This window comes from Amblyomma americanum, chromosome 8 (assembly GCF_052857255.1).
Source record: "Amblyomma americanum isolate KBUSLIRL-KWMA chromosome 8, ASM5285725v1, whole genome shotgun sequence".
Lineage (NCBI taxonomy): Eukaryota > Metazoa > Arthropoda > Arachnida > Ixodida > Ixodidae > Amblyomma > Amblyomma americanum.
The window spans coordinates 28,730,107-28,791,054 of NC_135504.1; the positions used below are offsets into that span (position 1 = coordinate 28,730,107).

Consider the following 60,948-nt stretch of genomic DNA (forward strand, 5'->3'; position numbering starts at 1 on the left):
AAGCAGCAAATTGACATAATCGCTGTAGATTTTGCCAAAGCTTTTGATAAGGTGCCACACAATAAATTTGTTTTTAAACTGGAAAGAGCTGGAATTAATATGAATATTGTAAAATGGATTAAAGCGTACTTAGGAAATCGTAACCAGGTGGTCAAAATGGATGGTCATGTGTCCGCCTCACTAGCAGTTCTTTCAGGAGTTCCACAGGGTTCTGTTCTGGAACCGTTGTTATTTCTGGTGTATATTAATGATATCTCTGCTGTCATGGAACCAAATGTACGACTGAAGCTATTCGCAGATGACTGTTTAATTTATTCCACAGTTAGAAACACGGAAGACCAGCTTAGAATTAACAACTCTTTACAGGCATTAAGCGAATGGTGCAAAAAATGGAACATGGAAATAAATTATTCGAAATCAACGTACATGCACATTACTACGAAGAAATCTTTTCTTTCGTTCCCATATTTCATTGGTGACAAGTGTTTGGTAAACGTAACTCAGTTTAAGTATCTAGGAATGACAATAACACAAAATTTAAATCTCCAAGGACAGGTAAACATTCAAAAGGAAACATACATACAAGCGCCAGGCAAACGGAGTTCTAGAACAAATCATAGTTGGATAATTCAGCCGTACTACGCCCATAGTGAAGCTTTCAGAAATTCCTTCTTCCCCCATGTAATTGAAATGTGGAATGACTTGCCAATGAGTGTTGTAGAACAGAATGATCTGCATGAATTTGAGCGATCTCTGGATGACCATCTGCTTGAAAGTGCTATTTGATGCTTGAAAGAATGTACTGTCTTCTGCTGATGTATTTAGTGATTGTGAATAATTCTATTTTCTACGAAGTGTTCATACCCTCCCTGTAAGGACCCTCGCTTGAGGGTTAACAGTATTGTTAAATAAATAAATATAATAAACCCCTTTTCAATTTGTTTTTCTTTTATCTCCTTTTGTTTTTATTTGTATTTTTGTATTTTATTTTTAACTATTTTATTTCTTTTAATCTTTTGTTCATTTTGTTGTTTTGGTTTTCTTTTTAACTTTTATTTCTTTGCCTTTGTTTCTTTGTTTTCAATTATCTATGCATTTCTTGTTTTTTTACTTTTTTAATTTTGTGTTTGTTTTTTATTTTTCCTTTTGCACTCTGTTTTTTTTTCCTATTTCGTTTACTATTAATTATTAATGCCTAATTACTACTCACCCATTACTTAGTAATTGCTAAGAGTTTATGCGTTTTCCAATAATACGGCAGCTTGGGCTTGTTGGTAGTGCATGACGTATAACATAGCGCAACAGCAGACAAGGACATGAAAGAACACACACGAGCGCTCGTGTGTGTTCTTTCATGTACTTGTCTGCTGTTGCGCTATTTTATAAGTCATATGGGTTATAGCAAACTATGTCATTGATGACGTCACAGTGTGACAGATTTCGTGGCCGGACGGACGGACGGACAACGATGAGCCATTTAAGGCTTTCGCCTTAAAGCTGGCCAATGGCCACATCTTATTTTCACTGGCGTGCCCAGGTCATTGTGAAAATTGTTGGCCTCATGAAGGATGGCACAGGATCGGAAGGCTTCAATGGACCAACAACCTATTCGCAAGGCTCCGCTTAAAATATGAAATCCATGTATGCAATATATATGTCAATATGCCATATACGACATGCATGCATGCCATTATACAGCGTAAAACATCAGCACAGCTGCAGGGTTAAAAATTGAAAAGCAAATTTGCATTCCTGGAAGGTCACCTGTTTTCGCAAGCATGGCCGGTGCGTGGCGCTTGATGGTATCAATCGCTCCCCGAAGCACATCCTTGTCGCGGTAACTGGGAACTGACACCAGGACGTTCATTGCCTGTGTTGGAGGCACTGCAGTTGGAAATTCATAAGTGTAAGAGCGGATTGATTCGCTGAATAAATACTAATAAATTGGTGCGGCGAGCAAGACCATTGCGAGCATAGCCAGTTATGCCGCTGAGTCGCAGCAATTGATGACCATGAGAGATAGGTGAAATGGTCATCTGCTCATTTACGAAAGTCGTATGGTCGTGTTTAGAGGCTGAACATAATGCGGGGAACTGGATTCGGAGCCGCTTCTTCTTTTCTTTGATGCTGAATTCCTGAAAGCTTTAGGAAGTAAGCATGGTTCCCGACCGGCTTAACCCCTTTGTCTTCAAACCTTCTACCCTTTTCCTGAGAGAGATCACTGTGAAGGCTACATACAAACGACCATTGTCGATGACCTCTCTTTGCAGGTTACAAATGGCAGCAAAATTTTACGACATGTGCTGGGGATGGATGGACCGATGCACGGACGTTAGGAGTGCCCTTTGAAACGATGTGGTGTTGAGGTTTAGTTTGGTGTACGGGGGGTTTAACGTCCCAAAGCAACTCAGGCTATGAGGGACGCCGTAGTGAAGGGCTCCGGAAATTTCAACCACCTAATGATGTTCTTTAACGTGCACTGACATCGCACAGCACACGGGCCTCTAGAATTTCACCTCCATCGAAACTGGACCACCGAGGGCGGGATCGAACCCGTGTCTTTCGGGTCAGCAGCCGAGTGCTATAACCTCTGAGCCACCGCGGTGGACCTAAGTGGTGGTAAGGGTAAGCGCGCGAGGCATTTTGAGTATTTGCAGCGCAGAGCCATTTATCTGAGCCCAGCCAAAATCGTGACTAAGGACCTGTGCATTTGTCGGTGGCTTCGCCTGCCTTGGTGCTTGGTGTTCGAACGGATCGGCGCCCAGTAGGGCATGCCTAAGCAACATCCAATGCAAGCCAAGAAATTTCAGCAAGAATATAAGGCGAATAGACCCAAAACAAAATAAGATGAAGAGAACACAGAACGAGAAGAAGAGAAAGTCTAAGAAATGGAGTTCTATGCACTGAAGGGTGTTTTTGAAGTGCTAGGCCTGTTAAGCTTTCTTTCTGTCTTTAGCTCATTGTCACGCTTTTAAACCACCAATAACCGACTAATAAATGTCGCATCTCCGGGCTCTGGCGGTACTGATTGCGGCTGCGTCGACGCTTGGATTGATACTGCTACTTTAAAGCAAAATATGCTCAACTATTCCTCCAATTTTGCCACAAACTGCCCATTTCTCTTCGTCTCGATCATATTTCTTTCTGTATCTACGCTTTCTTTCATTTGTGCTGACCTTCATGAGCTCCAATACTAGAGCGCTGCCTCTTGGATTATCATAAGAAGATACCTTGTTGCTATCGCTTTTTAGTTCTTGTAGAGGCCTAGAGTTTCCTTTTTTTCTGCATTAAAATTATCTAGTTCACATCATCTTTCATTCGACCCTGCGTATCTTACGTTTGAATTCTAGTTTCCTATAAACTTACGTATTATTTTCCATTCCTTTTAGCCAAATGTGATTTTGTGCCCTTTCTGTACAAGTGCTTAAAAGTCCTGGCTGTCGAACTGCTAATCGAAACAGCTTGAAAAAAGTGAAGAACGAAACCCAAAGCATGTGCTGTACTCTCCATTCAGCTTTATACCAGCGAACAAAGCTTATTTCCGCGAAGATTTGTAAGGTTTATTTGTTCGTGCTTAACGCGCCGGCACGTGTATTTATCGCTTTATTCGTGATGCAAGACGCTACCAGAATTATCTCGAAGGATCGCACCTTGCCTGAAATGATTCTGAGTTGTTCCACAGTGTTGTGGTTTGTACGCCGCATCTCGAAATTTCGTTGTCAACTTTAAATTGTGCACGGCCGAGAGCGGAGGGCATTGTGTTCCGCGTCTGCCGAGCACGCTTGCTGCTGAGCCGTCGCCGAGTCATTAAGCCCAAATAACTTGAACTCACCTGACTGCCGTCACCACTACGTCACAACTGGTGGCGATGCTGACCTGCAATCCTGCTATGCCCCAAGATGGACCCTGGTGCACAATGCTTCGCCAGACTTATGAGCCACCGACTTTCCATGTACAACAGCACGAAGATGTAGAATACTGACTGGACTTTGCGACCTGAAGCGGCGCTGAACGCCTGGGACGACAGCGCCAAGCCTCGTAACCTTTACTCTGCATTGGACGGCCCTGCCACAACGTGGTTCGTTCACTAGCGTCGTATGGAAAGAAGGAGCGGATGTTCTGCTGCAGTCCCCAATTCAACACGCAAAATGAAACTGCGCATGTGAGAGAAATGAAAAAACGCCTGTTCAAGCGCGCCAACCCGTACATGACTGAAGAATATAAGCTCACCTTTCTGATGCGTGGCGTACAGGAGAAACTGTCCGCCAGCATGATCCAAAATCCTCCAAAAACCGTCGCCGAATTCGTCAAAGAAGTTTCTACCGCCGAGAAGACCCTTAGTGCCCGGACGTGTCAGTACAACCAATCACTTCAAGTGCTGTCGGCAAGTTCCTCAGAAATGACGGCCCGACTCTATAGACACTTCTGAGACGTACGCATGTAGTACGGCGTGCGCGCCTGCGCGCTGAGCGCCGCGCAACGACGCGCAACGAACCCAACTCCAAGAGCATGGCGCGAGTACGCGCCCGGTCACGGGCTGCAGGTTGCTTGGAATACCAGCTCCAGAAGACACAGAAGCAAAACGCCCTCTGACTGGTCGATGCTGGCGCACCGGAAATATCACGTCTGCTGCGCGCCGAATATCTGGCACTGTCGAATCATAGCGTCATGAACGCGCTCGGCGGTGGCCGACGCGTCGCGCATGCGCAGACTTCCTCTGGACGGCGCGTGGGCGCCAAAGTGCGCAGGACGCGCGCCGAAAAGGGCCCATGAAGTTAGGTCTTTACACCTTCAAGCTTGGAAAACCTGCGGGATCAAATACGCAAAATTGTTCGGGAAGAACTGCGTCGACTGCTGCCATCTTCAAAGCAGCAGCCTCAGGTGACGTCGCTCGCGGCCATCATGCTTGAAGAAGTACAACATGCGCTTGGCTTCCCGTTACTGCCGACACCAACGGAAGCTGAAGCCATCACCTACACCACCGCACGACGCAGTCCCGCGCCCAGACGAGACACTTCAAGCCCTCTTCGACGGGAGCCAGCTCTTCAAATACAACGCCCCCTATCTCCCGCACGCCACCTTACGAGCGACGCAACGGCTATAAGAAATGGAGGACTCCCGACTGGAGGATTGGAGGACGACTGGAGGACTCCCGACTAGAGGACTCCCGACAACCGCCCAACGCTTCCATTGTGGTTATGCCGGCCACATACTTCGTTACTTCCCGTTAAGACACATCGGCCTGCGCGGTTTAGCCATCGACGTCTCACGATTGCTCCCTGGCCAGCGACCATGAGAAATCGACGACTACCTGCGCAGATTGAAGTACGTGTCGTCAAGAAGTCTGTCCCGCTACCTGTCACCGTCTACGACGCGTTTTGCACAATCTGGCCGCAGCTACGCAGCGGCTGTCCGAGAAAGGTCCCCTATTTCCATAGGCAGAAATAAACAAAGCAACTTGAGGAGGTTCTGTTGCTTGCTGAGAAACAACGAAGATCCTTCAGCGACCACGCCGCTTGAAGACGCCGCATCCAAACACGAGCTCAGCCACGACACTATCCGACTTCGCAGTTGCACCGCCACTCAGAAAAGCACCGATGGCACGCCCTCCCATGATTCACATACCCGCCCAAGCCTCGACCGGACTTCGAGGTCGACCTAAAACGCTAGAGGCTGGCCATCCGACTTGGAAGTGGATATCGATGGAAGTGCTTGTAGCGCTCTCGTCGACACAGAAGCTGATTATTCAGTGATGAGTGGAAAATTCACCGCACAGCTGAGGAAAGTCACCACCACTTGGGTCGGCCCAGAATTCTACGACGCAGGGGGCCACCATATTATGCCAGCCGGACGATGCACTACGCGAGTGACCGTCAATGACCATACCTATCCTATGACCTTCGTACTTCTACAGCACTGTTCCCACGAAGTGATCTTGATCATGGATTTCCTTAACGACCATGAGGTAAAATGAGGTGATGAGGCACCGGTAAAATACACGTGCTTCTTTCTGCGTGCTTTTCTTTTAAGGGATATTGGTAAACTGTCATTCATGATCTGAGAGAACATGCCAAATGCGCTCCACTCTATTCTTATTCTTCTAATTATTTCACTCTCGTGATCAGCATCCGTGGTCGCCACTTTTCCTAAGTAGACGCGTTTCCTTACCATTTACAGCACCTCGCTAACAATTGTAAACAGCTGTTCTCTACCGAGGCCCTTGAGCATTACTTTAATTTCCTGCATATTAATTTTTGCACCAAGAGTACTGCGCTCCCTGTCTAACTCATTGGCCATGCTTTGCAGTTCATCTCCTGAGTGTCTTAGCAAGGCAATGTCAACAGCAAACCGCAGATTACTAAGGTGTTCTTTATTAACTCTTATCCCCAACTGCTTGAAACCCAAGCCTCAGAATACCTCCTGTAAACAGGCGGAAAATAGCATTAGCGTCTTCATCGATTGCCAATGTTGCAGGCTTGCTTGAATTTATTTTTACATGAAACAATAGTCAGTTGTCGACTATGCTTATTTCGGAACTGCCACTTGGTTTGGCAAAAGCATTTACGGTCTATATTTAAAATAACTCGGTTGTTCACAGAGTTCTACCAATAACTTACTACTATGCTTGTGTGTGCCCCTTCATTCTCTATTGCAAGCAATGTACTGCATCGCAACTTGATGATCAATTCACCTGTTGCTGATCTAGGAACACGAAAATGACAGCAAAGCTCTATCGTTGAGCAGCCTAATCATGGAGCCAAGAAAAGAAGTGGGGCCTTGCACCTCACTGTGCGACCTTCTGAATGCACAACCTAATAATTTGCTGGACGTCTTTTTTCGTAAAAAAACGAAGTTTTCAGTTACTTCGCTATTCCGAAAAACTATTTTAGACAACTAGCCTTCGTGTTTGCACCAAACTATAATTTTTTTTCTGTACTCACAGTTCTAACGGCGCTGGCGATAATAGCGCACTAGTCTGTGCGAAGCCTCTGACAGTGAAGCCTCCGCCCTCCAATAGCCCACATCAACACGCCACCCATCATCACCCTTCACAAGACGGCCATTCGCTAGGCACCCATGGAGCGGCGGAGTGAAAAAGTGACGGGAAAATCAATTTTTTTAATGCGACTGTGTGCCTGCTGACATACTCTAAGACACTGTGGCAAAGACAGCTTCCCTTTAAAAGCAGCGCCAACCAGTCACCTTCCCACCCCATCCGCCTAGCTAATGGGCTGACACTCACTCAGGTCAACCTTCGACACACCTGTCCAGCCAACTCAACCTTCCAAAAGCGCCATTTACCTCCGTTAACCTTCAAACTCCGGAAATATACGGTAGCGAGCTTGAAGCATCGGCTTAGAGTAGAAACTGTCGGGAAGGTAAATATATACAAATAGTGATCAACGGTTAAAGCTACTGCTGTCACTGCTCTCTCTCTCCTTTGACATCATGATCGCGATGTCGGTTTTTTTTTTCTTGCATATAACCACTTATCGTAAACTGTTGACACAAACGGTACATACTCATAACGAACCAGTTCCCAGAACTTATTGTAACATTACGACTGATAAACAGTTGAATGTGTATGTGATCTGCAATGCCCCATGATGACACTGATGGCTACCTTGTTCATCCTCGATAAGGTTCCCTATGATGCAGTGAATCTTGAATTTGAAAAAAAAAATAATGCAAAACGTAACAGGACTACATCATACTCCGTGATCACTTCAATGCATAGATATTCCACTAGTGTTACCTCCTTGCCAAAGGTGCTGCAAAAGCTTCGTGGCAACGTCGGTGCCTGCCCAGTATTTTTTCTTGTTGTCGAGTTTCTGAACCTTGAGATCCAGGAATAACATCAAAAGCTTCTCCCTGTGTTTGCCTCTATCTGCAACACACGAACTGCAGTTTAGAACGAGGCTTAAGGAGTTAGAATTGTGTTCCAATTTTCTATTTTTTTCTTCATCAAAGATGAACACGATTCTACATACGTTGCTTTCGAGAATCAAGCCAGCTTGGCAGCGGCAGTGACAAGATGGGCGCCACTTTTTTGAATGACTCTTCATAACGATATCAAAAAATGTTCAATAAAAAATATAGGTTCTTGTAGCTTGTGGCCTACTTGGTCAACTGCTGCAATTCCGTTTTATTCTGTACTGATTTACTCGTGTGGATTGCACAGTTATTATTATTCTCTGTTATTGACTGTCCTAGGTGTATCGTATCCTTTCAAGAGGGCCTTTTCCTAGTAACCAGGACCGACAGCTACGCCGGCGTTCAAAAATTGGTCTATCTACTTGACATAATAATAAGACCTTTAGACACAAATACCTCACTTATAGGTATTTCCCGGTGAGCGCCTCATAAATAATTTCTTGAATGTCGGCTTCAGACCCACGGGAATATCAAGCAAGAGAAATCGGTTATTCGTTTTTGCCCTGGCTGTGCAGTTTTATACTTCTGCAGTGTCTGCATTACTCATGAACTCTTTAACTAATCGCTGCACATAAAACATTTTGTAGAAGCACAGGGGGCTGAAATAAATAAACAAATCTATCTTGTGAATAAGATTACGAACGCTGTCCTGGAGGATATGTAACATTATCGCCTGAATTTTCAGCTGGCGGGAGCAATGAGCTGACCATTTTCTAGAACTGCTTCGATGAATCAACCTCCAGCACCGAAAAAAAAACTGAGAAAACCTCTGAAAGAAACGCTAAGCAATCTGTCTCAAGAATTGGGCCGCTTACGCCACATAACAGTAAATTTTATCAAAAGTGTTTTCTGGAGGTCGGTCACCCTAAAGATACCAGCAGTTTTCGTGCGTACGTCCTACAATGCACAAAATCGGAAGAATCGGCTTATTCCGATACACATGCAAGATTTCTGCATTATTCTGCCGCCGGCATCTCACATTTGACCAATGTTTGCCCCTTTAGCAAACCTAGGGCGTTGGACCATGCTTGCACATGTTTTTTTCTCATAACCTTATATGTGCTGAATTCTCTTACTGGGGTGCGTTGACTGACGGATGTACTGTAGAAAAGTCGGCACATTTTCCCAACTCGTGCAAGTCCGGAAGCAGTCGCAGGGTGTTCCGTGGTAGAACCAGGTCGCGTTGCCATTTTTGTCAAAGGCGACGTCGGACTCGATGGAGTTTGCTCCTTGCTTCATCGCCGCATCTATCTCGCTTATGGAATTCACCATGTGCCCGATGATGTAGACGGGCCTCAGTCTGGACGTGCTCACCTTGGGCAATAAGCAGCGGGTCACGAAGAAGGCATAAATCAACATGCTAAAATCACAGATCAGGCAAAGACAGACTCCAAACCTAACAGCTTAAGTGGTAAACAACTTATTACTGTCTTCAATCAAAACCTTTCGAAAAGCTGACGATCACCACCTACACATTCCTTGGTTTCTATGACTGTTCATTTCAATCTGAACAACATGAGAGTCAAAGCGACTACCACTTCGAGATTACATGCTCTGTCCGATGCTAGGAAGAGATTACATCACTCTTGAAACTCTTTCCAACAATGCTATGCACCACACAGCATCATTGAATGGACGGCAAGAAAAAAATGGCTGCACGCTTATCTCTGCTACGGAAAAAGAGACGTACAGCTCAACACGGAAATTTACTTACGAAAGACGGAAGCCGCAGGAGTACACTAAGCGCAGCCACTACTAGCGCTGTCTTATAGTTCGGCAGCATCACTCAAGAATTCCACTGCCGCTGTGCGTCGCGGCAACGAATCTGCGGACTTCAGCGTCAAAGGGGCAACGGTTGTGACAGATGCCTCTGCTTATAAAAGGAAGCGAAGCGTGAAGCGCATGCGCATTTGAGGCAGCCTACTAAGCATATTAGTGAGATTTCGAGGTTTCGCTTGTGTTTGAGAGGAATCCGAAAAAGGACAGAGATAAAAAACAATGGGTTTTCTCAGACCCATAGTTACCTATTGTTCTTTTAAAATCACTCAAGAGTAACAGTCCACGTGTTCAAAAGGCGCTGATAAGGCGTTTCATCCACATCGTGTTATCGGCGTTGCTTGCAACGTCTGTTCGAATGTCCACTTCCGCATTTGCAGACGACGTTGCATTCGCCGCAGGAAAGTTCGTATAGAGAACCAATCGAGCAACCTTTGGGCTTTATAGAATTACTTCCACGTACAAGGCACCCTTTCAGCTTCGGGAAAGAAATGGGAACAGTTGAGTGGCATAGTAAGGAACTGTTCTCGTAAATGCTTTGCCGAGGCTGCACTTTTACGGCAAAGTCGTACTCCGTTTCGTTCTGTGCAGCCCGGCAGGCTGCCACCACATAATTGGCCCGAATGGGATGCTTCATGGAAACTGCTTAAATCGCTCGTGAAGGAAATTTTATTTCTATGAATAAGTAAAAGCGGGAAAGGGAAAGAAGTAGCACATAATAGATATTTAGCGTTAAAACTGTTTAGTACCGAAACAGCATCGTTTCCTTTGGTGGTCCACTTAGAGAGCGCGCGCAATGCAATGCAATGCCGGTGGCAGTCCTGACGGGGTGTACTATTGCTTGAAACATTTACTTTGAAAACCACAGAAAACTTACCGCTTTGGTAAGTAGTGCAAGTCAAAAAGGCTATTCGTTCACATATAAGACAAATTACCCTGTTTCACTGTCTACTGAAGCAATGATTGTTTCATGTCAGAAGTGATCTTCCTAAGTATGCTATCTTGAAATTAAAAAAGACATGGCCGGATGCGTATGCCCCACGTCGGCATTTAGAACTTATTGAGAACAGTCACAAAGGAACTAAGCTCACAATGAAACGTACTTGCAAAAGCGAGTTTATCGAGCGCAGACTAGAAATGTAAAATCTCAGGAAACCTAGAATGTCGCAAAACAAACAAGGCGAAAACACGCTTTTTTTTGTATGTGAACTATTGCAAACGGCAAGCAATTACCAGAGAGAAGAATATTACATGATTTTTTTTTTGCCGCATACGCCCACAGTTAGATAATGAAAGCAAAATTTGTACAGCTTTGTTTCGATGGAGGCGAAACGCCAAGGCGCCCGTGTACTGTGCGATATCAGTGCACGTTACAGATCCCCAGGTGGTCGAAACTATTCCGGAGCCCTCCACTACGGCTCCTCTTTCTTCCTTTCTTCTTTCACTGCCTCCTTTATCCCTTCACTTACGGCGCGGTTCAGGTGTCCAACGATATATGAGACAGATACTGCACCATTTCCCTTCCCCAAAAACCAATTATATATTTTCATTTGTTACAGCTTTGCTAGAATTAGTTCTAGCTTTGGTCTAGCCACAGAGCCCCCCTTTCTGCCACGGTGGCACCTTCAGGTTGCGCATTCCTCCGCCCTTGTCATAACCTCCTCTCCCGATAACCTTCTTCCATTACCTTCGAAGCCACTAGGTCACACTTAGCCTCCATCCCTTTTCTCTTCCTTCCCTGTAGCACTTTCTATATCCTCCTGTCTGTAAAAGTGCAAAGGGTGGTCCTCTGAACTTTTTTACCCTTTAAGCATAGCAGGCGCATGGTTGGCAGGTGGAGGCTATTTCATTTACTTAATAGGTTCAGTTAGATTCCGCGCCTAAAAAAATTAAAGGTCGTAGTGCTGACGCTGCTGATTTCAAGTAGTATGCATGGCTATACGACTAAAGCAGTGATATAATAGCTTTCGTTTTACTAGTTTTATGAATCTTGGCTCGGCATATATTATTTATTGGATCGTGCCCCGGCTTCCCAAAGACTGCTGTTTTTTTCTGGCGTGCGGTATCGGAGGGAGATACGTTTGTCTGCACTCTAATCTATAATCTACCATGAGGCACGGAATGCGTACGCGGAGAAGCACGGCAAGATTTTACAGGTATCCATCGAACAATAGCTCATTCGCTGAATACCGGCAGTTTTGTCTTTTCCTTCAGATGGATTCCTGAAAGGTTGGTACGCAGGCAGGAATACTGCTTGTCTCTGGCGCGAAACCAAACTTCACAAAGCCGTCTTCAATGGCATCACGAGGCTACCAAGGAAGAAATAAAGCGAAAGCAGACCATTATCACTAATACTGCTTCGCAGTATGCTTTCGCTACACCTCGCGTTGTGCAGCTCCTGCATTGTAAAGGCGAGAAAAGTTAACAATATTAAATGTAATCACACTGAACTCAGGAGGGCTCAAGCTAAGCACACAAGATGTCGCCAAGGAGGGGAAGCGCTTCAAGACTCATTTTAAGAGCTTTAGCTCTTATTCATCACGTTTCTCGATTTCTTGGGGTCTGCTACTACATCCCTTCGGCGTGAAATTTTCTAAGCCCGAGGAATTAAAGATGGTGCCCCTATTGTAAATCTACATAGCAACCCAATTGGTGATTGATTGGTGACGCCATTAGTATATCGAATTGGTGATTGATTGGTGAGGTCACTGATTTTGTGACGTCGTAATTAACTAGTGATCTGACTATATTTAATTGCTTATAACTCAGTAATTAGTTCTGTAACCATAAAACAATTAGATTTTATAATCCCCAGGTAAACTACGACACGTTAGAAAGTAATATTAACTAGTGAAGTTATTATCTCTCCCTGCCCGCGTGTCCGCTGCAAGCATACACAACAGTGCTGTTTTGAACCCGGTGTGGAGATCTGGTAGCATCTGACACCTTTCTACCCCTGGCTACGTTTTTCAGTTTACTGCTTGACTTGCTCTCCTATATGGAGCCTACATTAGCGTGATATGTCTGTAGAATTTTATTATACTTTTTTCTACTTCTGCCTTCATAAGTCAAACATATTGTACTTCGTCGCCAGCTTTTAAAACTTTACCTACTTGATACATAACTGTCCCGATGCATTTTAAACAAACTCGGTTGCTTCTTGGACTTACCTCACATTTAGCATAATGGAGTTTTCTTCGGTTCCTTCTATTACTGAGTTGGGAAAGTTTGCGTTTCCCCAGTGAGCATTTTTCCCAATGAATTTTTTTAAGTTGTTATTTGGTTCTTCTTCATTCACGTCGGCTGCCTGAATCTCGTCCTTAGATGACTCCGCTAGAGCTGGTCTAAGATAACTAAAACAATCGTCGCCCACTAATTCTCCTTAGCATTCTGAATATGTTCTTCCTTTGTTTGGTTTATTTCCCTAGGAAGGTTTTATGGTTGCAGAATTTTCTTGGCCCACTTTTAAATATTTTGCGAGACACAAACATACAGCGATTATTGGAGTGTTTAATCAGACATTGGGCGATGATCGGCACCTCCGGTTTTTTTTCTTGCGCGATATTATTCTAATTTTGTTTTCTATTTCGTGTTGAGACAACTGTGCTTTCTTTAAATTTCTGAGTTATCTGGAAGCCGGAATATGTTATTCAAGCGCCTCTTGTTTCCCCTCCTTCGCAAGCGTCATACCGTTCTGTGTTTTTTCTGGCGGTTCAGGTTTTAGCTTGTTGTATTTTCGCTTGCATAAGGCATTGTAATTTGTTAAAATGGTCTTTTATAGAGGGCGCATCACTATTTCTTTCTCAATGCTTGCTGTTATATGAGGTAAGTCTCATAAATTTAAACTTTTCTCCTCTCTCTTCTCGAGCCTCCCACTTCGTTTCTCTTTTCATTCTCTCTCTCATCTGTATATGAATATTTTCATGATCACTTCCCAAACAATGCTACCCGTCTTTATCGATATCCACCCTTTGAAGCTCGCTGTAATTTCTCACGGGATTAACCAGTAGTCAATTGTTAACTGTATATTTCGTAATTTGCATTTTTTAGCATTCGCTTTCAGGTTAGCATTACAGTAACTCGGTTGCAATGCTCAAAGAGTTCTACCAATACCTTGCGGTTATGCCTGCGTTTGCGTCTCAATCCTCTATTGAAATAAATTTTCTGCATGGCCGATTCAAAACCAAACCATCCGGTGGTGATGCCAGCGAGAGTATATTTTCACGTAGTGGTGACGGCAGTCAAAGCAGCGATGAAGACGGACGAAAAGGTCTTCTAAAAGAAAACTGTTTATTGGGCTGACTTGCACCCAAAATGGACTGAATCACTCGGCGGCGGCGAAGCGACAAGCGTGCTCGGCGGTCGTCGAACAGAATGCCCGCCGCTGTCGGCAGAGCTCAATTTGAAGCTGATAGCGAACTTTCGAGATAAAGCGTGCAAAGTTACTAGAACATTCCGGAACAACGTAGAATCAGCTCTGCCTGGCTGCGATCAATCGAGATAAATCTATAGTCGCGTCTTGCGTCGCAAAGAAAGCGATAAGGTGGTGTGGCGGCAGATTTGAAAAACGAACAGACACTGCAAATATTCGCGGCATTACTCCCCTCTGAAAGAAGCATCGATCCGAGGCATTAAAACAAATAATGCAACTAGTAAGAGAAAAAAAAACGGATCTTGCGAAAATAGAGCATGTGAATGCAGTGGCCTTTAGCGCGCATAATACGTCTTCAGCCGGACTACATGGACAACTTCTGGTCGTACGCGGCGTCGCTGGGATGCCGTCATTGCGTCAGGGATGACTTCATAATCCAGTTCACCTAGCCGACGAAGAACTTTGTACGGGCCGAAATAGCGGCGCAAAAGCTTTTCACTCAATCCACGGCGGCGAATGGGCGTCCACACCCAGACTTGGTCTCCTGGCTTGTATTCCGCGTTGCGTCTCCGTAGGTTGTAGCGTCTGGCGTCGGACCGCTGCTGATCTTTGATCCGTAATCGGGCAAGCCTTCGAGCTTCTTCTGCACGTTGAATGTACGCGGCAACGTCGACGTTCCCTTCTTCTGTAACGTTGGGCAGCATGACGTCTAGCGTGGTCGTGGCCTCCCTGCTGCCATGGACGAGCCTAAAAGGCGTCATCTGAGTGGTCTCCTGCACTGCGGTGTTGTAGGCGAAGACGACGTAAGGCTGGATGACATCCCAGGTTTTGTGTTCGGCATCGACATACATAGCTGTACATAGCTGTAGCGCAGGCTGGCTTGCGTTAGTTCTGCCGTGAATGCTGTTCTTCTGTCCGTGATGAGCACATCGGGGGCGCCGTGTCGAAGAAGGATGCACTCCACAAAAAAATTTGGCGACTTCTGCTGCTGTTCCGTTCGGTAGGGCTTTCGCCTCGGCGTAGCGGGTCAGGTAGTCGGTCGCTATGATGATCCACTTATTTCCAGATGTTGACGTTGGAAAAGGGCCAAGCAAGTCCATGCCAATCTGCTGAAAGGGTCTTGAGGGAGGTTCAATGGGGTTCAGAAATCCTGCTGGTCGTGTGGGAGGAGTCTTTCGTCGCTGACAATCTCGGCAGCGGGGGGGTTAAGAATCCTTGCCTTCCAGGTACTCGATGAGGCCTTTTAGGTCGGGGTCCGAGCGTTGCTGCTGAGGCAAAAGAGCTGAAGCTGATGGGTCAAAGGAAGCTGTCCTCATCGTCGTCCGGCGGCAGTGCATCTACAGGGGCTCGTGAGAGGCAACCGGCGTCAGAGTGCTTGCGTCCGGACTTGTAAACGACGGTGACGTCAAACTCCTGAAGGCACAGACTCGATTGAGCGAGTCGGCCAGAGCGGTCCTTCCAATTGGCAAGCCAGCAGAGCGCGTGGTGGTCGCCGACCACCTTGAACGGTCGTCCGTAGAGGTAGGGGCGGAATTTCGACGTAGCCCAGATGATGGCAAGGCACTCCTCAGTTGTCGAATAGTTAGCCTCGGCCTTGGAAAGAGAACGGCTAGCGTATGAGATAACTTTCTCCAGCCTGTCACTTTTTTGAACGAGGACGGCGCCTAGTCCCAAGCTGCTTGCGTCGGTATGAACTTCAGTATCAAGTTTTCATCAAAATGCGCAAGGATCGGTAGGGACTGTAAACGACGCTGAAGCTCCTTGAAGGCTTCTGCTTGCGGCGCTTCCCATTTAAACGGCACGTCTGCCTTCGTCAGTTGGGTCAGGGGCTCGGCGATGCGCGAAAAGATTTTCACAAATCGTCGGTAATATGCGCACAGTCCGAGAAATCTGCGCACTGCTTTCTTATCGGCCGGCGGTGGAAACTGTTCAATAGCAGCTGTTTTCTGCGGGTCTGGGCGTACTCCTTCCTTGCTAACGATGTGGCCTAGAAACAACAGCTCTTCTTAGGCAAAGTGGCATTTCTCTGCTTTCAAGGTTAGGCCAGACGACTTTATTGCGTGTAGTACTGTTCGAAGTCTTTTGAGGTGCTCTTCAAAGTTCGAGGCGAAGACAACGACGTCATCTAAATATACCAGACAAATTTTCCACTTCAGGCCTGCCGGCACTGTATCCATTACTCGCTGAAACGTCGCTGGTGCGGAACAGAGACCAAATGGCATCACCTTGAACTCAAACAGCCCATCCGGAGTGATGAATACTGTCTTCTCGCGATCTCTTTCGTCGACCTCAATTTGCCAGTAGCCGCTCTTGAGGTCCATCGATGAGAAATATTTGGCGTTGCAGAGGCGGTCCAGTGTGTCGTCGATGCGGGGGAGGGGGGTAGACGTCCTTCTTTGTTATGTTGTTCAAGCGGCGGTAGTCCAAGCAGAATCGAAGTGCGCCGTCTTTCTCACTAGAACAACCGGTGCCGCCCATGGGCTCTTTGAAGGCTGGATGACGTCGTCGCGAAGCATTTCTTCCACTTGGTCCCGGATGCCTTGTCGTTCTCGCGGTGACACACGGTAGGGGCTTTTGACGGAGAGGTCGGACGTGTTGGTCCGTTATAATGCGATGCTTGGCAATTGGCGTCTGTCGCACCTTCGGTGATGTCGAAAAACACTCACTGTAGCTTTGAAGCAGATTGCGGACCTGGTCTTGTCTGTTCCGGTGCAGGGCTGGGTTGATGTCGAAAGTGGGCGAGTTCTCTTCGTCAGGCGGATCTTCTGCGGAGGGGTCGGAGACGGCGAAGGAGTCTCGTACGTCAGATATTTCGTCGACGAAAGCAATCGTCGTACCTCTGTTAATGTGCCGGTATTCTTCGCTGAAATTAGTCAGCAGTACTTCGGCCTGGCCATTGCGGAAATGTGCGATGCCTCTTGCGATGCTGATTCCTCGGCCTAGAGGCAACTGCATGTTCCCCTCGATGATGGCTTCAGCGTTAATGGCTTTCGTGGCGCTTACGGTCACGATAACACTTGATCGGGGTGAGACGCTCACTTCTTCATCCAGGACACTCAGGGCAACTTGATTAATAATAATAATATTAATTGGTTTTTGGGGAAAGGAAATGGCGCAGTATCTGTCTCATATATCTTTGGACACCTGAACCGCGCCGTAAGGGAAGGGATAAAGGAGGGAGTGAAAGAAAGGAAGAATAGGTGCCGTAGTGGAGGGCTCCGGAATAATTTCGACCACCTGGGGATCTTTAACGTGCACTGACATCGCACAGCACACGGGCGCCTTAGCGTTTTTCCTCCAACTTGATTTTCCCGTTTTGATCGAAGCGATGGCTTTGTTCGTCGAAAGCGCGATCTGCTTGGATCGGAGGTCGATGACCGCCTGATGCTCGTTAAGGAAATCCCTACCCAAAATCACTTCGCGGGAGCATTGCAGTAGCACAACAAAGGTCGCAGGATAGGTACGTCCTTTGACAGTCACTCGCGCTGTGCATCGTCCTGATGGCATAATCAGGTGGCCCCCTGCGGTGCGAATTTGTGGGCCGTCCCAAGCCGTTGTGACTTTTCTCAGATGCGCAGCGAATGTTCCATTCATCACCGAGTAATCGGCTCCTGTGTCGACTATAGCGGTAACTTTCCGGCCGTCGATAGTCATTTCCAAGTCGGAGGTCATGCCTCTTGCATTGCATGTCGCTCTCGGCGTCGGGTCACGGCTTCGTCGCGTATGCGAGTCGCGGGTGGTGCGTGTGGTCGAAGCTCTTCTGGGTGGCGGCATCGTTTTCAAGGCAGCCTGCGTCGTGGTCGGGGTTCTCATTGTGTGCGGCGTCGGTGCAGCGAGTGCCGGTTTTTCATGCGGCGTCGCGGGTGCAGCGTCTTCACGGGGCGTGGTCGGTGGAGGATCTTCGGCGTTTCGCTCTTGAGCAACCTCACCTCCAGAGGTTGCTGCCTTTAGTTTCCCCTACGGGGGCTGGGAGACCTTCCTCGTACCGCGGCTGCGTAGCTGCGGCGTGGCGACGCAAAGCGCGAGGTTGACGGCGATGGTGAGCGCGAAAAACGGTTCGGCGTGTATGTACTCTTCTCGACGCAGGTACTCGTCGATTTCCTGCGGACGTTGTCCGAAGCGTGGTCGTGGGGCGTTAACGGCAAATCCTCGAAGACCCATACGTCGGTACGGGCAGTGACGAAGAATATGGCCGGCCTCACCGCAATGGAAGCACAACGGCCGGTTGTCGGAAGTCCTCCAGGTGTCGCATTTCCTGGGGCTTGAGCGTCGGTCATAGGTTGGGCGGCTGAGGGCTGAAAGGCCGCGTTGTGGAACAAGTGGCTCATCTCGGGGAGGACGTAGGTGTTGCCGTTGGGGCTGAGAAGTCCTTTATGCAGCGGCGTAGGTAATGACCTGGGGTTCTGTGGCCATCGGGGTGCCAAGTGCCTGTTGCACTTCTTCCCGTATCACGTCCATCAGTCGCTGCTTGTGGCTCTGGGGAGGATGGCAGTAATCGGCGTAGCTCCTCTCGGACGATTTCGCGGATAACTTCCCGCAAGCTGTCGCTGGTGGTGGCCGTCGTGTGCGATCGGATTGCACAGGCAGAGGAAGGTCGGTTGTACTGCCGAGCTCGGACGTCGAGGGTCTTCTCAATCGTGCAGGCTTCTTGCATGAATTCCTCGACTGTTTTTGGCGGCTGGCGCACAAGGCTGCCAAAGCGTTATTATTTTACGCCGCGTATTAAAAACTGAACTTTCTTTTCCTCGGTCATCCCGGGGTCGGCGCGGCGAAATAGGCGCTTCATCTCCTCGACGCAACCGCGGACGGGCTCATTCGGAAGCTGGATCCTGGACTCGAGGAGTCGTTCGGCTCTTTCTTTCCTCACGACACTGCTGAATACCTTCAATAGTTCTCTCTTGAATAGCTCCCACGTCGTAAGGGACGACTCGTAGTTTTCGTACCACGTGCGTGTGGAGCCGTCCAATGAAAAGAACACGTGTCCAATTTTTGCCGCATGATCCCACTTGTTGAATGACGCCACGCGCTCAAATTGATCCAACCATTCTTCAGGGTCTTCGCCTAGGGATCCATTGAAAGTTGGCGGCAACCGCGGCTCCTGTAGTATGATCGGTGTCGACATATTCGGCGAGGTTGCAGTGCTCGTAGCAGTCTTTTCGCTGTCTGGTGCGGTCCGGCAGTTTCCCGAACTCAGGCTCCTCTCCCTGGAGACTTCGGCTGGCTCGCTGAGCTGCTGGCTCGTCCTCAGGTGCGAAGCGCTGAGGGATGGCTTCACGACTTGAAGGGGAAATCCGGAACATGGAAGGCCACCCCGCACCTCCACCAGATGTCACGTAGCGGTGACGGCAGTCGAAGCAGCGATCAAGACGGACGAAAGGGTCTTCTAAAATAACTGTTTATTGGGCTGACTTGCACCCAAAATGGACTGAATCACTCGGCGGCGGCGAAGCGACAAGCGTGCTCGGCGGTCGTCGAACAGAGTGCCCGCCGCTGTCTGCAGTGCTCAATTTAAAGCTGATAGCGAACTTTCGAGATAAATTGTGCAAAGTTACTAGAACATTCCGGAACAACGCAGAATCAACTCTGCCTGGCTGCGATCAATCGAGATAAATCTAGTCGCGTCTTGCGTCGCAAGAAAGCGATAAGGTGGTGTGGCGGAAGATTTGAAAAACGAACAAACAGTGCAAATATTCGCGGCAATATAAGTTGCGGAACACGAAAATAAAAAATACAGCCTATTTAGCTTATTTGGTCAAATGAGAAGTATGTACGCTAGTATGTTTCATTACGCTTTCGTCTCGAGCCAGGTGCCCGAGGTCAGGCTTCAGGCAAAAATGGGCGAAATGGCTGATTGGGGACCTTAGTGGCAACGCACTATAAAATTTGGAACCACCTAACACACCTTAAGAGGCTGCAGAGATAAATTTTGTTATGGATCCATTGCACACAGCTGGAAGTTGATGAAGGTAATGACAGACAACGCAAAGTTTGAGAGTCGGAGTTAAATACGAGGGGTGATCTGTTGCGGTGATAGCATAGTGCTCTCATGCAGTGGCCAACAAAGCTGATCTGTTTCCACCACCGCGGATTCCAACCCAAGGCGCGGTGCAGTCATGGCCATATTTATTTTATTTCTGCACATCTAGCTGACTTCGGACACCATGGCAACGGGTTTTTTTCGAGTTTGGAGGCCTTAGTGGTAGCGCACCAAAACAAAGCTTTATTCTTAAGCAGTTTAATCATGGAGCCAGGAAATGAAGTGTGTGCTGATTTTGTTGTTCTGAAAACATTTCTGAGCGTGTGTATGCTTATCTATACCTACAGGCATTTTATGCAGATAGTTTGCATTTTTTACATTTTATATGTGATGGCAGCGGGCGGAAATGGCAGCGTCTCCTGTGCGAGGCATCGGCGAGTTAAGCCTCCGGCCTCCAGGAGCCTCTCACCTCCAAGTCCGCCACGCACACCCTCTAAGATTCTGCCATGTGCCCTTTAGACAGATGAGAAGTTTAACACTGGCAATGGAAATGTTTATGCAGGTGTTTTTAACGCTAGACCACTCGCAGATTTGAATATTGCACTCCGCGGTGCGTTGTTCTAGAGCTCTAGGCAAGTTTGTAGAAACCTGCACCTGAGTTCACGTGCTGCTTCATGCTACCAGCGGCACACCATTCTCGCGTGCTCATTTCAATGCATGGATGTCGTGGTTTTCTTACCCCCTTTACACAGGTGCTCCAAAAGCTTCATGGCAACGTCAGCGCCCGCCCTGTACTTGTCGAGTTTCTGAAATTTGAGATCCAGGAACAATGGCAAAAGCTTCTCCCTGTCCCTGTGTTTGCCTCCATCTGCAACACACGAACTGCACTTTAGAACAAGAGTTCAGGGCTCTGAAAGATGTTCCAATTTTGCATATTGGTTTAGTATAGACGAATTCAGTTTCTATTCACGTCGCCTCCGAGAATCAAGATATTTCGGTTGTAGCTAGGGCGGATAGCCCGCCTGCGCGTTTTATCTGCGTATCAAAAACAGTTCAATCTCTTAGGTTCGGCTCTACTTTGCCCTTTGCTGGACTTGCGTTTCTTTATCCACTAATTTAGTCGTTTTGAGTTCACTGTTATAATCATCCACCCTTGTCCTCTTCTACTGACTTTTCCGTTTTATGTCATTTCTGAAGCGTTTCTCCAGTATTTAGGACCAATCGCGTCACCACCATTCAATAATTGCTCTATATTCTGGACATAATAACCAGTCAAGACGGACGAAAGGGTCTTCTAAAATAACTGTTTATTGGGCTGACTTGCACCCAAAATGGACTGAATCACTCGGCGGCGGCGAAGCGACAAGCGTCCTCGGCGGTCGTCGAACAGAATGCCCGCCGCTGTCTGCAGTGCTCAATTTAAAGCTGATAGCGAACTTTCGAGATAAATTGTGCAAAGTTACTAGAACATTCCGGAACAACGCAATAATAACCAGTCCTTTGGAAATAAGTACCTCGCTTATAGGTATTTCACCATGGGAGCCTTATAAAGGGATTCTTTAAAATGGGCTTCAAACACGTGCGTCAAGCACAAGGCATTGGTCAATAAGCTGTGCCCCGGCTGTTAAACTTGGTACTTTTTCTGGGCCCGCATTATCTGGACTGCTTACCTAATCGCCACACACAAAAAATCATACAACAGCACGTGGTGACTGAAGTACTTACAAGCCTATCCAAAGAATTGAATTAGGACACAATCCTTGACGAAGTCACAATCCTTGACGGAGTACCATATAAACGCGTGCATTTTCAGCGGACGGTTACAAGTAGCTGACCATATCAGTTCCGAACTACCATTCAGAGAATTCATTAAAATAACCATGAAGAATGAACAATCGCGGTGGAAACAACTAAGCAGTACTGAGACCCCGTAAAGAAGAACTGAGTAATGCTATTGAAGAACTTCGCCGCTTGCAGTACCACCGTGAAATTTAACGCGAAAGGTTTAAGGTTGCGTTTCTGCTGAAAATAGAGCGTCGACGTCGTGGTCGGAATGGCAGTTGAAAACTTCTTGGCCAAGCAAAGTAGATGGACCATTTATTTCGCAAGACCTTGTGTGGTCTTCATAGCCTGCGCACCGGATTCTGCACAAACTGACCACTGGCGCGTAGAAGTCAAATTATTGATTCGTCGTGCGAGATTCATTGGGAAGATCAATCTGGGTAGCACAAGCACCACGACTGGCAGCACCTGCCATCGCAGGGAAGTAGGGCGTCGCTTAACCGCTGCAATACTGAACCAGGAGTGCTATGAGGACTTCCAGGGATCTGTGATTGTAAAGTCGAAAACGACCAATTCCCCATATATTGCAATAAACCCATTAGCGCTATTGCGTCGAATGTCAAGTTGCCCCATAAGTTGAAGTACCAAATACTTTCTGGTGGTAGGTGACACTAGGCATCGCAGCAGTTTTCATGTGCTCCGGCAGATATTCGCCAAGTCGGCAGGATACGCTTACCAAGATACGCATGCGAGTTTTCTACAACAATCTTCTTCCGGCATGCCCACATTTCATCATATTTTACCCTTTTTCAAGCCTAGCATGATCAGCGATACTTGCATGGGATTTTTTTCTGCTCACATTATGTGCTAACTTTTCTTACTTGGGTGCGTTGACTTCTGGATGTACTGCACATTTTTCTAACTCGCACACGTCCTGAAGAAGTCGCAGGGTATTCCGTGACAGAACCACGTTGTATTCCCGTTTTTGTCAACTTGGAGGACTCGACGGAGTTTGCTCCTTTTCTCAACGCAGCATCTATCTAGCTTATGAATTTCACCATGTGGCCGATGATGTAGAAAGGTCGCAGTCTGGATGCGCTCACCTTGGGCAATAAGCAGCCGGTCAGGAAGAATGCATAAGTCAAGATCTTAAAACAACTGATCACGCAAATGCAGACTCTGCAGCGAGCGAATTATGTGGCACGCAACCCATTTCTCGCTCTAAACAAGCCCATTTCATGATGATTATTATGATGATTATTGATTTTTATGGCGCAAGGGCATCTCTGGCCAAAGAGCGCCATGCCGCAAGGTATTTTCGACTACTCAAGGTGGGGTCGAAGACCCATTTTCTAAGCATTTCACCCCAGATAACCCAAGCACCAGAACAAGGGAAAGCTTGTACCCATTGTATCACCAATGGATACCCGACGGCACTGGGGATCGAACCCCGCACCTCCCGCATGCGCAAGCCCATTTCAAGCAACTAACGATCACCCAAGCATTCCTTCGCTTCCATGCCTTTTGATTTCAGTCTGAACAACATGATGTAGTAGAACTTTCTGATGGGCTAGTTGGTACATCTCTATTAAATGGCGTGCGCTAACAGGACGTACACAGGAAACTTGGAGACAGAGGAAAGAAGCGCTTCTTTCCTCTGTCTCCAAGTTTCCTGTGTACGTCCTGTTAGCGCACGCCATTTAATAGAACAACATGACAGCCAAATCGAGAACTTCTAAATTGTACGCTCTACCCGACTCTATAGGAAGAGGTGGCAACGCTCTTTAAACTACTTTTAACTGCTTTGCACCACAAAATCTTCATTGGCGGGACAGCAAAAAAAAAAGGCTGTCTGCTTATTAATGCTACGGTACCGAAGGAACACAAGTGAACTCCACGAATAAATTTAGTTATTCAAGAAGGAACCCGCGAAAGTGCGGCAAGCGCAGCCAACGCTAGCGCTGTCTTATATTTCGGCAGCATCACTCAAGGATCCCACTCCCGCTGCTCGCCGCAGCTGTGAATAAACAGGATTCTAGGACAAAACGGTTATGATTATACAAAACGCTCTTGCTTATATAATGAGAAGTGATGCATGGAGGACATGCCTATCTGGGGGATTCTGGGACAAAACGGTTATGATTATACAAAACGCTCTTGCTTATATAAATAGAAGTGATGCATGGAGGACATGCCTTTCTGTGGGATTCTGGGGCAAAACGGTTATGATTATACAAAACGCTCTTGCATATATAAAGAAGTGATGCATGGAGGACATGCCTATCTGGGGGATTCTGGGACAAAACGGTTATGATTATACAAAACGCTCTTGCTTATATAAATAGAACTGATGCATGGAGGACATGCCTATCTGGGGGATTCTGGGACAAAACGGTTATGATTATACAAAACGCTCTTGCATATATAAAGAGAAGTGATGCATGGAGGACATGCCAATCTGGGACAGTTTACTCAGCATACGGGTAATTGCTTGAGGTTTCGCTTCTACGAATGCGAACTTCCTTTTAGAGCACAGATAAAAAAACAATATGTATTGTCACGTTCACAACAACCGATTATTCTTCTGGAGTCACGAGAATGAACCGACTGTTTGGCCTGTGTGTTCAGCGGGCGCTGATAGCACGTTAGTAGAGCATCGCATTGCTGATGTGTCTTGCAACGTCTGTTCGACTGTCCTGTTCCGCATTTGTAGACAACACACCATTCGCTGCACAAAGTTTTGTAGAGAACTAAATGAGGGGAACCTCACGGGTCTAAGGAATTATTCGCACGCTCATGGCAGCCTTTCATCTTGGGAGAAAAGACGCGTTCAGTTCAGTGAAACAGTAAAGATATGTCCTTGGGAATGCTTGGCGATGGCAGATTTATATGGGATTGTCGTTCTCTGTTTCTTTTTTTTCTACAAGCGATGTTTACTGCCTCAGGGCATAAACACTGTGAAATAAGAGATGAGTAAGATGTTTAAATAAATTAAAAAAGAAGGGCTGATCTGATGAAATCAAGAAGTGAATGATGATATGGACCCTGTGTCCAGGCAATATAGAAATCCCGATTGTCCGGTGAGAGTCCCACTGCCGCCAGGTGCCGAATTCTTGTCGGCTTTAGCGCCGGGCAGTCCCACAACAGGGGGTGGATATCCGCCTCCCAGTCTCTGTTCTTTCAAACTGGACACCCGGGGCGGGGATATAAATTTTTGAAATGCGGCCACTTGCGTGTCACAGTTGGAGTTAGGGCAACTCCGACCCGTATCCTCCGAAGGGCAACCTCCTCTGCACGGGTAAGACCACGGAGGAGGGTTACTGCACACGGAGGAATTACGAGCACGTGTGCGGCGCCGGAGGTGTTCCTTTCTTGTTAAAAGGAGGGTGGTGTCATCCAGAGGGAGGACTCGAAGCAAAGACGAGGTTGGGGTCGAAAAGCGGGTCGCAGAATCTGCGCGGCTTTGTGCACTCAGGAGGTCACGCGGGACCCACTCAATACGAATTTGCTGCGGGATGCGTGCCGCTAGACGATGGATGTTTTGGCAGACTTCTGGGGGGCGACTGACTCGTCGTAGTAGGCGTGTGACGTGAAGGGCGGTGGGTAGCATGGGAACGGCGGCCACAGAGCAAAGTGCCTATTGAACCGCAAGCATCTCCGCACAGAAGGAGGAAGGAGGTTCTGAGAGGCGAAACCTTGACGTTTTGTTCAGGGCAGGCTTGCAAGGACAATAAACTGCCGTTGTTGTTTCGCAGGCCTCGATGCTTGCATCAACGTACATAACGATGGAGCCATCCGGCAGATTGGCGTCTTGCTCTGCAATTCGGTCGCGAAACGACGATGCCGCGCGGGTAGATGAAGGCCGACGTAGATCAGTTGGTTTGTTGTCGCTTAGCTGCACAAAACGCCAGGGAGGAATCGTTCTCCGTTTTGTTCTCCGTTTCTCTGTTTCGTTCTGTGCTACGCATCGCGGTGGGGCTACGCACGCACCTCGAATATCGAGTATTGTTTTTTTTAAGCGATGTTGATTGCCTCAGGGCATAAAAGGGTATGAAATGAGGAGTGCCGAGGATGCTCAAATAAATGTAAAAAGGGTTCCTCGTCGAAATGTTTCAAATTTCTCTCGAAAAGAATTTATTTTCGTGAATACAGAAAGCAGAGTACGAGGAACAAAGAGGAAATGACCATAGCAATTTACTGACGAGCAAAAACTGTCCTCTATGTTAGAGACTGAAGCATTTTTGTTTGTTGTTGCTCATTCTAAAGTGCACCCTCAACTAATTACCGTTGGAAATCTAGACGGGGAACTCTACTTCCGAGACACATGACTGCGAAAACTAGAGCGCCTTTGCAGCTGCTCACAAAACGGTTATTTAAAAATACTATTCATTCACGTATAGACCAATCCAAGCTGTTTAAATATCAGCATTAATCGCGGTTCTTTCACATCCAAAGTGAGCTTTGTTAGTAGTTCACTTTTTTTTAAAATTAACAAGAAATTTTCTCATACCTCTCCTGCGCGTGGGCATTCAGAACTTCAGACAACTTAAAGCCCTTGGAAAAATATAATCAACGACCGCTGGTTAAGTATGAAAAATGTCCGTAAATGTTCACAGCCGCAAAACAAAGAAGGAAATAGTATTGTAACATGGGTGTATTTGGCAACGCTTAGGTCAACAGAGGAAACATTGAAAATACGCTTTAAAAAGAGTTTTCGCATAATTTGCTGCCAGGTATGCCCGAAGCTTAAAATAATAATAATATTAATAATAATAATTGTTTTTTTCGGGGAAAGGAAATGGCGCAGTATCTGTCTCATATATCGCTGGACACCTGAACCGCGCCGTAAGGGAAGGTTTCCAGTGAAACAGCGCAACGGCACAAGGCCAGAGGACAAGAAAGGACGATCCAGAGTATCGTCCTTTCTTGTCCTCTGGTTTTGTGCCGTTGCGCTGTTTCACTGGAAATCATGTCAGACCAACGTGCCCATCAGTTATTGTTGTAAGGGAAGGGATGAAGGAGGGAGTGAAAGAAGAAAGAGAAGAGTAATAGGTGCCGTAGTGGAGGGCTCCGGCATAATTTCGACCACCTGGGGATCTTTAACTTAGTGCACTGACATCGCACAGCACACGGGCGCCTTGGCGTTTTGCCTCCATAAAAACGCAGCCGCCGCGGTCGGGTTCGAACCCGGGAACTCCGGACCAGTAAAGCTTAAAAAGGAAGATATACTTTTATGGATTCTTTTTCACATATATTCAATATTCCCTCGTGCCCTGGCTTCGCAAATATTTGTTTGCTGCCGTCCGGTATCAGATGGTAGTACGTGTGTCTGTACTCGTAGCTACAATAAGGCGAGAAGTGCACATACGAAGGATCATTTTAAAGCGCGAGAAGTGCCCACTGAACAATAGGTCGTTCGTGGAGTGTCAGGTGAAGGCGGTGTTTCCATCTTTTCCGTCAACTGGATTGCACAAAGACGGCTAAGCGTGCAAAAGCCGCAAAGCTGCCATGCAGGCTAAAATACCGCTTGACTCTGGCGCGAAACCAGAATTCACAAAGCCGCCTTCACTCCCACTACAAAGCTGCCAAGGACAAAAAGGAGAAAGTAAACAATTATTTGCTAACGTAACTTTAACGAGTCACGAAAAATCACGGGTCCCGTTTCGGACCGCGCTTACGCTACATCTGACGTTGTGTAGCTCATGCAATCCCCCTGCAAGAAAAGTTATGAATACTAAATAAAAAAGTTGCAGGATTTTAAAGTAGCTAGACCGACTAGATGTGCGAAAACACGTGTTAAGCATAGTTCATAGGTTTATGGGGGTTTAATGTCCCAAAGCGACTCAGGCTATGAGAGACGCCGTAGTGAAGGGCTCCGGAGATTTCGACCACCTGGGGTTCTTTAACGTGCACTGACATCTCACAGTACACGGGCCTCTAGCACTTCGCCTCCATCGAAATTCGACCGCCACGGCCGGGATCGAACCCGCGTCTTTCGGGCCAGCAGCCGAGCACCATAACCACTCAGCCACCGCGGCGGCTTTTTAGCATGGTTCAGTTAATAATAATTGGTTTTTGGGGGAAGGAAATGGCGCAGTATCTGTCTCATATATCGTTGGACACCTGAACCGCGCCGTAAGGGAAGGGATAAAGGAGGGAGTGAAAGAAGAAAGGAAGAAGAGGTGCCGTAGTGGAGGGCTCCGGAATAATTTCGACCACCTGGGGATCTTTAACGTGCACTGACATCGCACAGCACACGGGCGCCTTAGCGTTTTTTCTCCATAAAAACGCAGCCGCCGCGGTCGGGTTCGAACCCGGGAACTCCGGATCAGCAGTCGAGCGCCCTAACCACTGAGCCACCGCGGCGGGGCATGGTTCAGTTCATGATTTTGTTTTGATGGGTGGTCGGCACTTCTGGCCACGCTATTAGAATACAAGTTAAGCTCTGATCAAGGTTAAGCTGATATGAGCTTCAATAACACTTCTGTTGAGCCTAGTTGGTGCATGATAATCATAGAGATGATCGATGTGCGCAAAACATTCGACGAACCACGTACACGAGAGAAACACAAGGTGTTGCTCCTGTCCTCGTGTTTCTCCCGCGTACGTGGTTCGTCTAATGTTTTGCGCACATCGATCATCTGTATTATGATCTGAGCTGTTCGCGCCGCAGATGGAAGTCGATGAAAACGACGAAATGCGATCTAAAGCGCTAGAGCATGTTGCAGTTTAACGCGATCGTGATTGCCTCCGGCGATAGATTGGTGCCTCCGTGCAGGGGCCAGCGAAGCTGATCTGTTCGCGTCGCCGCCGGCACGTACTAGTTATCACTACTACTAATTTTCACTATTACTAGCTTTCAGTAGTACGTGGATGGCAACTACTAAGATTTTCTGCCCGCACAGTGAATCAACTCGATAAAAACTCAGCCTTTCAACCGTCTTCGACGCAAAAACCTGCGAGGAGGGAGAGGCATTGATAAAATACCGTCCGTATAACCGGTATGACAGAACCAACTTCGTCACACACTTTGGGTGGAACCGTGGCGATGTCTGGCGACTTGAAAGGCTCGGCGAAGGTCGTCAGTGACAAGACACGGGACTTTTGCAGTCGACTGGCATTTGCCACGCCACAAGTGAAGGGCGCATGCCGTAGAATAGGCAGCAGCGTTCACTGGGTGACCAACCTCTCGCGATCAACCCTTAACCGTCTCCTGCAGCGTGGCGGTGTGGGCGCGTTGCCTATCCAGTGTGCGGAACGCACTCAATGTTACCGACGCCAAGCCGCGTCCGCTTGCCCGATTAAAGGTAGTTTAAGGTCATTCTCCGGCCTACCCGACGACTGGTTTACCTATAGCATAGTGAAGCTTTTCGCTTCGAAAAGAAGCATCACCAACACGACCGTCTCAGAACACCCTGGGACCTTCACCTCGGCCGAACGCTTGAACCGCCGCTGTGCCGAGTGCTACGTCGGCACGTCTTTCAACAAATGTCGCGGTCGGCAAGGTGACAGTTGCTACAGACTCATCGTTCTGATAAATTGGAGGTAAGTTTAAAGATACTTTTTGTTTCCTTTTCACGTGCTAGTCTCTATTGCTGTGTCATCATATATATCCGAAACCAGTTGATTGTGCGTTACCTTTTCCCCCCATTCAATTCTGTTTACATTGGTAAATTATCTTTAACATATCTCGTCCTTTTTGTGCGTGTATGCGAATGTCTCAAACAAAAATCTGCAGTCTTCTACCTACTCCTGTAAAAATCCCTGAAATAGGGATTGACAGTATTATGAAATAAATAAATAAAAGCACTGTCCTCCACAGATGTCACCGACTGGAGGAGAATACAAAGAAACACATATCCAAGTCTTCACATTTTGCACAAGATCAGACACACACAATACCCAAAGTTACCGTCCTTGGCACGGAGCAAGCCCCACGCTCTACCATACATCTTGGGAATGCCAGGACAAACCGGAGAAAAAGTTAATAGTGCCACACCCGACACACACGAGCAGTGGGAGGAGAGGCACTGACCAGCGACAACCTTGACCAGCAAGTCTGAATCATCCAGCTAGTCTGCAAGTCAGTTGCTGCCAGCCGAGCCCTGGACTATGGGCCCTGACCACCCGGCTCCTGTGAAGTAATCACCTAATTAAATGTTTTATCTCCATCTCTCTTAAAAGCGATGCAGTGGCAACTTCCTTAAGTATGTATCATGGTAATAGCAACCATGACGGCACACGTTATGTATTCCGTGATTAAGAATGCTGCTGAATGAACAGCCACTACCTGGCTTGAATTTGTGCGGCATAGTGGGGGCTGGCCAGAAAGAGTCGAGTCACAATATCTGCCACCTCTCGCTGCGGAATTCTCGAGAAAATGTGTATCGCAGAGCCGCTGCCCGTTCAATTCACACAAAGTGGATTACCTCCGTAGCCACGCTCTGCTCAGTTACATGAAAAGTTCACTCGTTCCTTATAGAACACTGGCTGTCTCATGGGGCACCCTTGCTTTTTTACGTCCTCCTGTTTTCCGATATCCCTTCTTGTTATTACAGCATGGAGTTCGAGAACTGTGCACACGTCTACTAGAAAGGCCCGATGGCTAGAGGGAACCATTTGGTTTGCTCAGCGCGTTAGCTCAATTGCCTTCAAAAGTCTTCATTGCGCCAGACACTGGCAGCGTCAAAAGCCTCATCATTAAAAAAAAACGTGTATTCTAAGGGTGATTTGAAAGGAGTGACGTCACCAGAACGAAGCATTCCCTCTGGCTGTTGAATAGTGCAGTCACCAGATCGGAAGTGGCGCCACTTTCAGTCAAGGCACCAACAGCTGCTAATACCATCTTTTCCCTTTCTTCGACTGCAAACGTGAGCGTTTCGATTATGAACAAGTGGGCCGAGAACTCGAGCCTGGTGCTACGCAGGCCTACTTAGTCATTTTTCACGCATGCTTCAAAACTCCATTAAGTAACGAACCAGCCGTTGAAAAAAGGCTTCAAAAAGTGGAATCACAGACCCCATTTCGAGTGTTTTCGTAAATGTTATCTTGCTGCTCTTTGAACAACACCACATGCGCCATCCGTATTAGGAGAGGCCGGCAATTTCATTTTTAGCTGTTTAGCTTTTTTCTCTTGTCGCTTGACTTTTTTGTGTGTTTTTTTCTAGCCGGAATTCGTGCTGTAGCCTAAAGCAATGACAAAATGACGAGTTCAGTGCCTCTCGTCAGTCGCAGCGCACAACAGCTGTTCACGTAGCCGACGGCTCCGCGAACACATGCCTAGCTCAGCTTTCCCGCCGTTTATAGCCTCTCTGGCCGCTGCGGCCGGTGTCTTCCATGGGAGCCCGTGGGCCATCCGGACCGAGACCTCAGCGATCATCGTTAACTCGCCAGAAATGCGACCGCGGTTAAGATGAGCCAGGACGCCATCCGCAAAGATTTCGCCGATGTGCGCTACCAGCCTCAACCGGATACAGTTGGCCAGAAGTGAGCAGTGTTTTTTGGATTCATATCCTGCGTACCACCTGCCCCATTTACATTCCGCTCGACTGTGTATGAGTAGAGTTTTAGTAAAGTAACTGAGTTGCAATTCAGCCACCAAGCAAGGCTTTGAGACGAGACTGGGACCTGCCATTCAACGTCACCACGTATGCTTTATAATTTTTCATGTTCATTCCCGCGGCGGCGTGTACAGATCAGCTTCGCGGGCCACTACGCTGGAGCAGCAGGCCATCGACGCAGCCGAACACGCCTCGTGCTAAACTGCAACGCACACTAGCGCTGTGCATTGCAAATGATCTTCTTTTTAAACTAATATTAGTATAAAACTAATATTCGCGCCTTCAGCTATGTGGCGGTAGTGTCAGAGAGATGTGCGCTGCATGCGTTGGCGTGGACTATGCTATGGCAGAAAAATGGCATTTCAGCAATACGCGTTGGCGTTGACAATACACGCTGCAGAAACGTGGCACTAAAACATAAACCCCCGGCGTACATTGGGCAAACTGGAATTGGCGATGAAAAAGTTGTAGAGGCGCATAGCCACGTCCCTGAATCAGTGGACACCTCAATAGCGCTTTCAGGTACGTGGCGGTGGTTTCCACCTGCGAAAAACTGCGCTTTCGCACAATATTTTGGACTTAGCAATGCTAAACTGTCAGCCATTTTTTTAAGTACTCTATTTGTTACAGCGAAGCAATGTTCTATACATGAAGTATGTACAAGCCATGAGGAAAACAGTCGCAAACCAACACAATGCATAATCCGATGCACCTAGACAACGAAACAGGATAAGACGCAATACAGAACACATAACTACTACATCATAACACGACACACGTAACCAGCGATGCACTAGAGAAACGGTAATAAAGAGCATAAAACTAGGAGTGGTTGCCACTCCGGCTCAAACTCGATCTGGGGATATAAATCCTTCAGATGAATAATAATTCTGCTGAAGTGGTCTTTTGCAGAAACAACCGATTCACAATGTCGGTCCATCATGCGTATTTTCCACAGGGTGCTTAGTTCAATCAGAACATGTCTTAGGGTTCATCAACAAATGGCAGTGCAGTGAAATATCGTGCAGAATGCCTTGTTAAATTAAGCCTTTTTTTTCAGTATCCGTTGCAAGATATCCGACAAGAGAATTGTATCTCTGCAACCGATGAAACAATGCTCAGTTGGTTCTGGAGCATCACAAAGGCGGCAGTTTACAGCAGACACAACAATAATATTTTTTTCTAACCACGTTATAACGGGCAATGTCTCGCTATGTAGCTTTAGAAACTTTTCTTTGTACGCGGCGAGAGCGGCAGTTTACGTACTGTTTGGACCGCGTCATGTCCCGGTAAACCAAAATAAACAATCAGGTACATCGGTCGATGGAAAATCATACAAATTAAATCCTTGTACAACCGTTTCTTAGACACTGAAAACAAAAACTCTGAGGACCATCAAAGCAGGAAACGAACAGCAAAGTACACTTTATGCATTGCCCCACAAAGTCGGCCGATCAGAAACAATGGAAGACAGAATGAGGTTCAATAAAACGTCCACTAAATTGACTTCCAAGAATGAACGCACTATTGGGTGTGTGTCGGGAAAACATGAACCGTAAAACTATCTGCCGAACATACAGGTGGACTAAATAAAGGCCGCCACCACTCACAGGTTGGGAAGGGTTATTACGCCTCATAGTTTCAAAAGACGAATCCCACACGAAAGCGGTAAAAACTCTGTGAAAACGCTGGATATAAAATATTGTGCAATGAACAATTTAGAGTACACAATGTTTTTTTAGTGATGAAAATTACATTACATGCAGTCGTCCTGCCAAAAATCTGGAGACCACGGGGGCCAAAGTCTGAGCACAGCGCTGAAGAGTTGGCACGCGGTTTTTCTAGCAATGTGTACCACGCTTATGAACACTCAAAATGACGTCAGGGTACTTGGGTGGCCTGCGTGTCCATTGCATACCAGCATATTGCGCAGGTGTCGATTCCCGCATTGCAAACCAGATACCGCAAGTCTAGCAGCGATTAATCCGAGCTCCTGACACTGAACCAAAATACTCCGTTAAAAGAATAACCTCATCAGTGTTTGGCTTATCACCGCAGAGAAACGTGAGGCAGTCTGCATAAGCTAATGCCTTAAGTTCATGACCCATAACAGAAATCACTGACGGCTGTACTGTTTATAACACTTACGCAAAGTGGTTCCATGTAGATTGCGAACAGGAGTCCACTCCGGTACCTTTTCTGGACATCCGTTGCCTGTGCTCTGCATTACATGCATTGCCTCAGCCCATTTCGTGATTTGAGCTGATATTTTAGTAACTTGTGTTTATTCTTCAGGTGTCCGACGATATTGCGCCATTTCCTTTCCCCCAAAACCAATTATTATTATTATTATTATTATTAATATTATTATTATTATTATTTGTTTATTTCCCTCTGTTTTTTTTTGTTCTCTTTCCGGCGCTCCTTTTTTTCCTCTTTCTTAACCTTATTCCTACCATTTTCGTTTCCACAGCTTGCTGCTTTATTAGAATTACAATATTGGTCTTCTTTCTACTCATATATAAATTAGTTCCTTTTTTTTAGCACAGCAAGTCTGACACCATGTTTTCTGTCTTGTGCAGTGACTGCGTCGTTTCAACGAAGGCACCAACTACTTTCTCACAACTGTGGATAAACGTAGGTCGCACATGCAACGTGAGCCTCGGGAATCTTGGCATGGTGAGAGTCAGGCTGTTGGCTGATGCTGACAGTTAACAGACCTGTGATGTTCATTTATCACTTATGTAGTTAGGGATTGATTGGCACAGATGTTGCAATGAAGTGCCATAAGTGGCTGCTATCTCGGCGCTGCAAGAGAGAGGAGAGTTTCGCCGTCTAAGTTGACCTTCTTATACCACGAGTTCAGAATGCTGCGGTTACCTGAGTGCTGCGGGCCCGTCTAAATAAACTGCAATGACACTGCGCACTGGGTGATTTTGGAAGGTCTTCATGGTATACGCTAGCCAAAGGTAAAACCTAGAAACACGATGAAGCCACAAAGGCCACGAACTATTTTCATGATGTTCTAACAGGGATATTTCTGCTTCTAATGCAAGCGAAGGTCAGTTTACAAGTGCCTGCCTCTTTCTAAAAATCTCCTACGCCTCTGCGATCTGATGAACAGTTTACTTTGTGTACCTAAATAGAGTGTCAATGACTTCAAAACATGGGGTGCAGTGACTCTTGCTGGAATGGTATGTCGTGTGGTTTTGTAGCGATAGCTACATCGCGGAAGCATTCCGAGCCTTCGGCGTGGCGGCGCCGTGGCGGTGGCGGCGCCACCACGCTGTCACGTGGTTGGTCAGGTGATGCGGAGCTGCTGCCAGCGGCGCGGCGCCGTGGCTGATCATGTGACCAAGTTCCACTCGGCCAGCTGTAGCTATCGCGTCACTCCAGGTTTAACCAGAGCTAAAACACCGAAAAAAAAATTTTTTGTTGAATGACCTGGCATGTTCCTTCAGTCTAGCTTAAAGAGGAGATATATCTCTCTCTTCTAATCTTTCTTTCGTTCTCTCTTTCACCCTGAATAAACAGCGCGAACAAAGACGAGCACGAAAGACAAGAAAGCGAACGACACGGCGCTGACTAACAACTGAGGGTTTATTGCTGATCACACAAGTATAAATACATAGATGTCGGCAATGAGGGAAAGGTTTACAAAGTGCAAAAAAAACCAAAAACAAAACATAAATGTGACAACAGCAACATAAGCACGCTAGAAATCAGCAGAGATTATCAACCCCCAGGAGTGACAGCTCTTTTTGCAGAAGTGTTAGCGAAGGGGTACTTATACATGCATTTCCCTGCTTGAATATGTTGTATGCCTCGATAATTTCCCTCGCAGTTTTTTCCCGATTTTTGGCAATGACCTTGGTTTCATGATATAGCGGTACGCACTGTTTTTTCTCTTTCTTTGCCCATTCACAATCCCGGCAATGAATGCCGAGATGACCTGAAACTGCTTTTGACACCTTATAGCTGTGTTCGGTCAGCCTTTTATTTATGCAACGTCCCGTCTGTCCAACGTACTGCCCTCCACAGGGCAGAGGGATGTTATAAACAACCCCCTTATCACAAGGGACGAAGCGTGACTGGTGCTTAGTTGTGCACTTCGCCACTTTTCCTTTGAACTCATTAACAGATCGGCACAAACCGGCCGGACGATCTAAGTCGATCTCAGACGATCTGGCCGGTTTGTGCCGATCTGTTAATGAGTTCAAAGGAAAAGTGGCGAAGTGCACAACTAAGCACCAGTCACGCTTCGTCCCTTGTGATAAGGGGTTTGTTTATAACATCCCTCTGCCCTGTGGAGGGCAGTACGTTGGACAGACGGGACGTTGCATAAATAAAAGGCTGACCGAACACAGCTATAAGGTGTCAAAAGCAGTTTCAGGTCATCTCGGCATTCATTGCCGGGATTGTGAATGGGCAAAGAAAGAGAAAAAACAGTGCGTACCGCTATATCATGAAACCAAGGTCATTGCCAAAAATCGGGAAAAAACTGCGAGGGAAATTATCGAGGCATACAACATATTCAAGCAGGGAAATGCATGTATAAGTACCCCTTCGCTAACACTTCTGCAAAAAGAGCTGTCACTCCTGGGGGTTGATAATCTCTGCTGATTTCTAGCGTGCTTATGTTGCTGTTGTCACATTTATGTTTTGTTTTTGGTTTTTTTGCACTTTGTAAACCTTTCCCTCATTGCCGACATCTATGTATTTATACTTGTGTGATCAGCAATAAACCCTCAGTTGTTAGTCAGCGCCGTGTCGTTCGCTTTCTTGTCTTTCGTGCTCGTCTTTGTTCGCGCTGTTTATTCAAGATGCTTAACCAACTAGCCCGCCAAAACGTGTTAACGCAACCTCTTTCACCCGTTCTCTCACTGCTCCTGTGACGCTTAACGCCTGCCTAAGACGGATGGGAGAAGACCAGTCCGTGCCGCACAAATCCCCTGCATCCCCTGCATCTTTCCCACCCTTGTACACGACACCTTGCGACTGGCTACTGCAACCAGCTATTCTGATGCTCAGCAAAAAATTTATCCCTTCTCTTATGGCGCGGTTCAGGTGTTTGCCGATATATGAGAAAGATACTGCGCCATTTTTTCCCAAAAAAACAATTATTATAAAAAGGCATTCGCTAGACGGCACCGCCATAAGCGCCACAGACATCACATGCCCTGAACCAACCTTACTAACAATCCGATTGGCTTCAACCTTTCGCACCATCACAACCAAGGCTGAAATTCGCATTACTGCCACGGTAAACGTCCCGTGAATTTTCCCGCACATGGCCCTTTCGCTTTTGAATACATACCAGTGGCGCGCACCCAGTGCTGGGGCCTAGGCTGACATTCCCTCTTCCGGCTCATGCTGTACCTGTAATACTCCTCACCATAACCATCATCAGCCTTACTGCGCCCGCTGCAAGGCAAAGGCCTCTCCTAGGTCTCCCCAATTAATCTGGTCCTGTGCCAGCTGAGGCCAACTTATCCCCGCAAACGTCCTAATTTGATCTGCCAACCTAACCAGCTTGCTGCCTTACAGCGATGTCATCTCCTCCGGCCCAAGTGAACGCTGAAGACGTGGCGCTATAGCCTAGCACGCTAGCCTTGCGCGTTAGCCTTACGCAGCAACAGCTTAGACGCCAGGGACAGCAAAGACCGGCAATTGCTAACGCGGACCTGGCGTATCACGACATGTGATCGTTTAGATTTATTTGTGTTCGAACGTACCCAATGCGAGTATCCATCTTAGCTTAGGCCGCGTATAAAACTGTCTTCGAACTGAGTTAATCTACTCGGCTTTGCGGGGAGCAAAGCATACGGTTAACATCGTTCTTCAAAGTGCACAAATATACGGGGGGGGGGGGGGGGAGGGAGTATTTAAATAAAAAGACATTGGCGTCGCCGGATCAGCGCGGAACGAAATAAGGTGCAATCAATGGCAGTGGTACATGATTTGTGGTCGAACCATTCGCTTAATTGACAGCATTTAGACGCTGTTTTTCGCTCTCTTTTGGCCCAGGGTCTCATCATGGCGATGAACGGTGTTGCGTTGCTGGACCTTGGAGAGATCTACAGCACGAGCTTGTCGGCCGCCTCGCAACTGATCACTACTCGGTGTGTCGGAAGCCTGGCTGGTTCTCTCATCGGTAGGTGGGGTTTGGCACCGTACCTTAACTGCTTCCAACTTTTGTTGTTTGTAACAATCGATTCTGTGACTCTCCCTGGTAATGTTGACGTTTCTCCGTTAGAAAAATACCCACTCATTGCCGAAAAAATTCGTAACATCCCAACTAAAAAGAGCTCCTTAACTGCGTTGACTAACCTCAACGAGCCGAGTACAGTTTTGTAGTTTAATAGTGAAAACTACCGCGGGTGGCGAAGTCTGCATTGAATTTTTTCTCTTTTCTTGTTTATGAAAGCTTCGGGGTTAGTAAACATCGGGTGTTTTTTTTTTTCATTCGAACGCGGTAATCACTTGACACAGGCGAATTTTTTTTTCTCCCTGTGTTCCTTCAAGCATCGTTTATAATAAGGCCTTCAATTCAGCAACAACTGGGATCACAATCAAAATCCGTAACTGCTCATTTCGAACCCGACCGCGGCGGCTGCGTTTCGATGCAGGCGAAACGCAAAGGCGCCCGTGTGCTGTGCCATGTCAGTGCACGTTAAAGATTCCCAGGTGGTAAGAACAGAAAGTTGTACTTGTTGGTGCGGATTCATACTTAGCAGCGCAAAAAACGAGGACAAAAAGGAACGAAGACACACAACACAAGCGCCACATCACTGCACTTGTGTTATGTCTCCTCTTTCCCTTTTGACCTCATTTTTTGCGCTTCTAAGTATGAATACCCAGGTGGTCGAAATTATTCCGGAGCCCTCCACTACGGCACCTCTTCCTTCCTTTCTTCTTTCACTCCCTCCTCTATCCCTTCCCTTATGGCGCGGTTCAGGTGTCCGCCGAGATGTGACAGATACTGCGCAATTTCCTCCCCCCCCCAAAAAAAAACAATTTTCAATTTCCATTTTTGAAACAGCCTGAACGTGTTAGGTTCTTTGTACGCATTCTTTGTGCACCACTTTTCCCCAGGGGGCAAACTCTACGACACGTACAACACCCAAGTCATATCCATCCTGGCCATCGCGCTGTCCTGCACCACAGCGGTCATGATCCCTCTCAGTAGATACCTGGCGCTGGCGCACACTGTGATCTTCTTCGAGGGGCTCAGTTGGGGGGCCTTCAGCACTGGTGAGTATGGCTGACGAGCCCAACCGTGACGCATAATCCATCGTTTTTTGCAGCGAAGGTCTTACTGGCTAACCTCAGGCGTGAGCGCCGTTGTTGAGCGTTGGCCTGTTACATTGTGAGCTGTGCCGGTGGCCGCGTCGTGTTCTATGGCGTGACATCACCTGACGTCACTTCACCGCCATCGAAGAGCCATCCAAGCACTCCGCACAGGTGTTGCTGGAGTCTCTTCAAGTAATGACTGACCCCAATAACCACCAACAGGTGCGTGGGTCAAACGCATTAATGAGAAAGCGTAATAGTAGAGGCATTTTTTTTTTTAGTAGAGCATTTCAATCTAGGCGCTCGCTCTGTGGCTATGACGTTGCTCGTCATAGCTATTGAGCTTGTCGATACGGGTGCGTGCTGCACACACGGATATTGAAGGGGATTAAATGCGAAAACATCTGACTAATGAGATTTAGGCCCCTTCTGAGGCACTCGGAGTTGTCGATGACTACCTTTTACAGCGACCGCCGTATATGGCACGCTAGACAAAATCATATCATCCTCTTCATAACGAACGCGATAGAGAAAGACGTGTGGCCGCACACGAGGGATTGAAGCTTTCTTTCTTTCGTCCTCGTCTGTTCGTGCTGGACTCTAACAGGGAAGCCACTGCAACTTGCCCAGATCACGCTCCTTGCGTCACCGTCCCACTCCACAGACGCCACCCCACCTACACCCTGAGTGTAGCGGTAAAACCTTCTAACTTGTAGCATTTCTGCTTCGTTGTCTCTGATAGCTAGTAGCCGATTTGGTCGTACCAATCATCCTGGTCCGCTGACCGCCAGTCTTTTCCGTACGTGCAGCGGGAGCATGGTCTCTTAACTACTTTTATGCTGCCAGTGTGTCCATTACATTCGCGCTGCATGCTAACAAGGCCGGTTTCAAACTTCTTATTGCGAAAGCAATACTACGCCAGGTCTAACCACTCGTCGCGTATGCCGTGCTCCCCCCAGAGCCGGCGCTGCGCTTGGCAGGTGGTGTGACGTCAGCTCTCTCCGTTGCTATGACGACGCGTGACGTCAGCTTGTTCCCCGCCGCAGCCAGAAGGGAGCCGCTCTTCGCGTGTGCCGTGGCCGTCCGAGCCGGCACCGTTCCTAACAGGTGATCTCTCCGTTGATATGACGACCTCCTCGCCTTGCGCTCGCTCCGTGGCGGCTTCACCGGGGTATATAACGGTGCGCTACACGTTGGTTGATCAGTATCGCCATGGAAGTTACCAACGAAGTCTATATCTGAATGTAGTTGCTCTACTGCTTCGGAACAGTTAAATTCTAAGGCGAAAGATAAGCAAGCTAAGAAGAATGAGAGAAAGAGGTTTCAACATGCCCAGGAAACAGAGGAACAACGAGAGGAACGATTGCGAAAACGACGAGAAGCCGAAGCAGCTAAGCGAGCTTTTGCAGTTCAACCAGGTTTAATCAGAGCTAAACCACAGCCAATTTTTTCCTTTACTACTTTCCTCTTCTTCTTCTTCGTCCTCTTAAGGCATGGCACATACCCACATGGGGGGATTGGCCAAGGTGTAGCGGCATAAACAAGGAAATTTCCATAGGAGATTACGACAGAATATTAGCACCAAGCGTGAATTTTGAAAAATGTATCAATAAAGATGAGAGAGAGAGAGAGAAATAACATTTATTAGCACCCGTCAAAAGGATGATGGGTATTTGAGGCGCCGGTCGGTCCCAGCCATGTCCTCCCCCTCAGCCGTCGACCGGGATCTCTCGGATCTCAGCAGCGGCAAGGGCGAGACGGATGACTTCACGTTGTTTAGTTTCGTCCTCGTTGGGAAGCAGTGCCTCCCAGGACTCATCTGTTCTGTCAAGTTGTCCAAAGCTCGGACATGTCCATACCTTATGGATCATGTCCGCTATGCCGTCGCAACGTTTGCACCTGGGGCTGAAAATCTCAGGGTGCCACTTGCTATAAAGCTGAGGGTTATTGAATACTCCGGTTTGGAGCTTGCGCCACACAACCTCCTCGTTTTTGGTTAGCTGCTTACTTGCTTTGGGACGTACCGCTCGCCCTAATTTGTAATGGTTTAGGATTTTCTGATACGTGTTAAGATCGTCATCGAACTGTAGGAGCTCCTCATCGCGCGAGGGGGACGGGGTTGTGCACAAGACGCCACTGGTATCCCGGAAAGTAGCTAATCCTCGGGCCAGTGCGTGCGCTTTCTCGTTTCCCCTCAACCCTTGGTGCGCGGGTGTCCAAATGAGCGCTACCTCTTCTGCCGGTGGTGGACTGCCGGCCAACACTCGTGCTGCTGTGGCTGAAATGCAGCCCGCGTCAAAGTTTCTAATAGCTGATTTAGAGTCACTCACGATAATTTTAACCTGTTGTTGAGTTAGAGTTAGCGCGATGGCCAACTCTTCCGCCTCCGTTACTGTCGAGTGTCTGGTGCTGCAGCACGCTACCAGGCCTCCGTTTTCCCTAGTGGCTACCGAAATGTGCCCCGTACTGTTCGTGCATTGTGCGGCATCCGTATACAAGACATCCTGTCTGCCCTCAAAGCGGGCTTGCAACGCTACTGCTCTTTCCTTCCTCCGGCTCTCATGGTAGATGGGATGCATGTTTTTGGGAAGTGGGGGTATCTTTAATTTGCCCCTAACCTGTCTAGGAACCGGGTCCGTACGTCTCGAGCACGCTCGAGGCTCGTGCCCCAGCTTCTCCAGAATGCTGCGACCAGTACGACTGCGCAGAAGTCTCTGATATTGCGAGGTCCTTGCAGCCTCAATGAGCTGTTCGAAGGTATTAGAAACCCCTAGACTCAAAATCTTGTTTGTTGGCGCACAGGGTGGTAAACCTAGTGCTGTTTAAGACGACATAAGAATACTTAAAGTAACATAATAGACAGCATTTTGCTACTTTCTTCTTCTTCTTCACCCCAGGTATATGGCACATACCCACGCGGGGGGACTGACCAAGGTGTAGTTGAATAAATAAAGAAGTTTCACCAGCGAATCTTCGTCTTTATTTCTGCTTCTTTTCTCTCTCTACATCTACTAATTCTCCGGCGTCTCCTCCTTCAATTTGCAAAAAACACACAAAGACGTTTCCTGTGACAAAAAAAGGTCTGAGGTTGAATTCTCTTGTGTCAAATAAAAAAATAATCAGCCTTTACTAGCTTCACTTGCTGGACAGGCTAGCCACAAAGCTCTAGCTGAAATCCTGATATGAGAACATGTAATGAATTGTTTGCTACAATTATTATATTGGCGGGCAAACATGTAAAGAATAGTTTACTACATTTATTACAATTATCAGGGGAAAAAGCTTGGTTAATTATTGTCGCCAGTAAAGTGGAAACACAATAAATATGACCAGCATTCTTATGCAAGTCCCTAATGAATGAAAAACATCAGAAAATATGAAACACATGAAACACATCAATAAAATTATGCTCTTTAACCGCCATATGTAGAAAGTATTCCGTCAGGTTTGAATTCATGGTGGTGAGAGCAGTGGTGATTGTGTTGCTGGACGACCGCCGAACACGCGTGCTGTAATCGCCGCAGCTCAGTTGTTCGTTTATTTGTGAACACAAATCAGCAAAATAAAGAGTTCGTTCCAGTGCCACCTTAGTCTGATCGTCTGTTGTCCGCTGATTCGTCACCACCACGTGAAAATATCAACTACAGGGCCCTTTTGTATCAGTTTCACGTTTGATCCTTGCGACATTAATGAACATAAGGTTTCAAAAAAATATTGCTTCTGTGTCCTCAGATGTGAACACCCAAGCCGAAACGGTTGCGGAGAACAGATAACCTGAAGTCCGTTAGCATAACGGAGTGGACTGCAATGGACACGTAACAAGGGCGGGTAGATTGGCCGCAGGTTGTGCATGACAGAGCTAAATAGAGATCAGTAGGAGGCGACTTTCTCTTGCAATGAACACCACAAGGCTGACGAGATTCATGCAATACATTGTACAATTTAGCGCATAAAATAATCCCTTCTTTACCACATCTTTAATATTACTTAATTTGCTTTGTTCAGAGGCATAAGCCACGTAGAATTCTTTTCTTGGCGATAAGCGGCCATTCCCAATCTGCGCTGGGTAGTGCATTCCCAGGTCTAATGGCAGAGACTACCCGTAAAGCTGTCATCTATAGAGGCACTGAACTACTATTTTAAAAACAGACACATACCTAAGCTTCACTTTCTTTGGGCCCAAGTCGTAGATAAAAATTAAGCTCTTGGCATACTCGAATTGGGTTTGATGAAATAATGAAGTGAGATTGGTTTTGTGTTTCTTTTGAATTGCAGGTGCGAACGTTTGGATCATGAAAATGTGGAAAGAGAACTCGAGCCCGGCTCTACAAGTCTTCCACTTGGCCTCCGGCATAGGCTACCTAATGGCTCCCTTAATCGCGAGGCCCTTCATGTCTACGCGAGGCAGTCACGTCGAAAACGCAACAACAGTAGTGGCCAATGTGACCTTGACAGATACAAGCGACTTACGCATCAACGCTCTGGGACCTCGAAACACATCTCTTGCAGATGTCAGTTCAAGGGAGAGCGCAATTTATTACGCGTACGGAATAGCTAGTGCCCTCCAGTTAGTTCCAGCAGCTTCCATGACCGTGCTCTACTTTATCGACAACGACAGCTTCAGGGCTCAGAGGACAAACAGCTTGAACAGTGCGGGTTCAACCGTGCGAAAGTCAGCGTATTACATAAATTTCACTCGGATAACACTATCGTTGCTCTGCGCTTACATGTTCAGCTATACGGCCGTTCACTGCACAACGTCTCAGATGTTAACTGCGTTTGCTGTCAAATGTGACCTGCACTTCTCGAAACCTTCGGCCTCTCGCCTCGTAGCAGTGTTCTTCCTGTGCTTTGCGGCGAGCCGCCTGGCCGCCGCTCTTTTCGCGGTCAAGGTGTCCGCCTTCGCCGTGCTGGTCGCCTCACACGTCGCCTTGGTCACAGCAGCTGTTGTGCTGATTGCGTGGGGCTCAAGCAGCGGTACAGCTTTGTGGGTTGCCAGTGCTGTTGCGGGCCTCTCTCAGGGCCCTCTTAACGCTGCAGTGACGGCGTGGGTTGCGAAGCGCATAAACATCACCAGCAAGATGATGTCGATCGTCACGGTTTCGGCGGCACCTGGGTTCTTGTTGCCTCCACTTCTGGTGGGCCAGTTCTTGGACAGCACTCCTAACGTGTTCTTGTACATGTCCTTTGCAGCCGTCATGGTTTTGACGGCGGTTTTTGTCGGCATGTGCTTTTACCTCCGAAAGACGTCCATAACTGCTGTAAACAAGCAACTCGTCCAGAATACTATCAAAGAGAGAACGGATCAAACGCTTTCTCTCTAAAGTGCCGTGTCATATAAAGAGATATATAGCGCAAAAACAGAGTTGATTTGATCAATAAAATGAACGGTCTTACAAATATCTGCTTGTTCATAAGGGCAGTTAATTTGGTTAGGCACCTGCACAGGAAAAAAAAACAGACTTCAGTTTCCATGAGGAGAATAAAGAATCTAGCTCTGCAGATTATCTAGAAGAGAACCGAAAGCGTCCAGCAAGTCTCATATGAGCTGCATCACGTCGACATCGGGGTACTATTAAGCGGCGAGGCGATGAGTGGACGAGTGCCCAGCACGAAACCCTCTTCAAGAACGAAGGACAAAGTTTATCACCTTTCAAAACATATCATAACAATGATGCTGATGAGCGTTAGAATACGGCGGCTTGTAGAGCAACCTAAGCGCAGCGTATAGCAGTCAAACCTGAATACATCTTTCTCATTAAAAGGAGTAAGTAACAACAACCATAGCGTGCTTAGCAACACATGACCTCAAGTGAGTTACCAGTGTTAACAGTTCAGCTCTGGCACAGGGAAAAGCTTTATAGACTAAACCCTTGACTTGCTGCAGCCTCTTCTTCGGGTGAATTAGGTTCGCGATTTTGCGGTTGTAGTATAGTATAGTATATGGATGTTTTATAGATGTGGCCGGAGAGTCTGTATTGTATCTCCTCTCATGAACATAGAGAAGACATTTGTTTTTGGGGAACATTCGATGGAGGCTCTTCTGAAGCATAAGGAATATTCTGCAGTCGCAGCTGAGAAGCTACCTCTCGCGACCGGTTATTGATTAAACTGCCACTTTTCATGGTGGGCAGTTTCCTCACGATCCCCTGGGCAGGTTGTGATGGCGTCACAATGTTACGTCACCTAGGTGGCCGCATCGAGTATTTTTTGAAGCTGTATGGCGCCACAAAACAGCGAGCTGTTACTCTGTGAGTGTTATGTGCCAGTTTTGCATTCGACAGTGCATCGTTGCAAGAAGCTCGCACAGATGGCGCCAGCCACCCCAGCGACGATGAGAAGCACCTGAGCAGCCAGCAACGCACCTGGCGGCCGGGTGCGCCGTCGGTGTAACACAGTTACGGGCGCTCCGCTCCCGTAGCGTAGCCTACATTGCCAAGAAAACTTTCTCCGTTCCTGCTTTATTGCACGCCCACTTAACTTTTAAGCTGTTGCGTTTTCTTCCATAAACAGCGCTCCATATCGCAACCACTACTCTAAACAAGAATATTTCTGCTTTGCTTACTGCTACCAACCTATCTTGGCAGCGAACAAGCTAGGATTAAGTGTGCATCCGTTTTGAACCCAAGAGGGTGCCCGTAGACCACTGAAAAATACCAGCAATTCTTCTGTGGCAAGTATTAACGACCGAAAAAGAGTCCTTTCTAAGCCGTGAACACGAAAAAAATCCCTCAAATATTTAAACCCTAAACATCTGAAAGTCTTAACTCCTATTTCTCGAGCATACACGGTTGCCATGGAACGCCAAGCATTCACTTCCAGCTGGATTCAGCAATTTCTATCGTGCACGTAACGCTGTTTGAGATGTTAAGAAAGCTATATGCGCCGCAGTATTCTGCGTTCTTTTCAAATTCCCATCAAAACTTGCACAAAAAAACAATAAAATTTTTGTATACTATGCCCGCACGTTTACGAGCTTCGTGGATGACACTACTACTTTCAAGCTAGATGTACAACAACAGTAACCGAACCATGGCCGCCGATGTGCCATAACTCACAATGAATAACAAAATTGCGCCGTAAATTAAATGTACGAAAATTACTGTTGTGCAAGAATAAAGTACTGCTTAACGTACAGTAGGGTATTAAGGAGAAAACTTGTGGTGTCATAAATTGTGGTATTTACTTTTCAACGCCCAAAAACTGCACATTGGTTATCAGAGGAATCGTTGTGGAGGGCGCCGGATAAATTTAGACCCCTAGTTCAGGAGCCAGATCCCACTGCGGTTCCGTCCGGGAAACAGTTCCTTTCGCCTCCTCTCATTGGCCGTCCGTCGTCACGTCCAGCGTGACGAAAAACTTCCGGAGGCGGCTCCGCGTTTTTTGTCTACGTCACGGGGCGTGGCCACGGCGCCGAGACGAACCGTTTCGCCGACCGGCACAAGAACCGCGGCGAGTAGGTTCGTTTCGCGGGAACCGCTGCTGCACGCTTGTAAACAAACATGGCGGCGCCCATTACCCCGTATCTTTTCGCGGCTCTTTGCGGCCGCACTGGCAGAGAAGACCTAAAAACAGGGAAGATGCCTTCGATCTGCCGGAGTAAGATTACCGCCGCCATTTCAGGATGAGTAAGGCGCTGGTGCGTAGGCTGTGTGCTGGTCTTGAGGGCGAAATCGGGGCAAAGGGGCCGACCGGACTGCCGACAGAAGCGAAAGTTCTCTGCCCGCTTCGATTTTTTGCAACCGGGAGCTTTCAGGCTTCTGTCGGCAGTGAGGTGACCATCCAACTCTCGCAATCATCAATGAGCCGCTGCATCAGCGCAGTAGCGCTAGCTGGAACTCGAGACGTAGGCAAGCGAAAAGGGTGGGTAACCTTTACGTCCACGCCAGCGGAAAAACAGCAGGCAGTGGCAGAATTTTTGCCCCGCGGCAGAATTCCTGGTGGTGTTGGCTGCATCGATGGAACCCTCGTTGCCATCAGTCAGCCCAAAGGCCTCAGCCCTGGTGAAACGCAGGCATTCATGACCAGAAGAGGCTACTACGCCCTAAATTAACACGATGTTGGTAAGTACTACGAGTCTGTCCACTCGTTAAAACAAAATCATAATTCGCGAATTTCAGCCGCCTGCGTGGGTTTCGTGCTTTTGTATGCTTAAATTTTAATGCACTCAAAATCGGAATGAGGAAACGTCATTTACATTGTCGCGTAGCATGTTAACGATACTTATGAGAAACAAATTCTGCCGAGGTTTCCGCTTTATTTTCTCAATATATTGCATTCTGCGTCGCAATACAGTTATTGTGGCCCTACATGAAAACAGTTAAAATTGATATATATATATATATATATATATATATATATATATATATATATATATATATATATATATATATATATATATATACATACTTATGAAGGGAGCTAACAGTCACCGAAACCAAGGTGCATAGAGGAATGTTTTTTTTATGTGTTGTGCTTATCTGTGGGATATTATAGAACTTAGATTAATAAATCGCTTAAAGAAAATTAATTATAAAGCAGCAGGTTGTTTTTTCTGCTGTGATACTCGGCAAGGCAACATATAAATGGAGTCATTTATTATTATAATTTATGGCGTAAAAACATACGACCCTTTCACGAGCCACAAGTGTTCTTCCTCCATGAACTCTACAAGCAGAGTACACTGTCGCGGCGAAATATAGGGCCCAAGAGGCCGGCGAGTAGCTGCTTCTGCCATTGCGAGTCTTCTTGTCAGAAACGGGACAAAAGGCAGACGAAACTTCAACGCGCGCCAAAAAGCTCATGTTTTCCCAGACGGCACCGCGCGCGCGCGTATGCGACACCATCCACCGACAGAAAAGAGAAACATGTACCAAAAGAAACGTCAAAATAGTTTTTTACTGCACTCTCTTGCACGTACTGCGACTTCTTATTAAATAATATGTACTACCATTTATTTGTAATATTTGATTTCTTTTTAAAACAACCTATTTTTTAGTGTACAGCCCCCGAAAAAGCCAGGCAGTCGTGGGCCGGCTCCCGCGAGGTCGGGCGCTCGCCGATTGGCCGTTGGCTTCCCCTTTTTTCTCCTCCCGTACTTCGCTGTCGTCATTTTGACGTCACTCTGAAAAGGAACGGTTCGGAAACGGAACCGAAGTGGAATCTGGCCCCAGGTAATTTTCGTTTTTTCAGTAAGAGGCCTTGTTATCCTTTTGCATTTCAAAGCCCACAGATTACGCCTGAATTCTATCCCACCTTTTCGCGTTCTTAGTCACTTCCACAGCCGAAGGGAACGGCCGTTAAAGACGCTATGTGACGCAACCTTTTCTTCGCTTGTCACCGTAAGATGACGTCATTGGCGAAAGTTACACGAAGTCGTAAAGGGGACCACGTAGCCACTGATTTGTTCCTGTGATCCTGAGGCACAGTTTCGGTCTCACTAAGCTACTTCTGTTTAATGTGTTCTATTGCTTTACATAAAGCGGCCACAGTCGTGTAAATATTCACGTACCTGGGACGAAGTTGGTCTGTGTTTACAGCGTGTTTGTTAACATTTCTCTTAGCATTTTAATTATCCTTCTATAAGCCTTCAAAAATCTAAATTCAACTACGTAAAGTGTGTGTGTGGGGGGGGGGGGGCAATTAATACCCCCGCTTGCTGCTTTGACAGGAACTGACTTATAAATAAACTCAACGATTAAATTTAAGATAAACTGAGCAGACAGCCCTGCGTACAGGCACAAATTTCTCTCCGCAGATTCTGTACAGAACAGCACTGGCTTCAAACCAGAACATTTCCATAAGTTACTTGACTCGTGTCCTAGACGTGCACTCAAACACTGCCTAAAACAAGCGCAGATATTTATTGCGCGATTAACTTTTTTGGTATACACTGCTGTTAAGCCGCACACATGTAATGGATTCAGGTAAACGTACGATTTTCTTGCAAGCACAGAAACTGATGCAGACCTACCGAAAGACGTCTCACCTCTACGTGCTGTGTTGCTGATGCCTACTGACTAGTTAGCGATTCATTAATTTGCTGCTCTGTTCTTTCCAGAAGAACACCCAAACAAAAACCCAACAAAAACAACAAAAACACCCAAACTAAAAACCTTCGCGATTGGTGACGGTGATAGAGTTAATTTCTACTAAGAGTGATTTGATGCAACATTTGTGCAGCCTTTTATAATAAGAATGTTTTTTCAGTGTGTAGTTTTCAGGGACAGCACCCAGGAATTTAAACTCAGCCCTTACAGAACTGGTCTATAGACAGTCTATAGACTTATTACAAACACTATTGCCTTCCTGTAGATATCTTTTTGTCTATTCATAGTCTACCGACAATAGTCTACAAAAGCGTATGGCCATAAATCTATAGATTGTCTATAGACTGTCTACAGGATTTGTATTGCCTATAGACTGCTCTCTAAGGTTTGTCTATAGAGAAACTATAGAGTTTATAGACAGAAGTCTATGGATAATCTATAGACTGACTAATTTTTTTGTAAGGCGGTAAAGTCACACCTTGAAAAGAATGCGAGATTTGCGGTCCCATGATCCAAGTAAGCCAAGGCCGCATCTGCCAGGGAGTGCGTCAGCGCACCCCATATAATTACAACGCTATTCAAGTGCACCGCTTTCCTACCAATTGTCCCATTTCACTGTCCACTCTCAAAAAAAGTCGTCGTGGCGGGCTTCTGCGTCCGCCCCTAATTAGCCCTTTTGACGGGTGTTTAAAAACTCCCTGCATGTAACGAGCATAGAGGCTGGCACAGCAGTTAAATAGTAGCATCATGAGACATGCATTTTTTTCAGTTCATTTTTTGTTATTTGCGGAATCAAATCAAGTAACCCGTCCGCATGAGGAAAGCTGCTATTTCAGTTCTAGCTATTCGTACTTTTCCTTTCAGGGCTGTTTCTATATGGCCCTCTGTGTATCACGCAATCATCGCTGAGTCTGCTGCAGCATTCCATGGGACAATAAAAAAATCCAGCGCTATTTTTTTCTTTTTACTCGACACGCGCACCTGTTTGCGACGCTAAGAGCGACGAGTGCATCCCTAGCCACGATTCCACGCCACTACAGCCGCTACAATTGCTGCGGCTTCTCACATTTCCGAGAACCCACTGCTCTTTGTACAAAAAGCCAGTGGCGCGCTTCGTAGACTTTCCTCAACAGCTAAAGAGCTTAAGATGAGCCGGGGTGCTTCTCAAAGGGCCTTCGCCGATGTGTGCTACCAGCCTCAGCCTGATACCCCCGGCCATAGGTGAGCAGTACTTTAGTGAGAAAGCACTTCATCGCGGATTCAAACCTAGCAAAGAATATTGCCGCGACTGGGTTTAGAACCGCGGAGACGTGAACAGATTAGCTTCACTGGCCACTGCACGAGAACACTATGACATCACCGCGGAAATCGCGCCTTGTGTTAAACTGCAGCACACACTCGTGCTGTGCATTGCACATCGTCGTCTGCATAAAATCTATCTGCGCAATTTCAAAATTCCAATACGCAACACTACCTCCTAGTTGCACGTAAAACCAGTTGTAAAGAAGGCAGTTTGTATCCCGTGCCGCAGGAGATTTTTTCCTTGAGCCACGTTTTCACTATTAGCGATCGTAAACGAATTCATGTCGAAATACGTATGCAAATGATGAGGTGCGATTTTCGTGCAGACTGCACAAATTTCCTTAAAATACTGATAGCATGTCTTCATTGCTCTTTAGCTCATTAATTTGATAAAAAGCAGACGGCATAAGGAAAGAAAAGCAGGCAGATAAGTGAGACTATAGTGAACAACCACACTATATACAACACCTAAAAATTTTGTCCTCGAAGGTAAAGTAACTCATTACCTTTTTTTCTGCAGTGACTACATCGTTTCCTTGAGGACACGCCCTCCTTCCACCGAACTCTGGCTCAACGTAGGCCGCACATGCAACGTCAGTCTCGGGAACCTCGGCATGGTAAGCGTCACTGTGGTGCATGGTACGGTGGGTGGCAAAACTATGCCAGTTTTGCCATCCCTTCCGTTTTATGGCTAGAATCGATTATTCCTTTTTCCAAGCGTCTTTGACTGGGCAGACGACTCAACAACCCGGATGCCTTTTGTTACATGCACAGGGAACAGGCCACCTGCATTTTCATCGCATGTCTTTCGCAAATTACCCTGAGCCCACTGCCTCATAGTCATGTCACATGCACGGAGTCATTGCCTAACTGAATCACAGCACCCAAAAGCTAAAAAAAAAAGATAAGAATGTGGTGGAGCGCATATGGCAGGTTCTCTCAAATCATGAATAGCAGGTTACCAGTATCCCTCAAGAGAAAAGTGTACAACAGCTGTATCTTACCGGTACTCACCTACGGGGCAGAAACGTGGGGGCTAACGGAAAGAGTTCAGCTTAAGTTAAGGACAACGCAGCGAGCTATGGAAAGAAAAATGATAGGTGTAACTTTGAGAGACCGCATGCGGGCAGAGTGGGTGAGGGAACAAACGCGTGTTAATGACATCCTAGTCGAAATTAAGAGGACAAAATGGGCTTTCGCAGGGCATGTACTGCGAAGGAAAGATAACCGCTGGTCCTTAAGGGTAACGGAGTGGATTCCAAGAGAAGGCAAGCGCAGAAGGGGGCGGCAGAAGGTTAGGTGCGCGGATGACATCAGGAAGTTTGAGACATAGGGCGGGCGCAGCTGACAAGGCAAAGGACAGGTTTAATTGGAGAGACATGGGAGAGGCCTTTGCCCTGCAGTGGGTGTAGCCAGGCTGATGATGATGACCCAAAAGACGCTCGTAAGCTATGACCATCAGCAAGAAGATCCCAGTATTGAACACACACACAGCCTAGTCGTCAAGAAGCCCTCCGAGTGCTCCTCCACCCCGCCTCCTGCCGCCATGTCATAGCCAAGAATGACTTTCGTAGAGCAAGCTAGCCGACGTCTCCTGAGCACAGGAAGGATTTCATCCAGCGCAGCCTGTAGTTATGAACAAGACTCACTTCCGCACTAGCGATGCATAAAGATTTGTTTGCTTATGTAGTTATTTATTAATGTACAGGACTCTTCTCTGTTTTTATAAATGACCAATTATTTATAAACAGCCCTAAAGGATGTCTAAAAAACAACTGATGGCGAGCGCGTCACAGGGTGTGTTCGCCTTCCCTCTTGGCATGTGGCCATCCCCAACTTGACGCTTTCTACAATGTCGTATTATAAAAACTTGTCTTGTTTTTGCCATAGGTGAGCTTCCTTTTCAGATAGCATTTAGCCTTTCTCCCAGTGTTTCCGTGTACCTCCGAGCCTCTGCTGGGTCTCGAGAAATTTCTCACCATGTGTTTTGGTGGACCCTCCGTCCCTTTGAGAACCTTCCCTCCTCTTTCATTTTGCAGTACAACGCTGAGGAAACTGCTAGAGTAAAGTCTGCGCAAAGAATATCGAATAAAAGAGAACATGGCAAAGTATACACTGAAAATATAGTCATTGCAATGCTACTTTTCATTGCCAGAAACAAAGGCAAATGGTTGGTAACGGTAGTCATGCGTTTACTTATTGCACTCTCTTAGTAAAACTATTCTTCAGTTCTCCGCTTGCCACTGTTGGCAAAATACTTTTTGGGCGGAACGTTGCAAGCGCGAATAAACATGTGAACATTGGCACTATTGCGTATTATCATTGATAGTGATTACATCTACAAAGCCTTATTACCCGCACGGTGCCAAGTTGGCATCGTCATGAAAATGAAAAACTTTATGTGATGGGATAAACGAAACGAAAGACATCGGCGCCGCAAAGACAACACGTAATTAAGTGGGGAGAAACAGTTTTCCAAGCATATGTTTCTTGCAGAGATTAACGCGCTTTGATGTCCGCAAGAATTTTCTCTTGAGAAATCGTTTAAGTGCCACTGTAAACGAGATAAATAGACGCTAGCGTTACGTTTTAATGACACAGGGTCTCATCGTGGCAATGACCGGCGTTGCCTTGCTGGACCTCGGAGAAATCTACAGCACCAGCTTATCGGCAGTTTCGCAGCTAATCACGACTCGCTGCGTCGGGAACCTTGTTGGCTCTCTTATCGGTACGTAGCCTATTCCTGAGTCTTGTTCATAGCAAGGCACGCAACTTGGCTTGACATCAACTAGCAGTCATTCTAATCACGCACACAAATTGTGGTCTTCCTGTTTCTGAAAAAGTTGCACAGCCCCACAAGCATTTTACGCCTAACGCACGCGTTGCCTGGTTTTTGCACCATCCTATGTTCGTTGTTTTTCCCCAGGTGGCAAGCTCTACGACGCGTATAACACCCAGGTCATATCCATCCTGGCCATGACACTGACTTGTTTCACTGTGTTGATGATACCTCTGAGTGGATACCTGGCGATGGCACACATTATGGTGTTCTTCGAGGGGCTCAGCCTCGGTGCTTTCGGCACAGGTGAGTCAGACAGCCACGTCCCAACATGGGACGCCAATTCCGCGGTGCTATTTTCTGAAAAATGGAAAACCTCCGCGGTTATTTTGGTGACTATCACGTTCTAAGCCATTCTGACGTACCTACGCTAGTCGGTGACCAACCTTTTGCTGTCTATTTTGCATCGTTTCCTTTATTTCTGATCTCGTGTCAATTGACACGGTGGTTCACAATTTTTTTCACGTAATCTTTTCGCCCTACGAACGACGTGTGGCCTCCACAGAAGATAACTGCCATATGTCTGCAGGTTCAGGCCTTCTCATCCGTTTTATCATTATCCTAAAAAAAAAAAGTAATCACCCTAAAAACTGGTTGAAGTGTTCCCATGATATGGAATGCCTCTTACCAGACGATGGAGCTCTGTGGCGGAGGAGCTGTTTATATCTTGAAAAAGGCAGAAGGTACTATGTGCAGTGACAGAGAGAAAATTATTTTATAGTTTTCGCTCCAAGAAGAAGCAGGGCGGTCGTCATAATGCTGTGCAGATATACCAAGGACTTCATTACTAAACCTTTATTCTACCTTAATCTGCTCAGTTAAGATGCTTTCTTCGTGTTAATTTTTCGGTAACGATTTGCGGCCTCTTCAAATTTCTGCCGTGCATTGCATTCCACGTCTCGTGGATGTCACTAAATGTACAGCTGTTCTCTCCGAATATACTGGACTGCTGTTCCAACAAGGGATACATGAGCTTTTGTTTTGTTTTCAGGCCCTCTTTGCTATCTATCGCTTTTATATTCTGTTTAGTGTATATTAATCCACCATGTCTATTTTTTTCTTACACCGTATTCTGGGTATTGAGTGTTTAAGGGAACTGACACTTTTATTCATCCGTGCTTTTAAGTCAGCCTCCTAGATAGATCACCTTGCTTGTATCTTGTCTATATGAATAAACTTTCATTCATTCAAACATTCATTCATTCGCTTTTTTTTTGTGTAGAGCATAAAAAACACTTCTTTTCCAAGACTACTTCAAGTTTTCTGTAGGAAAAAGTGAAGTGAGAGTATCGTTCTTCTCCTTTTTTTACTGCAGGTGCAAACGTCTGGATCATGAAGATGTGGCCCCAGAACTCGAGCCCGGCGCTACAAGTTTTTCACTTAGCCTTTGGCATAGGCTGTCTAGTGGCCCCATTCATTGCGAGGCCATTCCTTTCTACGCAAGGCAACGGTGGCACAAATTCAACAGAAACAACGCAAAACATAACCGAGAACTATAGACGGCACCTACTCATCGAAACTATAGAACCACCAAACGCAACGCTCCCTGAAGATGGTTCAAACGAAAGCACGATTTATTACGCATTCGGAATAGCTAGTGCCTTCCAATTACTCCTAGTAGCTTCCATGACCGCGCTCTACTTCATCGACAGCACAAGCTTCAAGGCTCGTAGAACGAACTCTTTAGCCAGGATAGGGTCTAGCGTGCAAGAGTCAGCGGAATACACGCGCTTTGCCAGGATAACGTTAGCGTTGCTATGCGCCTACGAATTCATCTACGTCGCTATAGAGTGCACAACGTCTCAGATGCTTACGGCGTTTGCTGTCAAATGCGACCTCCACTTCTCCAAGCCTTCGGCATCTCGCCTAGTGGCCGTGTACTTCCTGTGCTTCGCTGCGAGTCGCCTGACCGCTGCTCTTGTCACGGTCAAGGTGTCCGCCTTCTCCGTCTTGGTTGCGTCGCACGTCGTCTTGGTCACAACAGCTGGTGTGCTATTGGCGTGGGGTTCCAACAGCGCAACCGCATTGTGGGCCATCAGTGCCATGGCTGGTATCGCTCAGGGTCCTCTGAACGCGGCAGCCACGGCCTGGGTAGCGAAGCACATCAACATCAGCAACAAGATGATGTCGATCGTGGTGGTTACAGGAGGACTCGGATCTCTGTCGCCTCCACTTCTTGTGGGCCAGTTCTTGGATAGCGTTCCCAATGTTTTCTTGTATGTATGCTTCGCAGCCGTCATAGCGTCGACAGCAATATTCTTGAGCATGTGCTTCTACCTTCGAAAAAGGACTGTCCTATATGGAAACGGGCAGCTTGCCATGAAATCTAATGATGCTGACAAATTTGAGGAAACACCGTATGTTTAGAAAAAAAGACAGAAAGAAAGAGATAGTGCGAGAGGTAAGGAAAAGGGAAAGAAACAAAGAAAAGAGGAAGAAAGGAAGCATGGAAGAACGAGGGAAATAAAGGAATAAAGGGCGGAGGAAAGTAGGAAAGAAAAAAAGCAAGGAAACAAAGACCGAAATAAAGTGAGAGAGGAAGCAAGGAAGAAAGGATGGAGGAAAATAGGAAAGAAAGAGAAGAAAGGGAAGAAAATGGAAAGAATCAAAGCAACAAATAAGGAAGGAAAGAAGCAACACAAGCACGAAAGAAAATGAAAGAGAGAAAGAATGAGAAAGAATAAATGAGCGATGAAACTAGGACAGAAAAAGAATAAAGCAAAAAATAGAAAGAAAACGCTAAGAAAAAGAGAAGGAAAGAGAGAGGAAGGAGGAAAGCAGGAAAGAAAGAGAAGAGAGGAACGAAAATACCGTGAAAAAGCAAGGGAAGAAGGAAACACAGAAAGAAATAGAGAAATAAAGAAATAAAAAGCGGAGGAATGAAGGAAATGTAGAAAAGAAAGGGAAAAAGACACAAAAAGAACCGAAGGAACAAACAAAGAAGGAAGTACAAAAAGTACAACAGCTCTTTAGTGACAGTTGGCATGCGGCAGGTAGATGAGGGAGAGGCAACTATGTGGAAAGCAGTGTAGAAGAAAATACCATTACTAAACGGGATATGAATTTTAAATAATGCAATTTTGGAACAAAAATTTGCTTGGTTGTAGAAATAGAGAAAGGGGACTTTTTTTTCACTAAGCCCAATGCTCGTTAGATAGTCTGCTAAGAGCAGAAATTCCAAACGAAGGACAGTGAAGGGGCTGCTACTAAGGAATTGACAAAGGGCATTTAGGTGTTACTGCCACTCGATTGGGCGCTTTTGCGATAGCATGAATAAGCGTTATCCATACTTACAGGGGAATAGCGCAGAAAATTATCTGCGCTATTCATGCTTTGGTAGCCTGTCGCAAACGGCATAACGAACCGCCTGTAAAGCGGGTCTGAGATAATTAAATCATAAAGACTGTAAAATCCGGCGAAGTTATAGCATCGAATCTACGGATGGAGTTGTGTCTCAGACGGAAATAGAAAATCGTGATGATAAGAAATTAGTTACAGACGGGACATCCTTTGATAGCAGCCTACTCTCAATACATATTGCCATGAATATTTGCAGTGTTTGTTCGTTTTTCAAACCTGCCGCCACACCACTTTATCGCTTTGTTTGCGACGCCAGACGCGAATAGATTTATCTCGATCGCAGCCAGGCAGAGCTGATTCTACGTTGTTCCGGAATGTTCTAGTAACTTTGCGCTCTTTATCTCGAAAGTTCGCTATCAGCTTTAAATTGAGCATGGCCGACAGCGGCGGGCATTCTGTTCGACGACCGCCGAGCACGCTTGTCGCTTCGCCGCCGCCGAGTGATTCAGTCCATTTTGGGTGCAAGTCAGCCCAATAAACAGTTTTCTTTTAGAAGACCCTTTCGTCCGTCTTCATCGCTGCTTCGACTGCCGTCACCACTACGTGACAATATGCATAATGTCTGGTGAATTTTTGGCGAAAATTTTGTAGTGAAGGCATCAGCTCACCACTTCAGACGTTTTTTTTTGTTTTGTTTACTTGCCACAGCGCAATGGTGCTGCGCAAACCAGTAAATTTCAATACTGCTTCTAACAATATGGTGCAGGTGTCTTGTATCCCGAATGAATCCTTAGAGTAAGTTACCAGATCATTATAAATTTTCCGTACCTGGTTTGGAATCAATTAATGTGATCCATTTTTTTTTTTGCGGTTTGTCTGCTGCTGCTACCGGCGGTGCGGCGCGCAACAGCCGCAACAGCTGTGCGCATGCGCCATGCCAAGTGGGACGAATAGGAAGGAGGAACGCCCAGCGAAACGGAGCGGCGAAAGGGTCACATTGCAATTCTACTGGGGGAGTTCCACTCGGCCAGATGTAGCTATCGCGTCACTCCAAGTTTAACCAGAGCTAAACCACAGCCATTTTTATTGCTTCGTCAAAATCGGAGACATGGTGGTTGTGCAAATACGCACTGTGAACTTCGACCTCCCCTACGAGCACGTACCGTTGAGGACTACATAGCTATTCTGAGATGTCTAGAGGTAGACATTTGGAATCAGCTACAGCATCCAAGGAAAGCGACCTTGTTAGAAGGCCAAGCAGTCTTGAAAAGAGTTGTCCCACGCAAGTCCAGTATGACTCTTGTTGAAAAAAAAAAAATTAGCGGTGGTTTAGCTCTGGTCGAACCTGGAGTGACGCGATAGCTACAGCTGGCTGATAGGTACTTGGTCACGTGGCCAATCACGTGACGAACCATGTGATCAGCCACTGCGCCGCACCGACGGCAGCTGCTCCGCATCACGTGACCAACCACGTGACAGCGTGGCGGCGCAGCGACAGGGTGGCGGCGCCGAAACGCTGAAGGTTCGAAATACTGTAATGTAGCTATCGCTATAAAAACGGGCCAATTGTAGCCCCATGCGCTTCTACAGACCAACGTCGAAGGAGCATCACTTTGCAGTAGCTGTTATCCAGTTTTGAACTGGCCGTGTTTTAAATAATCTGGACTGCTGAAATTTACATAGCGAAGCTCCTTAATTTAAGTCAAACGAGAGAGACTTCTGCCGATCACAGTATGAAGGAACCTCTGAGTGAGTACATAGAAAGGGCGCGGCGATGAAACAGAAGTGGGTACCTATCTTCACTGCCCACATCTTTGCGATCTCTCTCTATAATAGATCTAGTCTTATTGTAAGTGGCAACTGTACGAAGAGTTTTGGTCGCTGAAAAGAAAGTGTTGATTTTGTCAATAAATGAATGCGTTGGCAACCTCATAACAGCTCATTCCTTTAGGCATTCGGCGCGCATATTACAAACTGGCACCCGCTGTAAAATTCAAGACATGCACTATACTTTGTTCTTACATGAGTGGTGTACTCAGCCCACTACTTCTGCGGCAAACGGTGCAGTTCACTATAGGTATACATTGAAACTCTAATACCGTTTTATTCATCTTGTGGAACAGCATTCACGCTTTGAAACTAGACACAAAGTGCAAAGAAAAGTAAAGATCATAATTTGCAAAAGAATGCGCTTAAGTTCATCGCGATGCAGCCAGCAGTGCAGACGGTATAAAATTTGCCCGGAGTGCGGCTGGAATTGATTGTGCAGCCTTCTATTTCCTGATGTGGAATGGTTTTGTGATCACATTAATGCGCTCCCCCTAAAAAAAGTACTTTGATAACACATTTTTTAAGCAAGTTGCCTTCCCTCTAAAAAGTACTGCACCGAGAATGATAGATTTGTGAAATATGGAGACAAACCTAGAATTACCGTGGTTTTCTGAAAGCGCCGCCCAAACTAAGCGAGACACAATAAACTTGTGCCGCTGTGTGTGTTTAAGAAGTTTGCAGGCATAGGGTGGATGCAGCTGGCAAAGGACAGGGTTAATTGGAGAGACATGGGAGAGGCCTTTTCCCTGCAGTGGGTGTAGTCAGGCTGATGATGATGATGATGATGATGGTGTGCGCGCGTGCGGGTGAGTGGGTGGGGAGAGATGAATAAACGGAGTTATGTACTAAGCTCTCATTTCAGTTACCAAGAACTGGCTGTGTCACTTTTCTTCCAAAGTGTCTGCGAGGCACACTCGTGTACGGTAAATGACAAAGCAGTCATTAACCAAAATTAACCCTATTTTACAAGCTCTCCTATTGCACAAGCATCAATAGTTGTCGCGACAGGCGTTATACTAAAAACGGTCAACGCTGACACTGTTACATTCACCTGAATTCACTAGCTTGATGGTATCTGTGTATAGGTTGTGCAAGTATGCGCAAAAATGCACAAAAGTTTCCGTCAACAACAACCAACTAACCCTAGTATAATCCTAAGCGCTAAACTGTATTATATGAAAGCATAAATCTGCTTATTGCCATCAACGTCCATGTTAAAAATCGGAGCACTCGAGTCTCTTAAATCAAGTTTTTTTTTTATCTAAAAACGTTAACCACCGACTCCAAAACGAATATTTACTGGGGAATGGGCACAATGAAAAATAAAACGAACGCTTTCTGGCGAAGACAGCAAACGCAAAATGAAGTGTTCCTGCTCAAAAAATTTATCTCACTGCTTTCAAATGTTTCACATAAATGTTTCATGTTTTTTTGCACTCCACGCTGTGTCAGCTGCTTGGCACTTTTTACAACTGCCCCTTTCCTCGACTACCTTTGCGCCTCTGCTTCGCAGCTGGTAGGCTGGGTACCACCATGATTTCACAGGGGCGTTTGGCCTTCGCTGCGCTCCGAACCATTGCTGCTCCACCACGAAAGCAGGGTTCTTTAAGTGGTAGTCCCTACTGTCATCCACTTTAGGCATAACCTGCTTTGATTAAACAGCTTTAACGCAGTTTACTTTGCAAGAAGGCTCAATGAAATCCTTGACGTTAGCTTTAATAATAATTGGTTTTTGGGGAAAGGAAATGGCGCAGTATCTGTCTCATATATCGTTGGACACCTGAACCGCGCCGTAAGGGAAGGGATAAAGGAGGGAGAGAAAGAAGAAAGGAAAAAAGGGGTGCAGTAGTGGAGGGCTCCGGAATAATTTCGACCACCTGGGGATCTTTAACGTGCACTGACATCGCACAGCACACGGGCGCCTTAGCGTTTTGCCTCCATAAAAACGCAGCCGCCGCGGTCGGGTTCGAACCCAGGTACTCCGGATCAGTAGCCGAGCGCCCTAACCACTGAGCCACCGCGGCATGTTGAGGTTAGCTTTCCGCTTGGTTTCTCTATCCTGCATACATATTTCTAATCCAAGGTATGTGATCACCACACCAGGAAAAAATTTGGGTTTTGTTCGGTCAAAATAAAAGCGATCGCCTAATGGTTTAAGATAAAAGCATCCCTTGCCGCTAGGTGCGCTTCATTCTCGTTAGTAAGACTTGAAGAACGGTGCCCTTACCAAGAGCGTCCGCCATTTAATTAGGTCTATGCTCTCTGGGCCATCGTTCTTGCTAATTTCACATTTACTTCACCCAAACGAAGTTTGTTATTTAACTGCGATTCTCGTTAAGTGATTGCAGAGTCGACACCAACTTTATTTGAAGCTGATGTGATATATTTCAATCCTCATCGAACTTCAGTGAATTTGCAGAGAATTAGAACGAGCTTGTCGATCCAGGAGGCACAGGGTCCCGGTGGTCCAACTACGAGTTGAGCAGGTTGCTACAAAACAACTCTGAAGCTCTGAACTCAGACTCCTAAGTCAACAATATTTAAAAACAAGGGCTCATTTGACAGGATAAATTATAAAATCCTTCCACTGTCATAATGTTTTAACAGGTGTCTTATAATTTATGCCATATCCCCCGGACATAGTTATGGCGGTACATTGTGCGAGGCCTGCTACAGAGAAAATAATGTGCGCAACATCAGCGGAGGTTCTATAGGCAGGGCGCAGCAAAACTGTGCTCCTATTCCGCACTGTTCTGAGCTTTTATCTCTTGAAACCTCCATTCTAAAGAACTTTCAGCTTTATTGTTAGAATTTGTGTCCCGTTCCATGCATTTCAGCTCCTTTAGCGGCACACTGAACTTTGTAATGAGTGTTTTTACCCTTACAACATTTTATATGTGGTATGAACACCTCTTTGCCTAAAATACTGCTGC

At 46.6% G+C, this 60,948-nt stretch overlaps 3 protein-coding genes across 4 annotated transcripts in view; 2 read left to right on the plus strand and 1 right to left on the minus strand.

Moving 5' to 3' along the window:
* LOC144101231 (dermonecrotic toxin SPH-like) overlaps positions 1 to 9,309 on the minus strand; it is a 20,195-nt gene extending 10,886 nt beyond the window's left edge. The window contains exons 1-3 of one of the 2 annotated variants that reach the window (XM_077634307.1): positions 9,012 to 9,309; positions 7,757 to 7,888; positions 1,765 to 1,884 (exon numbers count right to left, since the gene is read on the minus strand). In XM_077634307.1, coding sequence (XP_077490433.1) covers positions 1,765 to 1,884; positions 7,757 to 7,888; positions 9,012 to 9,294 — 535 coding nt within the window. In that variant the 5' untranslated portion in view covers positions 9,295 to 9,309. The remainder of the gene's footprint in view (positions 1 to 1,764; positions 1,885 to 7,756; positions 7,889 to 9,011) is intronic. The other variant, XM_077634308.1, reaches the window with a different exon arrangement.
* Positions 9,310 to 31,091: 21,782 nt separating this feature from the next.
* LOC144100172 (sodium-dependent glucose transporter 1A-like) lies at positions 31,092 to 44,147 on the plus strand. The gene is made up of 5 exons (XM_077633194.1): positions 31,092 to 31,328; positions 33,985 to 34,081; positions 37,430 to 37,556; positions 38,498 to 38,656; positions 42,971 to 44,147. The coding sequence occupies exons 1-5, from the start codon at positions 31,255 to 31,257 to the stop codon at positions 44,017 to 44,019; spliced, it is 1,506 nt and encodes a 501-aa protein (XP_077489320.1). The 5' UTR covers positions 31,092 to 31,254; the 3' UTR covers positions 44,020 to 44,147.
* Positions 44,148 to 49,804: 5,657 nt separating this feature from the next.
* Positions 49,805 to 57,003, plus strand: LOC144100173 (sodium-dependent glucose transporter 1A-like). Its single transcript, XM_077633195.1, has 5 exons — positions 49,805 to 49,965; positions 50,567 to 50,663; positions 52,648 to 52,774; positions 52,973 to 53,131; positions 54,201 to 57,003. Exons 1-5 carry the CDS (start codon positions 49,892 to 49,894, stop codon positions 55,250 to 55,252), a joined length of 1,509 nt encoding a protein of 502 aa, XP_077489321.1. The 5' UTR covers positions 49,805 to 49,891; the 3' UTR covers positions 55,253 to 57,003.
* Positions 57,004 to 60,948: the final 3,945 nt, after the last annotated feature.

What these genes read in the sequence shown, in the direction of transcription:
- LOC144100173 (XM_077633195.1), top strand. Translation starts at nt 49,892, where the DNA reads ATGAGCCGGGGTGCTTCTCAAAGGGCCTTCGCCGATGTGTGCTACCAG. An exon ending in CCTGATACCCCCGGCCATAG is followed by an intron (nt 49,966 to 50,566) that starts GTGAGCAGTACT and finishes TTTTTTCTGCAG; the next exon opens with TGACTACATCGTTTCCTTGA. An exon ending in CCTTGTTGGCTCTCTTATCG is followed by an intron (nt 52,775 to 52,972) that starts GTACGTAGCCTA and finishes GTTTTTCCCCAG; the next exon opens with GTGGCAAGCTCTACGACGCG.
- LOC144100172 (XM_077633194.1), top strand. Translation starts at nt 31,255, where the DNA reads ATGAGCCAGGACGCCATCCGCAAAGATTTCGCCGATGTGCGCTACCAG. An exon ending in GCCTCGGGAATCTTGGCATG is followed by an intron (nt 34,082 to 37,429) that starts GTGAGAGTCAGG and finishes CTTTTGGCCCAG; the next exon opens with GGTCTCATCATGGCGATGAA. An exon ending in TTGGGGGGCCTTCAGCACTG is followed by an intron (nt 38,657 to 42,970) that starts GTGAGTATGGCT and finishes TTTGAATTGCAG; the next exon opens with GTGCGAACGTTTGGATCATG.